Here is a 72,089-nt window from a genome sequence, read left to right as displayed (position 1 = left end):
AGGAGAGAAAACAGAAGAGGGAAAAGGGAAAAGAGTTGAAGGAAGTGAGCAACAGGAGATAAGGGAGCTGCAAGAGGTAAGTGTCACGTCTTGAAACTTGAATATTTGTGTGAGCATGAGCTTGATCTAATGTGTGTGAAACTTGTTGTATGTTGTTAAATGCAAATGAACATGATGTAACTGCGTGGGTTTGCTTCATTTTATCTGCTTATGTTAAAACATGTTGTTGTTCCAATGCTGCTATTGCTTGAACGTTGTTGTTTCTTGAATGAGTGCTAGGAAAAAGTTTAAACACATCTACCTCATTCTCAACCATTCATCTGCGTTTTTCCTCTCCTTTCCTCTGATCGCCATAACCATCATCTTCCTCCCTGGTATACTCAACGCAGACTTTATCCTCTCTTTCAGCCCCCACTCATTTTCTTTCCCTTTTCACTACACATGAGCCATACACTCTACATCCCGCCGCATAAAGAAAAAAACACACATGCTTAATCCACTTTTAACCCCACTCATCATCACCCATTCAGCTTCACCCTTTTTCATATTCAACCTTCATCTTCATCTTTCACCAACACAAAAATCAGAGAGAACAAAAACCCAAAACCAGAACCCACACACAGAGCACCAAACACAACGACTACATTTTTCAGAACCTATCTTGACCATTGTCTTTATCTTCTTTCCATCCTCGTAGGGTTCGTGTGTTGGAGGAACGAGGCGGAGGTTGGCGGAGGACTACGCGGCAACAGGTTCTAGTGTTAGCCATGGAAGGCTCGCGTTATGTTATTTAGCACCATGTTATATTATTGGAAAATGATATATTAACCACCGTTTCTTAACAGCTTCTCTCACCTGACGTGACAATGATTTTTTATTTTTTAATTTTTTTTCACAATTCCACGTTGGACGCTTGAGTACGAGAGAGAAAGGGAGGTTGATGGAGTGGCAGAAGTGAGAGAAGCAAGGAGAGAGGTTGAGAGCAAGAGAGAAAGGGAGGTTGATTTGGGAGAGGAGTGGATGAAGGGCAAGAAGAGAGAAAGGAGTGAAAGTTGTGAGAGAAGTGGAGAGCAGTTTGTTTTTTCTCCATCTCCAAGTTTGTTCTTCCTCCTTCCCCCAAGTTTTTTCTTCCTCCATCTCTGAAGTGTCTTCTTCGTCCATCCCCTAAGTTTCTTCTTCCTCCATTCCCTAAGTTTATTGTTCCTCCGTTTTCGAAGTTATATTCCGATGGGGTTCGTCATTTCCCCGTTGGTGGAGTATAAAAAGTATTGGGTTTACCCACTGCAACAAATTCGTGGTTTAGGGTTTAGGTTTATGGAAAGGAGGCATTTTTGTTTCCAGTTTTGGAGAATATTTGATAAAGTGTGATTTTTTTTTTTGTAATAGTGTTGTTCAAGAGCGGAAGCAGAATGTCAGTTGTAGAAAATAATCACTCTAAAGCGGAATCTACAGGATTGGTGTTTCCAATTTATGTGCAAAGTAGTGGGTTCAAAAATGCGAACCTACACTAAATCATTTGCACAAAAAATTTTCCCTGGTTGACTTTCTTTATAAATATCCTTTTAAACAGTCTCCTTGGTGGCATCAATAATTTATAAAGTTTGTTAATTAAGTGACGTTAGAGGAAGTTATAATGAGAAATTTTGCAGATTGTGCCATATGTCTTGCATAATAAAAACATCCAGTTTAAGTGCAAAGTCATGTTATCGTAAGTGCGAACCTGCACTTTTCTGCATTACATTGTTTTCCCTAACCCTCATGAAAGTAGTAGCCCTTAAGTTTTGCGAATTTAACATGTTTGCTTCGTGGATGAGGTGGGTTGGTATAAGGTGAACCCATTTCAATAGATGGTTGCGTCACTTCTCATCCTGGATTTAAGTGCAAACCAAGGTGTGCAGTTTTGCTAACCTGCGTTAAATGATTTGAACAAAATATTTCCCATTCTTCACTTGGCTTATAAGTATCCCGTTGGTGGCGTGAGTAATTTATACACTTCATTAATAAAGTTAACTCACACCAAGTACTAAGGAATTATATTTATTAATTTTGTAGATTGTGCCATACGTATTGTATAATAAAAACTTTCAGTTTAAGTGCAAAGTCGTGTTATCGCAAGTGCGAACTTGCACTTTTCTACATTACATTATTTTCTCTCACCCTTATGAAAGTAGTAGCCCTTAAGTTTTGAGAATTTAACATGTTTGCTTCGTGGATGAGGTAGGTTGGTATAAGGTGAACCCATTTCAATAGATGGTTGTGTCACTCCTCATCCTGGATTTAAGTGCAAACCAAGGTGTGTAATATCCCGACCGGATATTACTTAAAAAAATAAATAATAAAAATAACAATTTATATAAATAATACCTCATTTATTAATGAACCGTTTCCCTTAATGCGAGAAATTTAAACTTTAAACATCCATAATAAATTATTAATAGTCAAACTATTCCAAGGTTCACCTTTACAATTTAAATAACCAGAAAATAGTAAAATTCAATAATTTGAAATTACATGAAATTTAAATAACATGCTTTATAAAAATTCCCCATGTCACTGGCCCCACTCTCCGCAACTATGCAGCTCCTGCCTCACCTGAAACATCATCTGCTCCCGGATAAAAAGTTATCTAATCATCGCCACACACAAACAAATAGGGTGAGCTATGCACACAAATAATAATACATATGAAACTAAATCCCCAGCCCACTCATAAGTAATCATTTCTTTATTTTCAAAACACCCTCTTCCCCACACTCATAACCAATATGAGTTCATGCATGTACTCTAACTCTGGGATTTCATATGCTTCCAGACCCTCCACGCTCGTGGTCCAACCTACAAGCCTATATCGCTTGTAGTCCTTCTTCACGGACTCTTAAGCCCGTCCATCCGAACTCCTCGCTCGGACCCGGACACACATACCCGCCTTTCCTACTATGAACTCCCTCGCTCATAGCATTCCCAAGTTAAGCATTAAATGAACTCCCTCGCTCATTCATCCCAACAAGGGTACCTCTGGTGAACTGAACTGTTCACATTCCACATGCGGTCCACCCATCACGAACTCCTCGCTCGTGACTCCAACCAAGCACATCCCAAATCCTAAGGACTTAGTCCTTCAAGTCCAAACACCACCAACACATGCATAACTTCCTATATTTAGGAAAAAGTAAACAAACCAGCTCATAAAGCACGTACAAACATAGAAATTCGCAGCAACTCACTTAAGCCAGGGATCCTCGCCCAAGCTAATCCATCAGCCTCGCTTAGGCTAGTTGTAAGACTCGTAGAATTTAATTAATTAAATAATTAATTAATTAATAAATACGGGAGGGGTAATAATTATGACATTAAATTATGGTTGGTATGACATGGAAAAGTGCTAGCTCATGTGGTTGAGAGCACTTTGATTGTGCGAGAGGACTTGGGTTCGAGTCCTATGTATGCTAACTTTTGATGTTATGGTTTTGTTATTTAAATTTATGAAAACATGTTCTTGTATATTATGATAATTGAATTGTGATTCCTAGCATGAAATATGACTTGGTTACATGGTTGATAATGACTTGGCAATTGCTTAGGTTATGGGTTCAAGCCTTGGAGAACTTACATTAAACTTTATATTTTTGGCATTTTTGGTTTTGACGTGAATATGGAAAGGAGGGAAGGAAACCTAAGTGAGTGGGCAGCCATAGGGAAGGATTGAATGGCACATTATGTCTTATTCAATGCCATTTTCGTTTTGGTAATTAATCACTTAGTCTAGGCACACTTTAAAAAGGAAAATTAGGTTAAGGGCTAAGGTTTGACAAGCTGGGAAACTATACCTAAAGAGAGAGCGAAAATCTGAGAGAGTGTGAGAGGTTCTGGTGTGATTTTGAGTTGCTGAATAGTGAGGAAGCAAGGAAGGTGGGTGATCAAGGGGGAATCTTACAAATTGTCAAGCTTAAGCGAAGGAGAACCAGGTTAGGGGAGTTTACCGCAATTATACTATTGTTTGGTATGAATTCTGTGAAAATAATGTTTAAGATATGCATGCACTGTGTTTATTCTGAGTTTCTGTTGAATTCTGGAAATTTTCCAAAAACCGCCTGGCGGGCTATACATAGCCGTCAGGCGGCTCATCCATTTCTGTGCATTTCGCTGTGTTCTGGGTGCAGCGCCTGGCGGTGAATCCCTATACCGCCAGGCGACTCATAGTCTGGGCCATTCTGGGTGTTTTTGGATGAACCGCCTGGCAGGATTGGTTATGATCGCCAGGCGGCGCGGGTTGAATACTCGTTTTAAGTTTTTCTTGAGTGTTTGGCGTGAATTGTTCAGAGGGAAATCAAGGGGTAGGTCTTATGAGTGGATTTGGTGTAGAAGTGTTTTGATTTCGAGTGTAATTGACATGGAAATTCAATGGAACAGTGACCAAGCGTTTAGGGTTGAACAATTGGGGTTTGATGTCGTAAGAGTGGTCAGTGATTGGAATGCTTGAATAATTTTAATAGATGTGGGTGTAGGCTACGAGGAACACGATACATAAGGGAGATGACAGGAGAAATGATGGAGATTAATCTGGAATGAAAAGCAAAGGAGAGTGGGACTGCGAAGGTGTGGGAATTCTGGAAATCTTACCAGAAGTCTGATGCACCGCCTGGCGGCACGGGACTAGCCGCCAGGCGCTAGTACAGTGATGTGGATACTTGTGGTTATTCTGGTCTAGGAGGGTGTTTTAGGATAATTGGCGTTTGGTTCCTTGGTAAATCAATTTCTAGTGTATCTGTGAGGGAATAGAGTATAGAGATTTCACTACGGTAATGATATTTTCCCTCTTACTTTATAAGCGAACTTGGGGGGTGTATAAATTGGTCGAGATAATGGTAATAAGAAGCTTGGGAAGTATGTTAGGTCACGGGATATTCTAGTACTGTCACAGCCTTAATAACATACGTGTCAGTATGGAGTTGGGGAAAATAAGAATGACACCCAACCATTTGTGATTTTCTTGACTTGTAATTATTTTATGGAGAGTTGTAGTAAAGAGGGGGAGTGGTAAATTTTCATCTAAGTAAATAGTACCATGCACTGAGCTAGGAGTATAATGGATCGAGGATGGGTGCGAGGGCAAGATGCGAAGAGTAATTGACCAAAACCAGTACTGCATAAGTACTGATACGGCGCCTGGCGACAGAGTTAGGTCCACCAGGCGGTAGAGAGGCAACAGGGGGGTTCTGGTACAGGAGGCGCCTGGCGATAGGGGGATTCCGCCAGGCGATGGCGACGAAATTCGTGACTTCTGGGAAAGCATCCGCCTGGCGATGGAAACGGTCCCGCCAGGCGGTAGTTATAGACCTTGTGATTTATGGGGCACTTGGCGCCTGGCGGCACGTGTCCCCCGCCAGGCGGTCTGGAAGTTGTCAGCGCCTGGCGGCACGTGCCCCCCGCCAGGCGATTCGCACTGCTGCAGCTTTGAATTTGGATTGTGTATGTGTGATCTATGTGGCGTCTAATGGTGCTTTAAAGGTGGGATTGCTGGAGTTCCTTGAGTTGTGGCTCGGAACGTATCCCTTGAGTTGTGGCTCGGGATAGGGGTTAAGCACGTGTTATTCCTTGAGTTGTGGCTCGGAATAACATCTCTTGAGTTGTGGCTCGGGATGGTGGATGAACACGAGAAACCCTTGAGTTGTGGCTCGGGTTGGCGAGTGTTGCTGGTATGAGTGTGCTGGTTGTGGCCAGTACGGATGGGTCCAGATAGATTGCCCTCCTCAGTTGTTGGCGGACGAGTTTGGTAGTCTTGGGACGATACGGGCTTTGTTTGTATATGGGAACTCTACCTGGCGTTGCGGTGTATGATCTGTAGCATGTTTTCCCGCACGTGCTCTATCGGTTGTGGCCGATAGGTATGGCAGCAAGTCACCTTGAAGTAATCATCAGACGAAGTAGAACACGAATAAACGTATTGGGGATCAGATTGTGGGAATAAAAATATAGGGTAATATGGAAAGTTAAGTTAAGTGTTGTGATATGTATGCATGTTGATATATATATATATATATATGTTTATAGCTTTGTATATATGTGATTTTATCTACTAAGCTCACCCTATCTGCGTGTGTGTGGCGATGATCGTGTACGCGGTACACGGGAGCAGATGTTGGTGATGTAGGTGGCTCTGGTGCAGCTTAGTCACGGAGAGGGGATTGACTTGGGAAACTTTTATATGTATCTATTTGTTTTTGAAAATAATTGTAAACCCTGATGGGTGACTTGATGACATTGTGGTTTTAGTTTTGTAATGGACGCTCTAAAATTTATCCGCTCAATTAATAAAGCTTTAAATTTTCCCGCATTTTGGGAAAATGAGGTATTATTAAACGCGTTGTTGTATTTATTCCATTTATTTATTTATAAATTAGTAATATCCTGACGGGATGTTACATTTGGTATCAGAGCAATGGTTTTCAAAATGATTTTTTTGGGGTCTATGGGGAGTGAGCATACCGTGTTACATTTGCGTGACTAATTGTTTGTGTTGTTAGTTATTTTTGGATGAAATCCTAATATGAGCTGTATATGTGAACAGCTATAATATGTGGCGTGCACGAGCTATGGCTAACCGTAGGAGGAGGAACACAGCTGGAGCTGATGACATAGCTCAGGCGATCCATCGTATGGTAGACGCGATGCAGCCCATAGCGGCGCCACCCAGAGCTGTAGTGGCACCTACCCGACAAGTATCTATGGAGGATTTCATGAAACACCGGTCGGCCAAGTTCTATGGCAAGGCCACTCCTGATGAGGCAGATGCCTGGATGCGAGAATGCGAGAAGATCTGTAGAGTGCTGGGGTGCACGGATGAGCAGAGGCTGTTGTTTGTCACATTTCTCCTGGTGGTAGACGCAGAGTATTGGTGGCAGGGGATGCAGCAGTTGATGCAGACCCGTGAGGAGCAGGTGACATGGACTGCCTTCAGGACGAGGTTCCTGGAGAAGTACTTTCCCGACAGTGCGAGGCATGAGCGGGAGGCAGAGTTCCTTACTCTTCAGCAGGGGACCATGACTGTGGCGGCATACATTGAGAGGTTCGAGTATCTGGCGCGTTTCTACACTCCAGTAGTCACCGAGGAGTGGAGGTGTAGGAAGTTTGAGGGCGGACTAAAACATGAGATACGCCGCTTCATTGTGCCACTTCGGATTAGAGAGTTTCCAGTTTTGGTTGAGCAGGCCAAGACTGTGGAGCAGTTGGAGACCGAGTCGAGTAGTGGAGGAAAACAGCAGAGGACTACCCCAGATGTCATATCACAGAGGAAACCTTATAGCAGACCGCCGACTACCTGGGGGAGGCTGCATTGTTATAACTGTGGCGGGGAGCACTTGAGGAGGGATTGTACTAGACCTGCCAGTAGTACAGGTGGAGGTAGTGGCACTGGTAAGTGCTATATATGTCAGCAGGCAGGGCACTTTGCACGTCAGTGTCCTAACAGAAGACCAGCTAGTGGTGCACTAGCTAAGAGGCCAGTAGGAGATCGACCCAAAGCACCGGGGCGTGTGTTTGCTTTGACGACTACAGAAGCGAAACAGTCAGGTAACCTTTTACAGTTTCTGTGTTTGTTGTGTGACCACGAGGTGGTGGTGTTGTTCGACTCGGGAGCCACCCATTCGTTTGTGTCTAATGAATGTGTGAGGAGGCTCGGGCTTACGATGCGAGAGCTGGGGTGCGAGCTTTTAGTAGCGACGCCAGCGTCTGGAGAGGTATCCACCACTTCTATGTGCGTGGGGTGTCCTATGGAGGTGGCAGGCCGCAGGTTCAGGCTGAATCTCATTTGTTTGCCGATGGAAGGTTTAGATGTGATTCTGGGTATGGACTGGTTGTCAAGTAACCATGTTGTCATTGATTGCGGACAGCGCAAGATAGTGTTTCCTGATACGGTGGGGTTAGAACTTATCTCGTCTAATCAGGCGGTGAGGGAGATTGAGGCTGGAGCTACATGTTACATGATTGTGGCTCAGGCGGAGAAGATGAGCACAGCCGAGAAGATCAGCAGAATTCCGGTAGTGGATGAATACGCAGATGTATTTCCGGATGAGATTCCAGAACTACCACCTAGGAGGGATGTGGATTTCTCCATTGATCTCATCCCTGGCACTGGGCCAGTTTCTATGGCACCGTACAGAATGGCGCCTGTTGAGTTAGCCTAGTTAAAGAAACAGATTGAGGATCTGCTTGAGAAGAAGTTCATCCGACCAAGTGCATCACCGTGGGGAGCACCGGTTCTGTTAGTGAAGAAGAAAGATGGTAGCTTTCGGTTGTGTGTTGATTACCGGCAGCTGAATAAGCTAACGATAAAGAATAAGTACCCGTTGCCGAGGATTGACGATCTATTGGATCAGTTGAGGGGAGCTGCGGTGTTCTCAAAAATAGACCTGAGATCTGGATATCATCAAATCCTTGTCAGGCCGGAAGATGTCCAGAAGACTGCTTTTCGATCACGGTATGGTCACTACGAGTATGTAGTGATGCCATTTGGGGTGACCAATGCGCCGGCTATATTCATGGATTACATGAACAGGATTTTCAGGCCATACCTATATCAGTTTGTAGTAGTGTTTATCGATGACATTCTGATCTACTCGGAGAGCAGAGAAGAACACGCAGAGCATCTGAGAGTAGTGTTGGGGATTCTCAGAGAGCACCAGTTGTATGGGAAATTATCAAAATGTGAATTTTGGTTGGAAGAGGTACAATTCCTTGGGCATGTGATCTCATCCCAAGGAATAGCCGTTGATCCGACAAAGATAGAGACTGTGGTGAAGTGGGAGAGGCCCCAAACAGTTTCAGAGGTGCGGAGTTTTCTGGGTTTGGCAGGGTATTATCGACGATTTGTGGAGGGTTTCTCCAAGATGGTGAGTCCTCTTACACAGCTTACGAGAAAGGACCAGCCTTTCTCGTGGACAGACGAGTGTGAAGCTTGCTTCGAGGATATGAAGAGAAGACTGACCACCGCACCGATATTTGCAATCGCTGACACGACTAAAACATTTGAGGTGTACTATGATGCCTCGTATCAGGGGTTAGGCTGTGTGCTGATGCAGGATAAACGGCCTGTAGCTTATGCATCGAGACAGTTGAAGGTGCATGAGAAGAATTACCCGACACACGACTTAGAGTTAGTGGCAGTCGTGTTTGCCCTCAAGACATGGAGGCATTACCTGTATGGAGCGCAGTTCCAGGTATTCAGCGATCATAAAAGCTTGAAATACTTGTTTGATCAGAAAGAGCTGAATATGAGACAGAGGCGTTGGATGGAGTATTTAAAGGACTACGACTTTGAGCTATTGTACCACCCTAGTAAAGCTAATGTCGTAGCGGATGCCTTGAGTAGGAAGAGAATTCATGTATCAGTTATGATGATTAGAGAGTTGGAGCTGATAGAATAGTTGAGGGACATGAATCTGGGGTTGGATATGGGGCCTGGACAGATACGATGCAGCATGTTGAGGATCACGAATGAGTTCCTAGATGAGCTCTGGGTGGAACAGGGTAAGGATCAAGAACTGCAGCTGATAATTGGTGAGTTGGGCACTGAGAAGAGGAAGGATTTCTGAATGGGCAGAGATGAGATTCTACGGTTCAGGGAGAGAGTGTGTGTTCCAAACAGCAGGGTTCTGAGGAAGATGCTCCTAGATGAGGGGCATAAGAGTCGTCTTAGCATACATCCGGGTATGACTAAGATGTACAAGGATTTGAAAGCCTCTTTCTGGTGGACGGGTATGAAGACGGATGTGGCTGATTACGTCGCTTCTTGCTTGGTATGTCAGAAAGCGAAGATAGAACACCAGCGACCGGGTGGTATGTTAGAACCTCTGGACATTCCACAGTGGAAATGGGACAGCATTTCCATGGATTTCATCACTCACCTGCCGAGATTAGTGAGAGGGCACGACTCAATCTGGGTGATAGTAGACAGGTTGACGAAGTGTGATCATTTTCTGCCGATTAATCAAAAGATGAATATGGATAGGCTGGCGGATTTGTATGTGCGAGAGATTGTTAGATTACATGGAGTACCAGCGAGTATTGTGTCAGATAGAGACCCGAGGTTCACATCGAGGTTCTGGCAGTCGTTGCAAAACGTTTTGGGTACTCAGCTCAAGATGAGCTCCGCCTATCATCCTCAGACAGATGGACAGTCTGAGCGGACTATACAGTCGTTGGAGGACCTGTTGAGAACCTGTGTTTTAGACCATCTGGGTACATGGAGTGATGTGTTGCCGTTGGTAGAATTCACGTATAATAACAGTTATCATACCAGTATTGGAATGGCTCCCTACGAGGCCCTGTATGGTAGGAGATGTAGGACGCCATTGTGTTGGCAGCAGGATGGTGAGGCAGTGGTTCTTGGACCAGAGTTCTTACAGCAGACCACCGAGAAGGTGAGGGTGATTCAGTATCGGATGCGTGTGACTCAAAGCAGGCAGAAGTCGTACGCGGACAAGAGGAGGAGGCCGCTTGAGTTTGAGGCAGGGGATCACGTATTTCTCAAAGTTACCCCTACTGCAGGTATTGGCAGGGCACTTAAATCGAGGAAGCTGACACCTCGATTCATCGAACCGTATCAGATCATGAGGAGGATTGGTCCTGCAGCGTACGAGATGGCATTGCCACCACACTTGGGAAACTTGCATAATGTTTTCCATGTGTCACAGTTGAGAAAATACATAGCCGATCCTACACATATTCTGGAGGATGACGATGTGCAGATACGGGAGGACTTAACCATTGGAGCCGAACCAGTGAGAATCTTGGATTCTCAAACAAAACAGCTCAGAGGGAAGGAAATCAGAACCGTGAAAGTCCTATGGGATGAGGCAACTCAAGAAATGACATGGGAGATGGACGATGTCATGAGGCGGTCCTATCGTCATCTCTTCACTGGTAAGTTCTCTTTTTCGAAGACGAAAAATTTAAAAAGGGGGGAGTATTGTAAGACAGAATTTAATTAATTAAATAATTAATTAATTAATAAATACGGGAGGGGTAATAATTATGACATTAAATTATGGTTGGTATGACATAGAAAAGTGCTAGCTCATGTGGTTGAGAGCACTTTGATTGTGCGAGAGGACTTGGGTTCGAGTCCTATGTATGCTAACTTTTGATGTTATGGTTTTGTTATTTAAATTTATGAAAACATGTTCTTGTATATTATGATAATTGAATTGTGATTCCTAGCATGAAATATGACTTGGTTACATGGTTGATAATGACTTGGCAATTGCTTAGGTTATGGGTTCAAGCCTTGGAGAACTTACATTAAACTTTATATTTTTGGCATTTTTGGTTTTGACGTGAATATGGAAAGGTGGGAAGGAAACCTAAGTGAGTGGGCAGCCAAAGGAGGCTGGAAGGGCAGCCATAGGGAAGGATTGAATGGCACAATATGTCTTATTCAATGCCATTTTCGTTTTGGTAATTAATCACTTAGTCTAGGCACACTTTAAAAAGGAAAATTAGGTTAAGGGCTAAGGTTTGACAAGCTGGGAAACTATACCTAAAGAGAGAGCGAAAATCTGAGAGAGTGTGAGAGGTTCTGGTGTGATTTTGAGTTGCTGAATAGTGAGGAAGCAAGGAAGGTGGGTGATCAAGGGGAAATCTTACAAATTGTCAAGCTTAAGCGAAGGAGAACCAGGTTAGGGGAGTTTACCGCGATTATACTGTTGTTTGGTATAAATTCTGTGAAAATAATGTTTAAGATATGCATGCACTGTGTTTATTCTGAGTTTCTGTTGAATTCTAGAAATTTTCCAGAAACCGCCTGGCGGGCTATACATAGTCGCCAAGCGGCTCATCCATTTCTGTGCATTTCGCTGTGTTCTGGGTGCAGCGCCTGGCGGTGAATCCCTATACCGCCAGGCGACTCATAGTCTGGGCCATTCTGGGTGTTTTTGGATGAACCGCCTGGCAGGATTGGTTATGATCGCCAGGCGGCGCGGGTTGAATACTCGTTTTAAGTTTTTCTTGAGTGTTTGGCGTGAATTGTTCAGAGGGAAATCAAGGGGTGGGTCTTATGAGTGGATTTGGTGTAGAAGTGTTTTGATTTCGAGTGTAATTGACATGGAAATTCAATGGAACAGTGACCAAGTGTTTAGGGTTGAACAATTGGGGTTTGATGTCGTGAGAGTGGTTAGTGATTGGAATGCTTGAATAATTTTAATAGATGTGGGTGTAGGCTGCGAGGAACACGATACATAAGGGAGATGACGCGAGAAATGATGGAGATTAATCTGGAATGAAAAGCAAGGGAGAGTGGGACTGCGAAGGTGTGGGAATTCTGGAAATCTTACCAGAAGTCTAATACACCGCCTGGCGGCACAGGACTAGCCGCCAGGCGCCAGTACAGTGATGTGGATACTTGTGGTTATTTTGGTCTAGGAGGGTGTTTTAGGATAATTGGCGTTTGGTTCCTTGGTAAATCAATTTCTAGTGTATCTGTGAGGGAATAAAGTATAGAGATTTCACTACGGTAATGATATTTTCCCTCTTACTTTATAAGCGAACTTGGGGGGGTGTATAAATTGGTCGAGATAATGGTAATAAGAAGCTTGGGAAGTATGTTAGGTCACGGGATATTCTAGTACTGTCAGAGCCTTAATAACATGCGTGCCAGTATGGAGTTGGGGAAAATAAGAATGACACCCAACCATTTGTGATTTTCTTGACTTGTAATTATTTTATGGAGAGTTGTAGTAAAGAGGGGGAGTGGTAAATTTTCATCTAAGTAAACAGTACCATGCATTGAGCTAGGAGTATAATGGATCGAGGATGGGTGCGAGGGCAAGATGCGAATAGTAATTGACCAAAACCAGTACTGCATAAGTACTGATACGGCGCCTGGCGACAGAGTTAGGTCCGCCAGGCGGTAGAGAGGCAACAGGGGGGTTCTGGTACAGGAGGCGCCTGGCGACAAGGGGATTCTGCCAGGCGATGGCGACGAAATTCGTGACTTTTGGGAAAGTATCCGCCTGGCGATGGAAACGTTCCCGCCAGGCGGTAGTAACAGATCTTGTGATTTATGGGGCACTTGGCGCCTGGCGGCACGTGTCCCCCGCCAGGCGGTCTGGAAGTTGCCAGCGCCTGGCGGCACGTGTCCCCCGCCAGGCGATTCGCACTGCTGCAGCTTTGAATTTGGATTGTGTATGTGTGATCTATGTGGCGTCTAATGGTGCTTTAAAGGTGGGATTGATGGAGTTCCTTGAGTTGTGGCTCGGAACGTATCCCTTGAGTTGTGGCTCGGGATAGGGGTTAAGCACGTGTTATTCCTTGAGTTGTGGCTCGGAATAGCATCTCTTGAGTTGTGGCTCGGGATGGCGGATGAACACGAGAAACCCTTGAGTTGTGGCTCGGGTTGGCGAGTGCTGCCGGTATGAGTGTGCTGGTTGTGGCCAGTACGGATGGGTCCAGATAGATTGCCCTCCTCAGTTGTTGGCTGACGAGTTTGGTAGTCTTGGGACGATACGGGCTTTGTTCGTATATGGGAACTCTACCTGGCGTTGCGGTGTATGATCCGTAGCATGTTTTTCCGCACGTGCTCTATCGGTTGTGGCCGATAGGTATGGCAGCAAGTCACCTTGAAGTAATCATCAGACGAAGTAGAACACGAATAAACGTATTGGGGATCAGATTGTGGGAATAAAAATATAGGGCAATATGGAAAGTTAAGTTAAGTGTTGTGATATGTATGCATGTTGATATATATATATATATATATATATATATATATATATATATATATATATGTTTATAGCTTTGTATATATGTGATTTTATCTGCTAAGCTCACCCTATCTGCGTGTGTGTGGCGATGATCGTGTACGCGGTACACGGGAGCAGATGTTGGTGATGCAGGTGGCTCTGGTGCAGCTTAGTCACGGAGAGGGGATTGACTTGGGAAACTTTTATATGTATCTATTTGTTTTTGAAAATAATTGTAAACCTTGATGGGTGACTTGATGACATTGTGGTTTTAGTTTTGTAATGGACGCTCTAAAATTTATCCGCTCAATTAATAAAGCTTTAAATTTTCCCGCATTTGGGGAAAATGAGGTATTATTAAACGCGCTGTTGTATTTATTCCATTTATTTATTTATAAATTAGTAATATCCTGACGGGATGTTACATAGTCCACCTCGCCTGAGCGAGCATGAAACAGTGGTTGCACCACCTTGTCTCGCTTAGGCGAGCCCATCTCGCCTGAGCGAGACCCCATTCGCTTAAACACCCAAATCTCCTCGCCTGGACGAGGATTCGTGCTTAACCACACACAGAACTCTTCGCGTCCTCGCTTAGGCGAGCCACTCTTGCCTGAGCGAGACTTCGTTTCGCTCAACCCAAACCTTGGTCGCCTGAGCGAAATGCTCGAGCCTAAACCCTGAATGAACTCTTGCAACTCTCGCCTAGGCGAGAGGGAGTCGCTTGGGCGAAACTTGCAGAGTTTCGCCATTGTTCAAGCACGAAAACAACCAAAACCATACCCAAAAACCAAAACAATCACTACCAAGCACTCCATTTGATCAAGCAACCACAAGAACAGGTTTTAAACAGGTTTGAATCACCAAATCTAAAGGTTTGGCCATAATTAACCAATACAGTTCTAAAACCCTCATCTAATTCATATAAATCACCCCAAAACTTTATGCACAATATCAATTTCTCCAATTCTCAATCACAGTGCCTATAATATGAAATTAACATCATGCAGAATCAAATTGAGAATAACACAAACACATAATCACAACAAAATTCGTATGCATATAAGGACAACTCCCCTAACCTGGAGTTCTTGATTAAAATTGAGAAGAAAAGAATGTTTCTCCTCAAGCCTTCTCCCAATTCACCTCTTGTGCACCCAAGACTCACCACTCCCTCTCCAATTTTCGTTCTCCTCTCAAAGCAAAACAAAACAATTACAGAAACCCTTCCTTCCACCTAAAATTTGCCTTTTATAGGTGTCTAAATGTTGGGTAAAAAGTTGAAACGAAATTGGGCTTTATTATGGGTTTAATGCCTATTCAATGGTAATTACAAGGTGGTTTTTCAGACCCTCTTGGTTGCCTAGGGTTCCCTCTACCTTTTCACATTCATTCCAAGCTAAAATTGGCAAAAATAAAGGTTAATTCCTGTCTATCAAGGTTTGAACCTGTGACCTTCCACTAATAAGGCCAAAGCACAACCACTATGCCAATTCATATTTAATGATAACTATTATAATCCTATAATTATGGAGAATATTTGATAAAGTGTGAATTTTTTTTGTAATAGTGTTGTTCAAGAGCGGAAGCAGAATGTCAATTGTAAAACATAATCACTCTAAAGCGAAATCTACAGGATTGGTGTTTCCAATTTATGTGCAAAGCAGTGGGTTCAAAAATGCGAACCTACACTAAATCATTTGCACAAAAACTTTTCCCTGGTTCACTTTCTTTATAAGTATCCTTTTAAACAGTCCCCTTGGTGGCATCAATAATTTATAAAGTTTGTTAATTAAGTGACGTTAGAGGAAGTTATAACGAGAAATTTTGCAGATTGTGCCATATATCTTGCATAATAAAAACATCCAGTTTATGTGCAAAGCCATGTTATCGTAAGTGCGAACCTGCACTTTTCTGCATTACATTGTTTTCCCTAACCCTCATGAAAGTAGTAGCCCTTAAGTTTTGCGAATTTAACATGTTTGCTTCGTGGATGAGGTGGGTTGGTATAAGGTGAACCCATTTCAATAGATGATTGCGTCACTCCTCATCCTGGATTTAAGTGCAAACCAAGTTGTGCAGTTTTGCTAACCTATGTTAAATGATTTGAACAAAATCTTTCCCATTCTTCACTTGGCTTATAAGTATCTCGTTGGTGGCGTGAGTAATTTATACACCTCATTAATAAAGTTAACTCACACCAAGTACTAAGTAATTATATATATAAATTTTGTAGATTGTGCCATACGCATTGCATAATAAAAACTTTTAGTTTAAGTGCAAAGTCGAGTTATCGTAAGTGCAAACCTGCAATTTTCTACATTAGGTTGTTTTCCCTCACCCTCATGAAAGTAGTAGCCCTTAAGTTTTGAGAATTTAACATGTTTGCTTCATGGATTATGTGGGTTGGTATAAGGTGAACCCATTTCAATAGATGGTTGTGTCATTCCTCATCCTGGATTGAAGTTCAAACCAAGGTAATGCAGAAAAATGCAGATTCACATTTAAGAACCCACTGCTTTGCACATAAACTGGAAACACCAATCCTGCAGATTTCGCTTTAGAGTGATTATTTTCTATAACTGACCTTCCGCTTCCGCTCTTGAACAACATTGTTACAAAAAAAATCCACACTTTAACAAATATTCTCCAAAAAAGGGAAACAAAAATGCCTCATTTCCACAAACCTAAACCCTAAACCACGAATTTGTTGCAGTGGGTAAACCCAATACTTTTTCTGCTCCACCAACGGGGAAATGACGAACCCCATCGAAAAATAACTTCGAAAACGGAGGAACAACAAACTTAGGGAATGGAGGAAGAAGAAACTTAAGGGGATGGACGAAGAAGACACTTCGGAGATGGAGGAAGAAAAAACTTTGGGGAAGGAGGAAGAATAAACTTAGGGATGGAGAAAGAACAAACTACTCTCCATTTCTCTCGCGACTTCCACTCCTCTCTCTCTTGCCCATCACCCACTCCTCTCCCAAATCAACCTCCCTTTCTCTCTCGCTCTCAACCTCTCTCTCTCCTTGCTTCTCTCACTTCTGTCACTCCATCAACCTCCCTTTCTCTCTCGTACTCAAGCATCCAACGTCAAAGTGTGAAAAAAAAATTAAAAAATAAAAAATCACTGTCACGTCAGGTAGTGAGAGAAGTTGTTAAAGAACAATTGTTAATATATCATTTTCCTATATTAATTGTAGAATTGTTTGCATTTTTCTTGTCTGTGCCAATTTACTCATTACATCCTCATTGTTTACGTTTGTACCCTGCATGCCTTTGCTGATTGTACCCTATTTTTCATAGCTCACACCCTTCATTTATTTTCACTTCATTTTCAGCTTTTACTCATTGTACCCCACTGTGTTTTATGTTTGCACCCTCCATGCGTTTTTAATTTTCTTCTTTTCCTTTCCTTTTATTTTATTTTATTTTTCACCTTTAATTTATTTTATTTTATTTTGTCATATCTTTTATATACATGTTATTTTCTTTTTAAAAAACGAAAAAAATTTCAAAATCACAAAAAATTACCAAAATAGAAAAAATCTAAAAAATGAAAAATGTTTTCTTTTCTCTCTTTTTTAGTTTGTCTAGCCGCTCGCGTCGTATGACACTAATATTCAAGAAATTTGGAAAATGCTAAAAATATAAAATTTCAAAAGCTAAAAACATCAGCACTTTCCAATAAAAAGTTTTGTTTTTTACATAACTATGTAACACTGATTTCTCATTTTGAACGAGAATACGTAGGACCAAGGTCGATCCTTGTCTGGCCCAAAAGACGAAAAAATATTTTTGCTTCTTTTTAGTATTATTATCTCATCATTTTTTAGGAAAATTAATATTTTGAAAACCACATCAAGTTTGCATGTTTAATTAAGAGTACCACCCTCAGGCGGGTGTTATAGGGTGTTAACACCTTCCCTACACATAATCCGCTCTCGGGCCCAAACTCTAGTTTTTCATAGACTTGTCTTATCATTATGATTTTCCATAGTTTTCCAGAATAAATCATGGTGGCGACTCCAAATCTTTTTTTAAACTCGTTTTATTTTTTTGTTCATCATGCCATCGCGATTTCGGTTGCTACAATACCTATTTTACTCCAATGATGTCTTTTCCATCAGGACAATTTACGGGCTCCCAAGTGTTGTTCTTCTCAATCATTTTAATCTCTTCTTCCATAGCCTTGACCCATTCTTCTTCTTTCGCGGCCTCTTCAAAGCTTGCAGCCTCTAGTATGGCCAAGTTTCAAGATTCATATATGTTTGCTAGAGATTTGAATCGTCTTAAAGTAGATTTTTTTTATGATTCTTTTTTATCTTGAATTGATGTTGGATTTGTAGGAGATTCTAGAGCATGTATATTCTTATCTTCTTGGCTTGTAGTAGGTTGATTAATGGGCATGTATATTGTCTTCCTCTCAATTCGCTCTTCTTCCTAGTTTCAAGTAGCACTTTCATCTACTTCAATGTCTCTACTAATAGTTAGCTTATTTTTCTAAAGATTGTAGACTCTATAGCCTTTTGATTGTTTATTATATCCCAAGAAGATACCTCATACAATCTTATCTTCTAGTTTGTGTCTCTTTTGGTTTGGAATATGAATATAGCAAATAATTCAAAATACTCTTAGTTGTTTAGCTGATGATTTCTTCCCGCTCCAAGCTTCGATTAGAGTCTTGTCCTGAACTCCTTTACTAGGACATTTGTTGAGTAGGTTGAATTTAGTGTAGTCCTTTCTCCTTCAACACTGATCTCGCCATCTCCATGATTATGCGATTCTTTCTCTCTAACACACCATTTTGTTATGGGGTGAGCATATGTGATTATAAGTTATCTATCTATCCCTTCATCTTCAACAAAATTTGTCAACCTCGCGAGATGTGTATTCCTTGCCATGACTACTTCTAAGTACTTTTAATTGTTTTCCACTTTGCTTCTCAACAAGGACCTTGAATTTCTTGAATACTCCAAAGACTTTTGACTTTGCTTTTAAGAAATAGACTCATGTCATTCTAGAGAAGTCATCAATGAAGAGGATGAAATACATGTTGTTGTGATGTGAAGGCATCCTCATAAGTCCATGAACATCAATATGGATCATCTACAATAAGTCTTTTGTCTACATGTTTTTCCTGTTGAGAAGGGTAATCAGTGTTGTTTGTTAAGGAGACATCCTTTGCATGATTCATTATTCTCCTTCAAGCACAGAAGATCTGTCATCATATTTTTCTAATATAGAAGCTTTAAGGCATGTGTGTTGAAGTGGCCAAATATCCTATGCCAAATCCATGAGTCATCAACATCTGCCTTCATGGCAAAATTAATGGTTTGAAGCTTATAGGAAAGCTTCTATTTGTCTTCTCCATTTTTACTTGGCCAATTTCTAACCTTCTAATATCATAAATTTTGCATCTATCTTTCTCAGAGTGAAAAGAATATTCATTCTCCATCATTTGACCAATACTTAAAAGATTTTCTTTAAGATTGGAAACTAATAAAACGTCCTTGGTGAATTATGTACCTTTCTTTGTCTCCACCATGATAGTTCCTTTGCCTCAAGACTCCATAATGGCACCTGAGTTACGTTTGGTCATTTATGGGGCATAGATAACTTTTTCAACTACTTCAAAAAAAAAAACAACACCATTCTACATTACTTCCCAAATATTTTTTTCAACACATGGCCACTACTAATAAAACATCACTTATTACAACTCAAAAGAAGGAGTTGAAGGAAAACAAGTAGAATGATTCAAGGGTTTTATTTGTTCTTCTATAAGCAGTTGATGACACAATCTTTCCAAGAATAATAGGTGTCACAAATGCAAAGCAAGCTTGGAACACAATACAAGAAGAGTTTTAAGGAAGTGATGAAGTACACAATGTTAAACTTTAATCTCTAAGATGAGAGTTTGAATTAATAAGAATGAAAGAATTTGAGATCATTAAAGACTACTATTCTAAAATAAAAGAAATAGTTAGTCAGTGAGAGCCTATGGGGAAAATATACTTGACAAAAAATATCGTTAAGAAAAATTTAATTTTTGTTCCTAAAAAATATGATGCAAAGAACAAACAAAAAGATGAAGTAGAATTTCCATCATATAAAGTAAAATGGTCTACATTACTATAAATTGTAGGTGGGTATCTTAATAAATATGAGAAGGGGCTACCCAAAGGCCACTTTTTGTTGGCTTACCCCATTCTTCTATCAATTTATTTCAACATTTTCATGAGCTTATGCTTAGCAGAAGTTGTACTAACTTACGTCAGAATATTCAAAGAATCTTTATACAATTAAAAGATTATTTTTAACATATTTTTGTATCTTATGCTCCATAAGCCTAATTATAACAAATCTTAATGAAAATAATCTTTTAAGCAAAAAACGAATTAAGAAATTAAGATCAAAGTCTAAATAAGGGCATAAATTTGCACTCATCACACACCTTAGACTTATCATTTGACAAAACTTAATAACTTTAAAACTCAAATCTAAGTCAATTTCATATCAACAGTAAATAAAAGGAATATAACTTCACCTGAATAAATCAATTTTCGAAATAAATTTTTTTAATAAACTTTTCTGCTTTTTTCTATTCTAAAAAGTTTATAAATTTCAATTAAAAAATATATATATTTTGTTTTATTTTTAAATTTTTATTTTTCTATATTTTTTAAAAATATTCTATATTTTTAAAAAATATTCTATATTCTTATAGTTTTAAATATTTATTTTTATATTTTTTCTAAAGAAAAAATGTATTTTTTTAGAAAGAAGAAATAAACTGCATAAAATTCGATTTTTCGGGACTCGAATTCCAATCGCAAAATGTCCTTTCATAACAAGCCGATTCAACTTTTTGTCTTCTTGGAATTACAGTTTCTATCATCTAAAGTAAAATGGTCTATATTTGTAAATAAATTGCAGGTGGTTCTGGTAATAAATATGAGAAGAGTGGTAACTGCAGAAAAGATAAATCCTAAAGATATGCTTAAATATTATATGCAATAGATTCTTGGAGTGTTGATAGTGATGGAAGACTTGGTGTACTTTTTGCCATAATTTTGTGGTTTCCTTGTATGGTTTGGATGCCACAATTTGAATGCTGGTTTAGATGTTATCTTTAATATTTATTTCATTTTTTATTTCACTCCTACTCTTATCAAAATTGAAGTGAAAAACATTTTAATATAAAATTTCAAATTACTTTAACTTAATTTTATGTAAATAAATTTATTTATTAAAATAGTAAATTGTTGGAAAAATTATTCATGCTAAAATTTAGAAATTAAAATTAATGCTAGGAGTGTGAGATGAAAATTAAATTGAAGTTGAAATTATTTGAAGGAATGAATGTGACGAGACAAATTGACAAAGCAGGTTGTGAGTTATGTGGAATGGTTCATACCGATATGGGTCAATTCGGTTTTGAAATTATGATATGGATTTCTTTTTTTTTTTTTTTAATTATGGACAGAGGTAAGTCGTACAAGTAGGCACAATTTTATTGTGAAGAAATCATTATCATATACGACAATTTTTTACCTGTACAATTAAAATCATAAAGATCAACATCGATTTCAATTTTAATTATAGGTAATCAAAGTCGTGAAAGACTTAAACTACTTTAGTAGACATGTGCTTAACCTAAATTTGTAGATACATGAGACAAGTCCTTTGAAAATAGAGAAACATTGAAATCGTGCATTTTTTTGACGACTTCAGTGTATTTAATTTAACTAAAGTCATGTTTGTCTGTAACAACTTTGGCCTTTCTTAATTAAAATAATTGTAACATTTACACATTAAATCACTCAATTATAATTAATAATTGAAATTTAATTTTTAAATATTAATGATTTAAGTTATAATACTATTATATATTTATATTCATAAAATAATATAATATAGAAAAAATAATTTGTTATTTTAACTTTTAGTTTAAAACAATGATCAATAGGTCAGTCTACCAGTTTGGTAAACTATGTGCGGGATGGATCAAAGCATGTTGAAAACTTCGTCTTAGCCCATACAAATTTTAACAAGTTGACGAATCAACCCACATATCATAACTTATTTTGTCATCTTTAATACCTATAATTATTATATTATACTTGTTACATTATATATACTAATCAAAACACATGGACTATGTGCATGTGTGTTAACTTTTTTTAATTTTAAAAATAAATATAAATACTTTTTTAAATTTTATTATAAATATTTATTTATTTTGTATATATAGATTTTTTTATTAAATATACTTATTTTAGTTTAAAACTGATTAATTAAAAGAATGGTTAAATCTATTTAAATATTTACTTAAAAGGTAAAAATATAAAACAATTGTTTTGATTTAAAAAACCGGTTAAAATTATTAAGTTACTTACCTTAGCATTAATTAAGTTACTTACCTTAGTGTTTAACTCCTTTCTTTGATGAGGAGTGAACTATTAATTAAGGATGCATGGTGTTAATTTTCAACATGTATACGCCATCTAGATATCTTGAGGTGTCACCGTGGATATAGGAAATTGAGATTTCCAAAAGTTTTTTTTAGTTTAATTATATCTTTGATTCTCATTTTTTAATAAAATATCGATTTGGTCCTTCTATTTTTTTTATCTTAATTTGGTCCTTGTTTTGAGAAATTTGATGTAATCAAGTCATTTTCTTTAGTGGTACAATGACAACGTCAAAAGGGTGTCACGTGTCAGTTTTTGGATTTTTTAATTTTTTTTTTTGCATTTTTTAAAAAATAAATATTTGTCAAGTATCACGTTGATGTCGTGCCACGTGGTAGTAAAAGTGTGATGTGGCAGTGACAATGCCACGTGTCACTATTATGCTAGATGTCATTTCCTAATTTTCAATTTGTCCTTGTATTTTAATTTTTGTCTCAATTTAGTCCCAATTTTTTTAAAAATTGTGCAATTTCGTCTCTCTCCAAATTCAAACAAAAATTCATTTTTATATAAATGTTATACAAATATTTTTATTAAATTTGATATTTTTATTCAAATTGATATTTTTATTATATATTTTTAACATAACTAAGTTTATTTAAATTTGTATTTTCTATTCAACTTTACTTAAAATTATTTTCAAATTTTAAATTTATTTGTTTTCAATTGTTACATCAACTAGTTAAAATTATTTTTAAAATTTTCATAATTGTTATTTTTACACCAACTCAAATAATTGGATAGAAATTATTGAACTTTATACATTTTAAAAATATACAATTACTTAAAATGTAAATTCAAATAAAAAAATATTAAAGTATGATGTAATAAAATATCAATATAATTTATGATTTTTTTTCTATTAGCGTTATTTTCTATTAACAACTTTAAAACAATTTTAAATAAAGTTCAATGTAAAATATAAATTTAAATAAACTTAATTTTTTTAAAAATATTTATTTGAAATATCAATTTTGGATAGAAACATTTGTGTACATTTATATACAAATTAAATTTGGTTTCAATTTGAAGAGGGACAAAATTGCTTTATTTTTACAAAAATTGAAACTAAACTGAGACAAAAATTAAAATACATGGACCAAATTGAGTATGAGGAAATGACACATGGCACATGTCACTGCTACATCACACTGTCACGTGGCACGCGACAAATTTTAAAATTTTTAAAAAATTCAAGAAAAAATAACAAAAAAATAATTCAAACATTTCAAGAATTGACACGTGGTACCCCTTTAATGTTGCTACTGTACCACTAACGGAAAATACTTCATTGCATCGAATTTCTCAAAACAGGAAATAAATTGAGATAAGAAAGAATAGAGGAATCAAATTGAGATAAAAAAAAAATAGAATGACCAAATCGATATTTTGTTACAAAAATAGAGACCAAAGACATAATTAAACTTTTTTTTATTATCTTTATATTTAGCAAATATGTTAATTTGGTTCTCATATTTTTTATAGTATTCGTATATTAATATTTCATGGAATAATTAACATTATTAATTTAAAAACAAATTAAGAAAGTGTCTACTACACGAATGATTAAGGGAAAGAACCTCCAAATGAAAAAACTAGAAGGTAAAAATAAAAGAATCAAGTAATGAACTCTATGTCCACAATATAAACATGACAAAAATATTTACTATAATTTTAAAAAAAATATCAATTGATACTGATACTTGTATGAACTGCAAATTTTATGGATAAAATTTATTTATTTGTGAACTTTTTTAACTTTATTATATTTATTTTATTTTAATTAAATTTATTACTTTTTAATCTCTTTAACCTATAAAAATAATCTAATGTTAGAGAATAATTAATCAAATAATATTATTAATAGTAATAATATGAAATAATATAATAATAATTATTAGAGCAATAATAACACTGAGACATATATATATCAACAAATGTTAATCAAACCCAACAATTATAATAACAAAAAAAGATAAAAAATAAATGAGAGAATGAGTAGAAATAGTTTGGATTGAGGTACGCTTAGCGCTATCCTGAGAGAGAAAATGCCCTACTGCACAAGCAAAACAAAATCATATGCGTTTCTCTCCTAAGATACAACAACTCGTTAGATCGATCGAGTGCAGTGAAGGATCTCCGAACCTTATAAACACCATTTTTTTAAGAGACAATATAGAGAAGAAAATAAGAACAATTTTGAGAGTGTTTGTTTCTTTCCCTATGTCCCTAGGTACTATTTATAGGTAGAAAATGAAGACACAAGAGTAAATTGTAATAAAAAATATAGTCATTAACCATAAATAACTTTAACGAATAAAATTAAAAGTCCATGAAAACATGAGTAACAATAGGATGTTTATTTTAATTATTTATTTTTTAAATTATATTAAAATATTTCTAGCAATCCCGCACATAATTTAGAAAAATAAAATAAAATAAAATATATTATCTTTTAAAACAAAATATTGTAGTTCAACGTAAGGAACCTCTTGAGTTTTAGTCTTACACCTAGTCCTTATAAACTTCCACCCGATAAAATGCAGAGACTTAATTGTCCTTGCAACTAATTTATGGGCTTTAATCTCATTCCACTCAACGACTCAAATTTTTGTCGATGCATCAACCTTTTCATAAGCAGATCTGCAATATCTCTTTCTGACCTGACAAAGTCAAGAGAGATAATACCATGAGTAATTAAGTTTCTAATAAATTTGTCCCTCATTCCCATATGCCAATTTCATTGACATTTTTACTAGAAAATTTAAATATAACAATTTGATTGATTGTCAAAATGCATTGAAAAAAAAAAGAAATAATTTATGTTTGCATACTAGATCATGACAGAACAACAACTTTTTAACATATTTACATGATAGTGCACCTTCATCCAAGGTTAAAACATAATCATAACTAGTAGTTGATTTTGTCACCAAAATCAATATCCAATTTACATTAATATATCCTTCAATCATCTCAAGAAATTAGATATATTGTCATAACCGTAAGAAACACAAATAATATTACACTAAATGACAAAATAGTACTAGAGGTATATTTTCACTCACTTTAGAATATATAACCAAGAAATTTTATTTATTTTATTAAGAGGTATATTAACCATTGCAAGACACCCCCACACTAAAAGTGGTTCATTTTTCCCTCGTAACTCATAAGAAGTGTTATCACAACTTTTTCTAAGGAAATATATTTGAGGATATGACAAACAAAATATAAAGTTTCATCCTATATAATTTTAGGCAAGCTATAACTTGTAGGATAACATTTATCATATCAAAGCATTTTTTTTTCTTTCACTGCACTATTAGATCAACATTATATGAAGATCTTACTTAAGGAATAATACCATGAGTTTCACATAAAAACACTCATTTATATAGACATTTTATGAAGATGTATTCTCATTTCTAAGGACATATATTCGTCACTTCTCTTTTTAATTAATTTTGTACCTCAAAATTTTATAATTTTAAGGGTCTCTAACCAAACATCTCAACTTCTCAACAATTATAATAATAGAACATCATATATCACAATTTAAAATTTGTAATAATCAAAGAAAAACTACTAAATATTTTATTACAAGATAAATGTACTTAACTCAAACAAATCATCACAAATATATCATTTACCAACCAAATAATATGTCAAGAAATAATCATCATTTAACTTTTTAGTTCTAATTTTCGTCAACTTTTGTCAAATAGGTCCCAAATTTTATTTTTGTGCTCAAATAGATCCCATTTTTTGTGAATTTGATTCAATTAGGTCCTAATTGGGTAACACCATTTAAATTGGTAACATTGCATTGTACAATTGGCATTTTTGTGCTATTGGAGCATTAATAAACCTGTGTGGCCCTTTTTTAAGTTTAATTTGATTTTTTTTAAATAAATGAAAAGAAATTAATAAAAATAAAAACACAGCTTAAGGCATTTTAAAATAAAAACACAACTTTAGCTTTCAGTTCAATAAGAAAATTAGGGGTTTAGGTTTGTTGGACGAAATCGCGCTTGGGTATCAGAATTGGGGGTTTACCTTCTGATTTGTGATTGGGGGTTTGCGATTGCGATTGGGGTTTTGCTATTGCGATTAGGATCAACAGCAAGTCATCAAAGAGAGGTAAGGTTTACTTTCTGATTTGCAAATGCGTTTGTGTTATTTACGATTGCCTTTGTCTTATTTGCGATTGAGTTTGTGATTATGTGATTGTGCATTTTTGGTGTCATTTTTTGGTTATTGGTTGTGGTGCGATGATATTGTGTGATATTGTATGCCATTCTCCTTTGTTCTGGTATATCCCACTCTGTTTCCCTAATTTAGTGATAGTCATTGTTAGTGGATTGGGGTTATGTGCGTGCTTTTTCTGTTGTCGATTTTGTTTCTTTCAAAGTTGTGACCCCTGTGTGTTTTTTATGCTATATTGAATGTGTGAGTGGACCTTGGTTTAATTTAACTTTTTTTCATATCTGCCAGATAGTTGGGTCACGTTTTTAAATAGTTGTTTGAGATGTGTGATGAAAGTTTCAAAGTTGTAGTCTACCATGGTGGACATTTTCAACAGCATGGTGTAGTCAATTACATAGGTGGGGAAACCACTGTTTGGGCCTATGACCCAGATAGCTAGAGTTATTTTGAGGTCACAGGTGAAATAAGGGAAATGGGCTATGTCAATGTTAAGGAGTTATGGTATGCAATTGACAATGCCATGCATATGTTGGAGGATGACAAAGGTGCAATAAACATGATGCACATTGTCAAGCACTATGGTCAAGTTCACATGTTTGTTGTGCATGGTATCTCTGAAGCAGAAGTTGTGGAAAATGATTTGGAAGGTACACTGGGTTACAAGTGTGGGGATGACTTAGAGAGTAGAGAGAGCAATCATATCAATGATAAGGGCGAGAAGGTTCAGGATGAGGTGGATAAAGTTCATGAGGAGGTAGATGGTCATGTAGGTGAGGTGAATTGTGAAGTGAGGGATCATAGATGTCAATCTAAGGTTGAGGTTGTTATAGGTGATTGTGAGGGTGAAGTTGTGAGGTGCAATCTCACGTGAGGAATCCTTTGTCTAAAGTTAACCAATTTGATGTTAGGGGCGAGGAAGGGGTTCAAGGTGAAGTTCAACATAAGGTGGGGGATGAAGTACACCAATCTGATAATTTTCCTGATCTGAATACTGTTAGGGGATGTGACAGGTCAGCAACAGTTGATCTTGAGGGACTTGTTGATGTCCAAATTAGTTTTGACAATGGTGATGAGAATTTGTTTGAAGGGAGTGTTGAGGTCCAATGTAAAGTGCAAAATGAGGAAGATTTTAAGGAAGAGGAACAAAGTGGGGAAGAGGAAGAAAGCGAGGAAGAGGAAGTTCATAATTATGAAGGTACTGATAGGGAGACAATAGGAGAGGAATGGTAGTCAGATGAGCTGCTTAGCATTGAAGAACGTGGTAATGAGATATCAGGGGATGAAGGGGGCAGGCAATTGTGGTCCATTTGGGACATTTGTCATGCCAAATTCCATGGCTGATTACAAGTGGGATGTAGGCACAACTTTCATAGATAAGGAACACTTGCAACATGCTATAATTACTTATGCAGTTCATTCAAGAAGAAATATTAAATGGGTTAAAAATGATAAACAAAGGACAAGAGTAAGATATGTAGGGGCACAAGGAAAATGTGAATGGTCCGCATATGCTGCATATTTCCCTTTATGCAAGACATGGCAATTAAGGAAAGTGGTTGATAGGCATAGTCATTGTACGAAGTTCAAATTGAAGATTATGAACGCAAAATGGCTTAGTAAGAACGTAGAAAAATCCTTAAGGGAAAATCCTAAATTCAAGATTAAGGATGTGCAGGAGAAGGTTATGAGGAAGTGGAATACAAGTATCTCAGTCACTATGGCTCGTAGGGCAAATTCATTAGCTTCAGACCAAGTGGAAAGGCCATTTAAAGAACAGTTTAGAAGAATACATGACTATGCATACGAAATTCTGAGATGTGGTATTGGTAGCACAGTCAAAGTGAAAATGGATGACATGCAAGGGGAATCAGTATTTAATAGGTTTTACACATGTTCAAGGAATGCAAAGATGTTTTTGTGGTTTGTCACCTCTTTATTGGGTTAGATTGTTGCTTCCTAAAAGGGAAATATGGAGGAAAGTTGCTTACTACTATTGCTCGGGATTAGAGATGGCAAATAAACTCGTCCTTGTGGGTATTATTCGAGCCCGTCCCTATTTTGATGGGGAATCCCCACATTGACTGGGTATGGGTATGGGGAATCCTCAACTTTTTCAATTGGGTATAGGGATGGGTATGAGGATGTACATATCCCCTCCATAATACTCGTCCCTATTTAAATTATTAAAATATTCTCAATTAATTAAGTAATCCCATATATATATATATACTTTCTATTTCTTATTTCTTCTAATTATTTGGTTTTGTCATGAAACTCATTTGCATCTCCACTATATTTTTCATCTTATCATAACCTTTATGTAATTATGTTAAAATGATGTATGTCAATTAAAAAACATTTATGTCTCAATTTGAATATTTCTATTATTTTTTAATATTTTTATTTATTGTATATTTTCATTTTCACACGAGAATGTTTAATACTTTCAATTTAACCATTTAATAGCACAAACCTTTCATTTACTAGGTAATATAAAAAAATTCTTTACTTATTATTATTAATTTTTGTTTCATTTGAATAACTCTTTTGTTTCGCTAAAATAATTTTTGTTATTTCTCAACCATTGAGTATATATGTTGATATTTGAAAAATTTTCTTAGATCTCTAAAGTATTTTAATCTTATCATACCCTTAATTATACATTCACTTTTCTTTGTGTGATTTCTTTCATTAGTCAATCAAATTGTTTCTAAACATTTGTTAATTTTTTAATATTTTTATTTGTTGTTTATTTTCATCATGCAAAATACTATTTCGATATATTTTATCTAATTATTTTTTATTTTCTAACTCATTATCAATCATACTGTAATTTTTTCACTATAATTGTATAAATAACTTTTATTTACTACAATAATTTAATGTAATTGTCATGAATATTTTTTTATCACCATCCAACATATATTGGAGTTCAAAAGATACAAAATCTATGTTAAAATGTAATTATTATGTTTATTATTTGTTCTTTGCGTCATTTTGATCGAGTGATGTATTATAACTTTTATTACTAAAAAGAGATTCATTAGAATTTAAAAAATTGAAGTAAACAAACATTTAAAATATATTTTAATTTGAATATTTATTTTCCTTTTATATTTTTAAATTTTATCAACTAAGTTTCATTAATGTTTGCAAATTTAATAAATGTTTTGGTTCTCATGAAATTTTATTTGGTATTCTAATCTAAAATGTAAACAATTATAATTTATTTCAAAGTATTTGGTATTGAAGAAATAACCATCCTCCTAATATTGAATATTTGATAATATTATGTTTTCTTTACCGTAATTTTTTATTATTTTATAAAAATCAATTAAAATTAATATTGAAGTAGTAAGAAAATAGGTACGGGTATGGGTACGAGATTATACTTGTTACCCAGTGGGGGTGGAGATGGGACAAAAGTTTGATACCCGTTGGATTTGGGTATGGGGATGAGGATGAATTTTTTCTACGGGGATGGATAGGGGATAGCGAAATCCGTTCCCGCCTCGCCCCATTGCCATCCCTACTCAGGATGCTAACGACCAAATGCTCCCTCTAGCATATGCCATTGTGGAAGTAGAGAACAAAGAGACTTAGAAGTGGATTTTGGAAATCCTAGTGGATGATCTTCGTGGACCTAAAGTTTATGGGGCATGTACATTTATGTTCGATCAACAAAAGGTATTAATTAATATTTTTCTTAGTATTCAGTGTTTATCAATTTATAATAGTGGTTGACATTGATTTGGCATTCATTTTCCCTTATAAACAAGGTTTGTTGCCTGCGATCCAGGAATTATTACCTAGGGTAGAGCAACGATTTTGTATGAGGCATCTATACTCCAATTTTAGAAAAATGTTTCCCAGTCAAAAGTTGAAGAACTTAATGCGAAAGGCTGCCACTGTGACACACCTTATGGCATGGGAAAGTTTAATGGCATGGGATGCTTTCAAGTACCTAATTGTTATTCCATAAGGTTTGTATTAATGTCACATTTATTCTTGACTAATATGTATGTGCGATTTTGACATTTATCTCTCTTATTACACAGATTTTGGTCAAGATCAAGATTGACCAGGAATGTGGTGTTTGACACAATTGTAAACAACATGACCGAGGCATTTAATAGTGTCCTTGTTAATGCTAGGAGCAAGCCTGATCTATCAATGTTAGAGGATATAAGAATATACATGATAAATTCGTGGCAATCCAAAAGAGAGAAGGTCAAAACTCAAGAGGGTTTGATCTGCTCTAAAATAAAAAGCAAGCTTCAAGAAGAATCCAAAAAACTAGATACTAGATCCTAAGGTATGAGTTATTTATGATGCCTTTTTTTAAGTTATTATTCATTTAAATAGATAATGTGCTTATGTATGTATATGAATGATTATATAGTTGTGCAGGGGAAAAAATATTTGAAGTAGCACTCCTTTCAGTCATGGGCGGATCATTGATAGGGCAGGGAGGGGCCATGGCCCCCCCAATATTTTTGAATTTTTTTAAAATTATATGTATGTTTTTTAATTTTTTAAAAATTATATTTATATTTTTGAAATTATTTTAAATTCTATATATCTTTTAAATTTTTAAATTTTTAAAAAATTATAAGTAGTATATTTTAGAAATTAATGGAAATTAAATTGTGTGACTTTTTATTTTTGTTATAAAACACAACATTTAATCTTAAAAGTTGGTCATCTAGCTTTTTTTAATCTCAATTTGGTTCTGATTTTTGAAAAAATTGATGCAATTTGGTTATTTTCATTAAATTTGTTGAAGCGAATCAAAAGATTTTTCATACACTTGGATTATGTTAATTGCACCAACAAAATAAAACATTCTTATTAACCATTCCAATTTTCAACAAATTGAGACTAAAAAAATATTAGGCAACCAACTAGACATTTCTGGACAAATAAAGAAAAAAAATCATTAAACCAAATATTTATTAAGATATTTTTTATTTTTTTCTCATTGTCTTTTTAATTTTTCACAAATTGTATTCATCTCTCATTCTCACATGTTTTCTTTTTTGTTTTTGAAGAAAAAATAATTAGACACAAACTCTTTTTTTTTCTGATTTCTCATTTGTTTTCTTTCTTTCTTGAAAAAAAGGTAACTCTCTATCGTCTTACCTGATAATAAAATATTAGTTTAAGAGTTATTAACATGATTTTTTTTATCTTACAAGCCTTTTGCAAATTCATTTTTTATGAATATATAAGATAAAATTTGTATTCTAATATTATTTTGAAAAAAATATTTATATAGATGGAAAATAAAATAATAGATTTATTTATTTTTAAATGATTAAAGGGAAGCTATTTGTGAAGATAAAAACAGATACATTCCACTTCTTCCTATATTTTAAAACATTATACTAATAATCTAATCTAATGAGAATTATTTTTTGAAACACTATACTAATAATCTAATTTAATGATAAAAATATTATATTATTTTGGCCCCTCCAAAATTTTTAGTTAAGATCCGCCACTGCTTTCAGTGATAGGAGAGAAGTATGTTGTCAACCTGGGCACCCAAAATTGCAGCTGCAGAAAGTGGTTGATAATTGGCATCCATTACTGCCATGCATTGCTGCCATGAGGTTCTTGAACCTGAATGCAAAAGATTATATCCCTCTTTGCTTCAGAAAATCAAGTTATGAAGAGATATACAACTCCATTATCTTTTCTGTGAATGGACAACACTTATGGCCCATGATTGCTTTCCCAGATGTGATACCTCCACGTAAAAGGATTATGCCTGGTAAACCAAAGAAAAAAAGAAGGTTGGAACAATGGGAGTTGAGGAAAGATGACAGTCAATTAAGAAAAGGTGGGCATAGAAAAAGATTCAGAGTGTGCTGTCAACTAGGCCACAATAGAAAACATTGGCCACAAGTTCCTGCACAAGTGCAGTCCTCACAACCAACTAATGCTCCTCCACAACCAACTCAGCCATCTCAAGAACCACCCACTCAACAGTTTCAACAACCAATTTGAGATAGCTTTTAATGTAGATGTATCTCATAGTCTTTAATTTTGTAATGTCGTGGTTGTTATTATGTAATGTGGATCAATTAGGATTATCCATTTTGGATCATTTGGATCACAAACTGTTTCATTTTCTAAGTTAGATCAATCAGGATTATGGTGAACTCGATTGCAATGTTAACTAAGTTACTTTTCAATTACAATTTTATTATTCACAACATGTGGTTTTAATTAATCTGATGTGCTGGTTATTATTCACACCCTTTTAGCTGTTCTGGGAACCTTATCAAAAAGAACACATTTATCCAAAATACGACCATTGGATTCAACATAAATTCAAAATTTTGGGACCTAATTGAACATAAATGATCAAAGTAAGGACCTAATTGAACATAAATAACTGAATTCATTCATTAACTAAGTTAAGGTTCGTACACCAATAGATTCATAGTTACAACCTTTTTTTGTCAATTTTCCAACATCATGGAAAACATCACTACGTTTATGAACACAACAACATAAACCACTCCTGCTAATACAATGAACCATTTTTTAAGAACCCTGACTACATTCTCCACATGTAGTATCTTCATGTTTTGACTGAGGATAATAACATCTTTTTCTTAATCAACGTCTTCATACCACCATTTGAAAAAATTACACCACACAAAAACTTCCTCTCACATTGTTATTCAATAGAAAAACATCAAAACGAACAACAATTACAAGATTCATTAAATCACATATATCCACAAAAATAGGAATTAAATCAATCTTACCTTGTAGTTAGCACAACCCCAAAACTTTCTACCCACAATTTTCAGAGTTCTTATTGTCCTGAGAACTGCAACTTCTCCACAATCACAAATGGGTCTTGACCCCAAAACCCTGCACGACCCACCTTCAAATGAGGTAGCACTACGCTGCACACAACTATTACAGTATGAAGAAGAAGATTGGGTCTAAGACATAGTTACTACATTCAAGCTTAACATTCCAAACACGAAAAAAAAAGATGACTTGTTCGATTTTTATAAAGAACAAACCCTAAGACTTTTTATTTTGATTTTCTGTTCATTTAATTTAAAAATAAAATCCTAATTAAACATGTGATTAAACTTAAAAAAGGGCCACATAGGTCTACTAATGCTCCACGTAGCACATAAATGCAAATTGTACAGTGCAGTGTTACCAATTTAAACAGTATTACCCAATTAGGACCTAATTGAATCAAATTGACAAAAATTGGGACCTATTTGACACAAAAACAAAATTGGGACCTATTTGACAAAACTTGACGAAAATTGGGACCAAAAAGGTATTTTAACCTTAATTTTATGTCATAAACTATTTTTAAAATCATAAATCTGATAAAAAAATATTTATTATTAATCAAAATTTTTTGTTCATATAAATATCAACATAAACTTGTTTTCCTTACAAATGCATAGTTTCATAACTCAATAATAGTTTTAGCATGACAAATTATTTTATAATATTTTTTCATACAAAACACTTAAAATATATTCATGATCTAGAACATATTATCAGCTGTAAGAGAAAAAACATATTAAAGCATAAATTTATATAGTAGGAAAAAATAGCTTTAGACATCACAAAAAAATTATTCGATGAGCAAGAATTAATAACAACTTTTCTCGATAAGAATGTTAGAAAATAATTAATCAAATAGTATTATTAATAATAAAAATATGAAATAATATAATAATAATTATTAGAACAATAATAACACTGAGACATATATATAAATCAGCGAATATTAATCAGACCCAACAATTATAATAACAAAAAAAGATAAAAAATAAATAAGGGAAGGAGTATAAATAGTCTAGGTTGAGGCATTCATAGTGCTATCCTTAAAGAGAACACGTCCCTACTGCACATGGCAAAACAACTGTCAGATCGATCGAGTGTATTGAAAGATCTCTAAACACCATTGTTTTAGGAGATAATATAAAGAAGTAAAGAAGAAAACTTTTGAGAGAACTCTAATGTTTATTGTTTCTCTCTCCCCATGCATCTAGGTAGTATTTATAGGTAGAAAAACGATACAAAAGAGTAAATTGTAATAAAAAGTATAGTCATTAATCATAAATAACATTAATACATAAAATTAAAAGTCCATTAAAACATGAGTAACAGTAGGATGTTTATTTTAATTATTTATTTTTTAAATTATATTAAAATATTTCCAACACTATCACATGAGAAAATCACACAACAAATACAACATCTTATACAAAAGTATTTTAAAATTCATATTATCTTTTAAAACAATGATATTCATACATTTAAAATATTCTTCCTACACTCAATTAATATGATGAGTTGTGGTATCTTAGAAGTGGAATCCATATTGTTCTATTTGCCTCTACAATGTAGACATTTTCCCTCAAAGAACAATTTTTCATACCTCAATCGAGACTCTTTATTTACAATTTTTTCATCCTATATTATCGTCATTTATTATAAGAATTGTTTATGTTTCTAACAAAACAAATATTAAGTTTATCTCTTTGTGAACTCTTCCTTGTCTATCACAATTTGTATATTATTGTAGTTGAACAACAAATATTCGTTAATAACAATTAGTAACAGATACCTCTTTACACAATATAACTATAATTAATTTTTGTAAAAAAATAAGAGAAGACACACATATAAAACTTCTCAATAATAAGTTGAGACGCCACTTAAACCATATTAGAATCTCTAAAAGTTAAGAGACTAGACGTTATATTGAGACTATCTACATTGATAGAAAAAAAAATACAATTTTTTCACTAGATAGTCAAAATAATTAGATAGTTTAAGAACCTTAGAATACTACTAAAAACTCATATTTCCTACCAATTTTATTTTAAAAAAATTTTCGTAAAAAATACTTACAAATTTTGTTGTGAAAAGAAATTTGCAAGAAATTACTACCAATTTTTTTACAAAATATTTTGTATAAAACATTTTTCGCAGAAAACTTTATAAGAAATATTTGCAAATTTTATAAAGTAGAAAATGATTATCCACGAAGGAATTACCTGCCAATTAAAATTTTTAAAAAAATAGCAGAAAAAAATATTTTCTTTTAAACTTTTTAACAAATTTACAAGAAAAATCTCATATAATAATATGAGAATTTTTAAATTTGAAAGATTATTGAATTAGTTTTCACAATTAAGATAAAATTAACAAATTTATTAACTGATAGAAACAAAAAGCATTTAATTTGTTAAAAATATCAGTTTAATTGTATTAAATTTCAGAGCTACCAAAAATTTGTCTTACACTAATTCTGCACATGTAGTTTGAGAGAAATATTTTGATACGGATTAGTTCTTGTAAGCACAAGTTGGGGAACCATCAATGTCAGAAGTGAGTGAGCTAGACTCTACAATTTAATTAAAAATATTTAGTAACAATGATGTACACTTAATGAAAGCTATGCAAACCCATTTCATCAACAATTGTCCTATCCAGAACACCAGGCACATCCTTAATGACGTGTTTCTTTGTCCATCATTTCCAACGAAACATGATCGACGTGGTATAATTTCAGGAACAGAGTTTTCTCCCAGAGTATCAGATTTGCGGAAGTGGTTTTGGTTGAAAACGTTTGACTAAAAATATTTATTTTTACTTTAATTTTATTGAAAATAATGTAAGTATAAGTAAAAAATTTATATTGAACAGGAAAATAATTTGTCGGTAATATTAGAATTGATGATTTGGGTGACAGACTTAGATTGTTATAACAATAGGATAACCACCACAATAAGGGTATAAATATAACCACTTAGACCATTATAATAATAACAATATCATATAATCATAAAGGTATAAGCAAATCACCAACATACACATGGAATATACCATATAAAAAAGGATCTCACTCTCGAGAGAAAATTGTTAAAAATAATTTATGAGTCATATCGGATAGAAAAATAATCCATCATTTTTTTCTTATTTTTCACCTGAGAAACTCGTATAAATAAGTTATTAGTACAATGAACGTATATGGTTGACGAATTAAAAATAAAGTAAGTTAAGTGTTACTATTAACCTTAATAAAAAAAAAAGGTACAGCATAGAAATAACGAAAATGTTTTTTAGTTTCTAAGAGAGTAAATGAAAGTGTTACACATATTTTTGGTAAGAATGAAGTCGTATAAAAACCAATGTCCAATTGAGTCCTAAGAGAATACAAAAAAAAAAACTACAACACTTCCAGTGTATATAAAACTTTTCATTCACTTGAATGCGTGTTGATTTGATTAGCAACTTTGTCCACAAGATTGCATTGATGGTGAGTGTGTGGATTTAGTGCAGTTGGACATGCGTGAGAGTTAAGTGTGCTGTTAAGGGAGTAGATTAAGTAGTGGATGTAGAGTAGGTGTACTCTTTTGGTACAATAGGTTTCGTAATTATTGGTCCAGCACTTGATATGACCGGGGTTGGGATTTCATAATTAATTGGGGTTCCGGTGGGTTTAGTGTGTTGACACATTAACGGAGATAGGTGAGGTGAATTTATTTATACTGAAAAGGCAAATTCTCTAGTGATTGTAAAGACTCTTTTAACTCGGATAGCTTCGTCTTCTATGTCTAATGAGTATATATACCTAGAAATGCATTAAATGTTCATAATTTTTTCAAGTTATACTATTATAGTTTAGCATAGGTTAAATTATTTCATATTGATATTTATTTTTATAGAGAAATCTCAAATAATTTTCTTCCATTTAATTTATCTCAATTTTGTCTCTGAAAATTTGTTGTAATTAGGTCATTTATGTCAATAATATACTAACAACTTTAATTATGTATCATGTGTCAATTTGTAATTTTCTATTTTCTATTTTTTAATTTTTTTTAATTTAAAAAAATTGCCACGTATAGAGGTAGTGGGACATGACAATGACAGTGTCACATGTTACGGTTAATGTGAAAAATCTCAATTTAGTTAATTGTATTTGTTATTTTGTCTCAATTTCTTTTTAAATTAGAGTCATTTAATACCTTCCAAATTATGACAAAATTTAATCTTTATATAGGTGTTGTATTATAATATTATTTTTATAATTGATATTTTTAACAAAATAAAGTTTATTTAAATTTATATTTTGAATTGAACTTTATTTAAATTTTGTTTTAAATATTTATATATCTATAATTCCTAGACAAATGTTAGAGTAGGTTTAAAAATAACAAATTTATAAGTTCAAATGTAAAATTTAAAACAGTTTGATAAAAATTTTAAGTAAATATATTTAGTAAAAAATTATTTAACAACTTATAGCATTTTAAATTGTTAAAATTGTTATAAAACTGTTTTAAAATAAATTTATTTAACAATTTATAAAATTTTAAATTATTATAAATCTGTTTTAAAATTTTATATTTCAATTTATAAAATTGTTATTTTTAAACCAACTTTAATATTTATCTAAAAATTATTGATATATAAATATTTGAAACAAAATTTAAATAAATTTCAATGTAAAATATAAATTTAAATAAACTTTAATCATGTTAAAAATATTAGTATAACATTTATATAAAAGTTAAATTTTGTTTTAATTTGGACATGGATGAAATGTTCCATTTTAAAAAAAAAACTAAATTGATATTTTCACATTCAACGGTATGATCACTGCCATGTGACACAGTGTCAACTTAATACGTGAAATTTTTTTTATTTTAAAAAAAGTTATAAAAGAAATTAAAAATTAAAAAAATTAAAAACACAAGCTGACATGTGACATTGAAGTTAACTGCTGTTAGTGCATTACTAATGGAAAGAACCTGATTGCAATAAATCTCCAAAAATAAAACCAAATGAAGAAAAAAAAAAAGAAACTGATTTGAGATTTCTTTAAAAAATAAAAATATTAAATGATTTAACCCTAACAATACCTTTTAGTCTTATATTAGGAATTTTTTTTCTAAAAACAAAGAAAAGGCAAAGATTGTAGGGATAAATAACTAGACCAAATTTGGCACAAGTTTCCAACAAAATAGTTGTTAAAACAAAATAGTTTTAGTTCGTATTGCAAGTGATCTTAATGTAGACTCGTACGTTACGAATCATTATGACCTATAAAAGTCAAAGATATTCCCCGTAACATAGTAATAAGAGTCAAAAATAGTTTTGTTAGATGCACGTAAGCTTGAAGATTGTTTGCGTTTATCATCATCTATCCCAGGAAGCACTTGTGTGGTTCTTTGTATTGTGTTAGAAAATTGTAGCTACATTTTTCTCATAAATGCATATCGATGAGTTTTTTTTTTTTCTTTTTCTGTTTATGCCTAGTGTACGGATCTATTACCAAATTTTTCTTGAGATAGTTTGATTAATTTTCACTCTGTGCCTAATGAAATGTATATAACTAATTTTAAAATAATGTAAGCCTTTGGTTTGTTAATTTACAAATTAAGAGAGTTTTGATAGAGGTCAAGGTACAACTCAATCATGGACAAAATATTGGATTTCACAAAGTTACTGGAGTCAGAAAAGAACCCTTCATAGGCTTAATGTAAGGAAGTTTTGCTTTGGTTTCCATTTTAATTATTGTTTCTCATTCACATTTAGATTATTGTTATGACTTAAGGTGATTTATAGCTCTAATGAGCTCCCGAAGCTATGACTTAAGGTGGTTTATAGCTTAACAAAAGTCTCTACTTCCTTTTCATTTTAAAATCATCCCCTGTAGTTCAAACTAGGCTGTTGAAGTTCTCATTGACCATGAAAGGTGGAGATACTTATACCGTCACAAATCCTATAGTAACTATCACATGAAACCCAACTTTTGGTTTCATTTGAATTTATATTTTTTGTTGAGTTTTTTTGTATTCTTACTCAATCGTACTTTCAAATCAATTTGATGACCATTAATTTTGAAATTTAAAAATATATTAAAAAAATATTTAAAGTACTAACGTAGTATATTTTCGTGTAGTATATTTTCGTGTTCAGTGGAGGACCGTACTAAAAAAACTCATTAAAAAATCTGGACTCGTTTTATTCATATTAATAGCCAACTATGTCAATATCATCAGTGAAAAGCAACAATACAATATCATTGGACCTGAGTATTTTAGTTGAAGAAACTAAAATATATATGACTATATGTTCTAAAAGCTTTCAATTATTTTGGACAATTCATGCTTCTTATAAAAGCACCACAATTGCTACATTCTTTTCTTTTAAATTCACCAATGCCTTTCTTGATTGTCTGTTTTTGTTTGATAAATCTTAAATCAATACTATGACAAAGACATCTATAAATTCTTCTATTGTTATTGCTGTTGAATTAACACATGCCTAGAATTTGCATAGTATTTATCTTGATACAGAGAACTTCATGACAGTTACCATACATTGCTTGACCTTGGCAACATGATTATAGGTTGGAAAGAATCTAATTCATTGTCTTTCTACTGCTTCAAGTGTACTGCATCTATCATTGTCAAGGATAATAATATTTTGATTCACTTTTAACCCACTACTTCAATCACTTTTAGATTATCACATCACATCACTAAAAAAAATCAAAATAGATAATTAAAAGATATGATTAGTAATAGGTTAAAAATGGATAAAAAAGTTGATCAAAATATCATTATCCATCAATTAATTAGACATGTTATTCATTGGATGAGCTCTCTACTTTACCTGTTAACCAATCACACTCCTCTACTCTTCCTCCTACCATAACTTTGAATCCAGAAGAAATATTAAATTAGCCTAATAAGTTGTCCTAATCTCTCATTTAAGATAAACTTACTTCTGCCTTAATGATGGCCCTTTTCTTTACTTTCGGCCATATTTTGATCATACCTTAGGCTATTTAGTGTTATACTACCAATATTAGTAATTTTTTAGCGATGCTAGAGAAACATTATTTCAATGCATTTTTTGGATCTTTAGTAGCATTAATTCGATAATGGGTGTGTAAATAATGTAAAAACATGTCAGTATAATTATGAAAAAAAATTGCATGGTTTGTCTGACTACACCTTTTTCTGTCTCAAACCATTTGTACAATGCTTCTGTAAATGCTGGTTTGATATATGTCTACGTTAATGATGTATAATGTACTTAAGAAAATGATGTCAAAATAAGAGATATAAATTTTAATTTGTCTGTTAATTTTCACTTAATCACAAAATTAATCAATTAACTTATCATTTTAACATATTAAAATAGAAGAGTTCAGAGCCTTGACATAACTTAAGTAATTTTAATTTATTTAAAACTTGTTTTAACATTGAAAGAGAATCTTATACTATATTTTGATGACAACCTCATTGATGACGCAACCCATGCACATAACATCTCGAAGTTCTTATATAAGGTCTCGAAGTTCTTATAAGCTTCCACCCTACTATAAACACCACCGGAACACACTTTCGGTTCTCAATACTACCATATCAATGGCAATGCTTGGTTATGGAGAACTCCTCGTGGCATTTCTTCTTTTCGTCTTAATCCACTACTGGAGGCTCAACAGACACGCTCCCACGAACTGGCCCGTGCTTGGCATGCTACCTGGACTCTTGCTGAATGTGTCCACCGTCTTTGATTATATAACTACGATTTTGAAACACAATGGAGGCAATTTCATGTTTCAAGGCCCTTGGCTATCAAACATGAACATGTTCCTCACCAGCGACCCTATGAATGTGCAACACGTTACAAGCACAAAGTTCGGAAACTACAGCAAGGGAGATGAGTTTAGAGAGATTTTTGAAGCTCTGGGAGATGGGATTTTCAGGTCTGAATTCCAAATGTGGAAGTATAATAGAAGTATTACCCACTCAATTTTTAAAAAGGTTGGTTTTCAATCGTTTATTCACAAAACAATTAAGAACAAGACTGAGAGTTGTTTGCTTCCCTTTCTTGATCATGCATGGATACAAGGAACGGAAGTGGACCTACAAGAAGCCTTTCAAAGGTTAAGCTTTGACGTCATCTGTTCCACCGTTTTAGGATTTGATCCTACTAGCCTATCCATTGATCTCCCAGAAGTTGCATGTGAGAAAGCCTTCACTGAACTATTGGAGGGCTTTTTCTACAGGCATGTCGTGCCAAAATGCTTATGGAAGCTGCAAAAATGGCTTCAACTTGGAAAAGAAAAGAAGATGAAAGAAAGCCAGGAAATTCTTGATCAAATGTTGTATACAGAAGGCATATCTAGGTGCAAAATGCAAGGCCAAAGCAGCGGCAATAGCACACCAGAAGAGGAGCCACCATTTAGCTTGCTAGATATTCTTATAAGTGAAGAAGGAAAGGAAAAAATCGACGACAAGTTTCTGAGAGACACAGCACTAAATCTGCTTGCAGCTGGGAGAGATACCATTAGTGCAGGTCTGACTTGGTTTTTCTGGTTGGTGGCAACACACCCATCTGTGGAATCTAATATTCTGGAAGAGATCCGAGAAAAATTACCAGCAAGAGAAGGTAATGGGAAGGATTTTGGTGTGGAATGGCTTAGCAAGTTAACTTACCTCCATGCCGCAATAAGTGAGTCATTAAGGCTCTATCCTCCAGTACCATTAGAGCACACGTGTGCCTTAAAATCTGATATGCTTCCTACTGGTCACTGGATTAATGCAAATACCATCGTCATGTATTCTTTATACAGCATGGGAAGGAGAGAGGAAATATGGGGTGAAGATTGCTTGAAATTTAGACCTGAGAGGTGGATCTCCAAGAGTGGAGGGATTATTCACATGCCCTCTCACAAGTTCATTGCATTCAATGCAGGACCAAGAAGTTGTTTGGGTAAAGAAATCAGCTTCATCGAGATGAAGATGATAGCTGCCAATATACTGTGGAATTATCGCATTCATTTGGTGGAAGGCCAAGCCATATCCCCAAGAGTCTCAGTTGTCCTTCACATGAAACATGGCTTGAAGGTGACAGTGACAAAAAGAAGCATCTGAGATCAAGCAATCTCAGTTTATAATAAGTGATTGTGTTCACATGTAAGGTTTGTAGCAATGTTGAATTTTAATAATTTGGATTGTATTCACACCACAACAGCCCACTGCCATTCGCTTCATAATGTTGACTCATGCTCTCCTGTCCAAACAAAAACACTCCACCTTATTCCTTCCCTACTGTTATTTGTATTGTTCTAAATAGCCAACTTAGAGATTCACTTCCCTAACAGACTAACCGTTCTTATCATCGTTTATACATGTATAATCTAACAGACCCTTTCAATGCCTTAAATAAATTACATAAATCAACAACATAGACACACTTAGATCTGATCCATTCAGAGGCAATAAAGTCAAGAAAAAAAAAAGAAGCAAACCATCATAACAGCAAGCTACTGATAAATTGCATTCCAAACTATATAAAGGTCAAAGGATTAAAGCCAACAACAATTAACGCCCTCCATGCTAACCACTAGTTACTCAATTGTTTATATGAAATGGCATACGCAGATGACTCAACCAAATGCCCATATGATGATAAGCAATACAATATGCAGAGTCCCTCCCCTTCCCCAATTCAACAATCTTGCCTTATTTTTGCCTCTGCACCACCTGCATTATTCCCTCAGGCAGCTTTCCTCGCCGCTTTCTCCTGCAATGCTTTCGCATCCCTGCACACGAAGTAAACACAATGTCGGATCAAGGCTTCAAATTGCATCCTCCCACAATATTACAGTAATTTTTTTTGTCTACAACCACATTGCAGCCACCATTGATCGCAGCATTTAGACATAATTTTACCAACTTCGGTAAATTATTGTGGCTGCATGGATATTTGTAAATATGTTTATTGGGGACATTCAAAACAGTGCTGACAACACACTATTTATCACATTCTTCATACGACACACTTAACTGTTAGTTTAAATTCATTAAAAAATAAACAAGATTTGGAGCCTGTGACGTCAAATATGCTTAAATATTTTCTAATCCTTCAAGAACAACTAAATTTCTCTAACTGATAGACTTGAATTTCATCGTAAAAATTTAAATCTAACTCAATCGAAGTATATAATATTTTATATGATTGTGAAAAAAATTAAAATCATGTAAATTTTAATATGCAACTGCCAATAGAACAGAGAGCGAAGAAAAAACCTTTCCATGCGCTGTTCAGGAGTCAAAGTCATCATTTTAGGCGGCTTAGTTTTTCCATCGGCGCTTGCCTGAGCCCTTTCACGATCTCGGTCCCTTTGGTTACCGCGTTCGCTTCAGTTAAGTCAAAACAACGCTTTTCATTGAACAAAAAACTACTACAACTTCCATCACAATCCACTAAAAAGACACGAAAACACACAAAAGAAAAAATATACGACTCACCATATAAAAGGATATGAGACATTCTTTCACACAGATTGTTGAAAAACCAACATTGAAGGTAGAAACAAGGAGAAGACGAAACGCCCTGAACAACGACAAAAGAAAAAAATTAGAGAATTGTGAGGAAAGAAAGCGATGAATGAAATGAGACTGAAAAACGTCGAAAACTGAATATGAAGATGAAAATAAAGGAGAATAAGGAGTAAAATAAAAATAACGTGTGAGAATATGGAACTGTGGCAATGAAGAAAAAGAAAATCAAGAATAAGAACTTGTGTTCTGTTATAATCATAAATACTCCTAAACAAAGTTTAAATTTAATTTAAAAATTAAAAGAAAATTAATTGAGAGAGGTAAGTAGTTGGAAAGTAACTATTTTGTGTAAATTTGATTTTTGAAATTTTGTAGGGGTGACAATGCGGGGCTGGGCCAGGCCGGCCCGCACAACGTAGGCCGGCCCGCCCCGTTCCGCATACTTTATGCGGGCTGAAAACATTGGTTTGTCCCGCATACATTTGGTCCGCGGGTCCGCGGGCCGACCCGCTTTTTTTTTTATAACTTTTTATTTTATTTTTTTTTTTTATGATAAAACTTTCAATGTTTAAAAATTGAGAAACTTTAAGAAGTTCACAAAATTAAGTAAAGACTTTGGAGAATTAGATGATAAATTGATAATTCAACATTTTCATCATATTCATACTAGGGATGTCAAAAAAATCCGTACCCGCGGATAAAACCCGCAACGGGTAGGAAATAGATATTAAAAATGGATACCCGCTATGCGTGGGTATGTGTATTTTTGATACCCGCATGTTAACGGGGCGGGTACGGGTATCATAGTATCCGTACCTGTGGATACCCGTACCCGCTAAACTTTAATTCAGAAAAATACCCACATATATATATATATATATATATATATATATATATATATATATATATATATATATATATATATATATATATATTAGTAAAAAACATTATGAGTCTTCATTCAATAATGGTGGTCAGATTCTTAATGGTGGTCAGATTCTTACCCCACAAATGAGTAAATTACTTCCATATACTGTGAAGACATTGATGTGTCTATAAGACGGGTTATGGACAACATGAAACTTTATACAATGTTGCAAGAGGTGGACATTGACGAAGTTAGTAATTTCTTTAATATTTTATTCAAAAATAAACTATAATATAAATTGGTAGTGATTTTTTATTTGTTTGTTTTGCAATAATCAATCGGAGAAAGGGGACTTGTTGATCCAAACACTAATTGTGGTTAAATATTTATTTTTTAAAATATTTTTGTAAATACCCGCGGGTACCCGTGGATACCTGCGGATATGAAAAAAATAGACGGGTACCCGCATAACGGGTACCCGACGGATATGGGTACGGGTACGGGGCGAATATTTATCCAGCAGGTAGGGTACGTGGGAGCTACTACTCGTACCCTACCCGCCCCGTTGACATCCCTAATTCATACTATGACATACACAATGTATTTTTTAAATTTTAGCACATTACAAATTACATAATACTTGTCTTTTCCAGTTATACAAGAATTTAAAATGTTAATGCAAGATTCCATAAAAGAAGTAATTAATATACACAAGTATAAGTTTTTTTTTTTAATGTTATGCGGGCTTGGGGCCCGTGTGAGCCTGCGGGCTCACTACCTTGGCCCGCCCTGCGTTTTTTCTGCGGGTCTGCGGGCCGGACCAAGCCCTAATTGCCATCCCTAATATTGTGAAACCGAAATCAACTCTTATTATTGTATGTACTAAATAAATTCAACATTGAACCTTACTATTTTTCTTTGTTACAAGTTTTTTCTTTCACGCAATCAAAGATCAAGTAAACTAATTTCCTTATAATATTTCATGAATATTAATTTAATTAGTTTTTTAATATAAACTTTTTTCAATATATATCTAATTTAAAAGATATGATATGAAATATGCATTTTAAAAAAGTAAAATATTAAAGATATCTAATGTAAAAATATAAATAATTAAATTTTATTTTCAGAATTGTGTATATTGTGTATTTTAACTATTGTTATTGATGGTAGGTAAATCAAGAGTTTATACCTATAACTATTAATTCTCTTTATATTAATATATTAATATAATATATATATATATATATTAATTAATGTTAGTGGAAATACAGGCTACATATTTGTTTTCACTCTTTTTATTCATTTTATTGTCATGCATTTACAAACATCTTAATTTCAATTTCATGTTCTAGGTTTAATAGATATTTTCCAACATCTCAAGAACCACAATCAAGTTATGGGTGTTCAAGTTAGAAGAAACATTAAGCATAGAAATCAAATATTAACATTGAATAGGAAAAGTATATGTATTTGTAGAAAGCAAAGAAACATAGGAAGAAGGAGATTGTATATTATTAAGTGTGTATAAAATGTTACAAGAGGTGTGTTATATATACGCACAAAGCTAACCCTAAGAGTCAAAAGTAAATGAGCCTAAAACATGGGTCTATGCTAACATCCCATCAAACTCACAATGTTACGACTAAATGCATTGAAAGTTTGTCAAATAAAAAATGAAAGCATAAAACGGAGTAAGGCGTAGTAAATATATCTGCAATATGTAGAGTTGAAGGAACAAATGGAAAAGATATAGTGCCGAGTTGAACATGATGATGAGTAAAATGACAATATGTTTCAATATGTTTGGTTCGCTCATGAAAAATAGAGTTGCGAACAATATGAATAACACTTTTATTGTCACAATGTAGAGGCGTAGGATCTTTCAAATACACTCACATTTGCAAGTAACCAATGCAACTAAATAACCTCACAGGTAGTCAAAGCCATGGCGCAATACTCAACTTCTGTGGATAATCAAGATGTAACATCTTGTTTCTTACTCTTCCATGATATAAGTGAATCATTAAGAAGAATACACCACCCAATAGTCGATTTCCGATCATTAGGATCACCATTTTAATCTGCATCACAATAGGCACACAAGTATAAAGACGACAAAGAAGAAAGCAAAAGAGATTGAAACTGAGTGCCCCAAAGATACATGTGAATACGAAGAACAACACACCAATGAACTATTGTGGGAGCTAAAACAAACTAACTAACAACATGAACAGCATGTGCAATGTCTGAACGAGTCACAATATGATAAACCAGACTCCTAACAATAGTTTGATATAAAGTAGAACCAGTCAAAGGAACACCATCAAATGGTGAATATCATACATTTTTCTCAAGAGGAGTATCAATAATCTTGTTGTCAATAAGCCGAGTAGGCTCAAATAGGTTAACAATATACTTGGACTGAGATAGAAGATAACCTTTGGGAGAACAATCAACCTCAATACCCAAAAAATAACGCAACACACCCAAATCTTTCATAGTAAAACGATGAGATAATGTAGTTTTTAAAGATGCAATTCCATCAAAATCATCACCAATAATAATCATATCATCAACATAAGGATAAAAAATGCATCTGCATCAGTTTTCTTGACAAATAATGCAAAATCATGATTACTAGTAACAAAACTAAGAGAGACAATTACTATAGAAAACTTTTGAAACCAAGCACGAGGTGCTTGTTTAAAACCATAGAGGGCTTTTTGATGTTTGCAAACTTCACCAGATTTGTGAGAGACATTTCGTGGTGGAATCATGTAGACTTCCTCATGTAGATCCCCATTCAAAAAAGAATTCTTCATATCCATTTGAAAAATCTTCCACTGAAAAATAGAAGTGACAACAATCAAGGTATGAATAGTAGACATCTTTGCCACAAGAGCAAATGTAGCAACTAGTCTAGCTTTATACCTTTCAACTGAACAATCTCATTTTGTCTTTATTTTGTATACCCCACGAGATCCAATAGGAAGTTTTCTTGGTGGTAATGGAACTAGGTCCCATGTATGAGTCTGATGTAGAGCAGTAAGTTCCTCAGCCATAACATTCTATCAAAGTGGATCACAAACAACCTCTCTATAAGATGAAGACCCATGAAGACGGTGAATAGAGGCAATAAAAGCAGCAAATGAACCAGAATAAGAGGAATACAAAATTTGGTAGTTGAGTAAACTTATGATTATGACTTGGTCGAAAAGGTGGCAGAGGAACCACAACCTCAAGAGATGATTGAGCAAATGTAATAAGGGAATCAACAGATACAACCTCAGGTACAGTGTCTATAATTGGTGCTAAGACAGGTTTTGGAATTGGTATGGGAGTAGGTGTAGTGTCATCAATATTAAAAGGATCAATTTTAATGACATCAGATGTAGTCAAATCATGTAAGCTAGCTGGAATAGGAAATAATGGAATATGTTTTAGAAACACAACATGACGTCAAAGCAACGATATCCCTTTTGACCAATACCATATCCCAAAAAGACACACAAAGTACACTTAGTTGATAATTTAATACGCTAAACATGTAGTTCTAAAACAAAACAAGTACATCCAAAAACACGCAAAGCAGAGTAATCAGGTGCATGACCATACAATTTTTCAAAAGGAGACAAACCAAAATTATGTGAAGTTGGAATCTAATTCATAACATGAGGTTTTGTAAGAATAACTTCCCCCAAGAAGACACTTGGAACATTAGCAGATAACAAGAATGATCTTGCAATCTCAACAAGATGACGATGTTTTCTTTCAGCAACATCATTTTGTTGAAGAATGTCAACGCAAGAGGTTTGATGTATAGTTCCATTAGAGGCAAGTAAAATGTTAAACTCATTAGAAGTGTATTCACCCCCCCCCCCTTAGTCACAACGAAAGGTTTTTATGATAATAGAGTGTTGGGTCTTTACTAGAGCATCAAAATTTTTGAAAATTGTGAGAATATCAAACTGACGTTTCATAAGATAAATCCAAGTGAAACAAGTAAATCATCACTGAAAGAGACATAATATCTAAAACCTCCTTTGGTAGATACAGGAGAAGGTCCTCACACATTAGAATACACAAGTTCAAAAGAAACAAGAGAATAAGAAATACTTTTGTTAAAAGGTAAAGCAGAAAATTTTGCCAGTTTACAACCACTACAATTAGAAATATCATGACTTTCAAAAGTACCCAAGACTCATGTATATGATAAAAACTTTAAACGAGATGTTGAAACTTGACCCAAATGATAATGCCACAAATAAAAAGGTGAGGAAGAAGAAGACAAACGAAACAAAGATAAATCCACACAAGAGGCTGCAACTATTGATTCCTTGAATTAATTCAAGACATAGAGTCCACCTTCCGTACAACCTATCTCAATCACCTTCTGAGAGGTGTTGTCCTATACAAAACATTCAGATGGAGAGAAACACACATTATATCCAGAATCACAAATTTTTCCAATAGAAGCAAGATTCAAAGTAAGACCAGGTATGTAGTAAATATCAGATAAAGACAAAGATGGTATGGTAATGGTACCAATACCATATAATGGAACTGAATCACCGTTAGCAATTGCAATTGACATGGATGAGTTAGGTGATAATGAAACAAAATAAGGTAAATGATGTGACATATGATTAGTAACACCTGAGTTAATGATTCATTTATTAGAGGATATATTTGGTGATTGTGTACCTTGAGATTGCAAGGCTATGTTGGCCTGTGGTTGGGAAGCAAGTCTAATTTCCTCTACCAATAATAAGTGATCTCATACCTTCTTTGTATTATTGTATTTTATCAATTGAGCATCAATCGAGTGTTTGACAAAATTATTGACCCAAGTGATAATTTTAGAGTGTTCATTTTCCTATACCTCTAAAACAGTAGCATAATCATCGACTTTGGTGTCAATCGGTTTTGCCTTAGTACTTGAAATATAACCTCACAAGGACTTTCTCCAAAGAAAGTTTTTCATAACATAACTTCAGTGGGAATGATTTTTACCATCCAATTGTACACTAATAGACTAAAGAGAATCATCTTTATAATTTACCATAGCAAATTGAATACAAAACATAAATGTGAACCACATAGCGAAAGCAACGAACAAAACAAAATACAAACCCAATATTAGAGGATTGCAAATACCTTAAAATGGCATAAAGAACATGGTGCAGAACCTCAAAAAACGTTTCAAAGCAGAAAACAAAGCAATCAAGTGAAACCTGAAAAATTACAAAAGAGACTTAGGACTTAGGGCTTAGGGCTTAGGAAATGGGAACTACTGCAATAATCCCTTCTCAATCATAAAATTTACAAAAGAGGCTTAGGACTTATGACTTAGGAAACAGGAACTATTGCAAGAATCCCTTCTCAATCATAGATCGTTTAAGGCTCTTGATACCATGTAGAAAACAAAGAAACATAGGAAAAAGGAGATTGTATTTGAGTGTGTATAAAATGTTACTAGAGGTGTATTATATATATACACAAAGCTAACCCTAACAGCCAAAAGTAAATGGGCCTAAAACGCGGATATTTGCTATCATTATTAACCTTGCAAAATACACAAGAAATTAGTTTATTACATCTAATCTCAATAAAAATTTTAGCTCTTCATGGTGGAGAACATATGATTTACGAAATTGAAGAATAGGGAAGAAATTAAAACCATAAATCAGAATCAAGGAATCTCCTAAGGTTCTTAGTATTTGCTTCATGCTCCAATGATGCCTCCTATTCATATCTCCACTGTAAGACCCGAGAAATTTAAATAATTAAATTAATAATTATTTAATAAATGCGGGTAGTAGAATCCTTTATGACATTTAATGTTAATTGTTGTGATGTAGAAAAGTGCTAGCTCAAGTGGTTGAGAGTACTTTGATTGTGTGAAAGGACTTGGGTTCGAGTCCTATGTTTGCCATATGTATGTTATTTGATTGATTATTAATTTTAATAAATTGCATGGTTATGTTGGGTGCTAACATAATTATATAATTAGAGGATTTAACACAAACATGATTTGGTTGAATTGGTTGTGTCTTAACTTTGGAATTTCAAGGGTGTGTGTTCAAATCCCGTTCATAACAAAATTGCTCTCTTTATTTTTGCTAATAAAATAGTGGTCTGAATGTGAAAGAGTGGGAAAATCCTAGAGGTAATGGGCAGTCAAGGGAGTTGGAAAAACAACCCATAATGGTCTTTAGAGACACATAAAAATCAGAATTTCATTTTTAAGAACCATCATCCTTTCTTGTTTTAAGCATAGGAAACTAGGTAAGGGGAGCTATTTTCGTGTTTTAGGTTATGTGTATGAGTAAGAGTTATATGCCCATGATTGTATGTTGGTTTGCTCTGAATTCTCATGCCTATGTGCTGTGATTTGGTATGTTGGTTATTTGGATGTTTGTTGGACAATGCCTTATACCCTGTTATGAATATGATGGAGGTATTATCTGTGTTGTATGATGTGTTATGGGCAATATCAAAAATTGGTGTCAAAATATGTCTAAATAATGTCCATATAACTCTAGAAGTGTTTTGGATTGCTTGGTAAATGTGGAGGGAAGGAAATTGGGTTGGAATTGGTATCGGGGTGTGTGATCAGAGCAGAATGTCTGTTAATTTCGCTCAGGCGAGCCAGTCTCGCCCAAGCGAAAATAGCAGAAACTCAAACCCTAGTGTTGCTTGAGCATCTCGCTCAAGCGAGGGTATCTCGCCTAGGCGAGAGATCGTGAAGTGTGGAGGTTGTACTCGAGGGGCTCGCTCAGGCGAGTAGCCCATGAATTGGGCGACAAAGCACCTCACTCAGGTGAGAGGTACTCGCTTAAGCGAGAAATCGTGATGGATTGCTTGTGGTTGCAGGACTCGCCGCCTAGGCGAGAGAATTTTGGGGTTCAGGCGAAGGGAGTTCTCGCCTGAGCGAGTAAGGTCTCGCCTAAGCGAGTTCTCGTATCTTGTTACTGTCATAGGCTCGCCCAGGCGAGAGAGCCTAGCTTAAGCGAGTCAGGCCTGATCGCTTGAGCTAAATCTTCTAGCCTAAGCGAGAATTGTGGTTTGTGTGTGTTGTTTGGATGCATTTGAGGCGAAACTTGGATCAGGGGATGCTGTGCCATGAGCGGGTAGGTTCATGGATGGAGATAACACGTGATGATATGAGCGGGGAGGTTCATATCCAGTTACTCTCGTGTAAGGATACGGGCGAGGTAGGTTCATATGGTTCGGCTCACACTTGAGAGATGCTGCGTGCGGGGAGGTACGTAGCTGGTGGATCACATGTGTTGGACTACGGGCGGGCAGGTCCGTAGAGTAGGACTATGAGCGGGGAGGTTCGTAGAAGCAGGATCACGAGCGGGCAGGTTTGTGCGAGCATCATAAACCCTGAGTCCAAGGCTAACAATGTTAAGTGAATTGAAGGTTGTAAAACCTTGAGAAATTAGGAACTTGGCCAAGAACTAAGGGGAATAGAATAAATGGTTGTGTTGTTGTTATTTCTGATTTATTATATGTTATTTTATCTTTTATAAGCTTATCCTTTCTGTTTGTGTATGGTGATGATCGTGTAATTCGTTACACGGGATGAGCAGATGGTGATACAGGTGATGCTGAGAACGCTCAGACGACGGAGTGAGGGCTAGCTGAGATTAAGCTAGGATTATATTTATGTTATCACTTATGTTTTAATTTGTTTTGGAAATTGTAAAGTTTTAAATGCTACGATTTTAATAAATGTGGCGCGATGTTTAAATAATTTCATTTTCCCGCGTTTTGGGAATAATAATACTGTGACGTTTATTTTCTTTTCTTTATGTATTTATTTAAATTAGTAATATTCCTTAGGGATGTTACATCCACCTCCAATTTCATGACCCATTATCCTCTTCAACCCAAAATGGACAAAACCCCTATGGATGAAGATGAAAATCCAAAGAGGAGAAGGGAGAGCTTCCTAGCAACCCCAATAATCTCAAAAAGCCTTTCTCTTCAGCACTCTAGGCGATTTCTAGTCACAAAAACATGGAAAATGATGAAACCCTTATGAAAACATGTTTAAATACCCACTCACTGTGCGAAATGGGCCAAACTGATTGGGCTTCGAACATGTAATTGAATGAATTGTAACCAAATGATAATCGTTGATATATTATTCAATTTTCTAGGAATTCACTTATCTACAAAATAATCCACAAATAAAATATAGATACTTATCTTTTTCATAATTATCTAATAAAAACTTAATTATCTAAAAAGATAATAATAAAAATACCAATAAAAGATAAAATACTTATCTTACCCAAAATTATTTAATAAACCCTTAATTATTTAAAAGGATAATAATAAAAATAAAAATAAGGGATAAAAATAAAATAATAAAAACATGATAATTCCAATTATTAGTAGGCAAGTGAACCAGTTCAAAGTTGGTACTTTTAGAGTTGTGAAGAAGATTATGCACATGACTAAGTCCTGGTTCGTATACAGGTAAGTGACATAAACATCAATGTGCTCGTCGAGGTTTGTACTCCCTTCGTATCGATCCAGGGTGAGAGATTTTCAGTTGGCAAGGAAAGTAACTTCCATGATGTCGTCTATGAAAGGATGTCATCGACTACCTCCCACCATGAATGAGGTATTTGTCCTACCGCCATTCTTAGTGTTGTTGTTACCACTCCCTTATTCGATTTCTGATACAGTTCGAGGATGAGATGCTATATTCTACATAGAAGTAGTGTTTTCTTGGTTCTCCTTCTCTTTCCCCTTCCCACCTCCTTCTGCTTCCTTTTCAGTTTGGCATTCTTTTGCCTCAAAACACTCATCTCTTTGGTTGTTCTCTTCTTATATTTCAGTGAACTCTCGTTGTTTCTCCATCATCATGATGATTTCTTGCAAAGGCTGGTCAATCTCCTTAGCTTCAATCATCTTGATCCTTGTAGACACCATACAGTTTTTTCTTCACAAAATATACATTGATCATATGGTGGGTGCCAAAATGTTATTGTAACACCGAATATATCATGTAAAATCCTTCAAAACTATCTCTTCCTACGTTTTCCAACCTTCAATTCAAGATGTACTAGGTCTTCGTCTCTTCAAAACTAGAAAGGGTGTGCATAAAGAAGACACTCTAATACTCAAGTCAATCAAGTGCGTTAGATGATAACAAATGTAATGATAAAACATAATTAATTTACCTCGTGTATTGTAGTATTTATATTCTATTTATGGGCTTTTTACCTTAATGGATCTGATCCACGTAAATATTATCTTGACTAACTTTGCCTAATAGTTTGTTAATATATTTTAGTGATTACCTTAACTTGGTCACACATTACCATTATTATTAAATCTTGAGCGGCGTGATTTTGTCTAACGAAATATATATAGGTTGAGAGTACTTCAGACTTAATTGGTCAAGATATTCTCAACTACATATTTGATATTTGATTCTAATGCATTGGTAAAACTCATCATATTAACTACAATATCTGTTAGGAATTCAAGTTTGAGTCTAAGTTTCACATTGGCTAGAAATGAGAAAGTAGAGCACTATATAAGAATAAAAACTCATAAACTCATTGTCTTAAGATTTTTTGTTGAGAGTGGTGTCAATTTCTTATGTGATTGAGCTTAGGTCTCATTGGTTTGTTCTTCCTAATGATACCCCTTTGTATATAAGAATCAATTTCGACATGCTCAAAAATTTAAAAATCAAATCTATCCGCTTAAATAAATCTATAATAAAAAAAACTATTATCTAATAATTTTATATTTTATCATATAAATATTCTCTATATCACGACCTTATAACTATAAAAAAATGTCTATCTTAAAGATATTTATTTTAATAAATAACGTTTTTGAATGGCCGAACCTAATTAATTAAATTAAATAAAAATAAATTAAACTCTATCCAATACTAACAAATCAGAAATCTTCTTAAAAAAAATTACATGAACATCATACGGTTTTTTAGATATTTAATAAAATGTAATATTTTTAATTTTAAAATTATTTTTTCTCAAATAATTTTATATTTTAAATGACCACCTGAAAAAGATACAATATCTTACAACTAGACAAAACGCTTACTTCAACTGCTTACCGGTTTTCATATTATATTTGGATAGCTTCCATCTAGAGTCTTCCATTCCATATTCCAGAACCACTTTCACGTTATTTTACTCCTTCCGCAACCTCTATTCTCCTCATCCTCTATTCTCCTCATCTTCGGTTTCTAGGTTTTTCCTTTGCATTTCATTCGTAGCTTTCTTCTCTCGCAATTCACCAAGTTTTTGCTTTTCTCGTTGTTCAGGGCTTTTCGTATTCTCCTCATTTCCCCCTTCACCTTCGGTTTTTCAGGATTCCGTAAAACAATGTCTCATATCCTTTGATATGCAGCATCGTTTTGTTTTTCTTCTGTGTTTCCTTGTAGTGGATTGTGATGGAAGTTTGTAGTTTTTTTTTTTTTCACTGAATAGCGTTGTTTGTACTTAACTGAAGCGAACGCGGTAACCAGAGGGACCGAGATCGTGAAAGGGCTCAGGCAAGAGCTGGTGGAAAGACTAAGCAGCCTAGGAATGATGGCTTGACTCCTGAACAGCGCAGGGAAAGGTTCGTTTTCTCTGTTTGAGCTATTGGCAGTTGCATATGAAAAACAATTTTTATTTTTTGTGGGAATCATGTTCGAGAAAATGACCAAATTAGATAAGGGAGAGAAAACTTACATTGTATTAGCTTATATGTCTAAGCTTGTACTTGTGGTATATTATATCTGTGAGCTTGAGTTAAAATCCAATTCTGAAATGGTATAAAGTATATTGAATTATCATGTTGATTATGTTGATTTTGTGAGGTGAGGGGTAGACTTAAACTCATGTTTAGTTCATTTTTGAAGGACTGGAGAAAATATTTAAGCTTATTTGACTTGACAGAGGCTCCAAATCTTATTTATTGTCTTTCAATGAATTTAAATGTTGTGTATGTGATAAATAGTGTGTTGTGAGTACTCCTCGTGTTCTACATTTATAATTGCCAACCAAATTCAATAACATATGTGCAAATGTTCTTGCATCTACAATAATTACCAAAGTTGGTAAAATTATCACCAAATGCTGCGACCAATTGTGGTTGTAGAATCACTGTAATACTGTGGGATGGTGCAGATTAAGCCTTGATCTGACACTGTGTTTTACTTTGTTTGCAGGGATGCGAAAGCATTGCAGGAGAAAGCGGCTAAGAAAGCTGCTCAGGCTGCAGGAGGGAATAATGCAGGTGGTGGCAGAGTCAAAAAATAGGGAAGATTGTTAAGTTGGGGAAGGGGAGGGATTGTATACATGTGAGAATTTGTATTGCTTGTTATATATAGTATGGGCGTTTGGTTGAGTCATCTGCGTATGCCATTTCAGATAAACAATTGAATATCTGGTGTTTAGCATGGAGGGCATTGTTGTTGGCTTTTAATCTTTGACTTCTATATGATTTTGAATGCAATTTGTGTGTAGTTTGTTATGATGTTTTTGCTTTCTTTCTGGTTTATGAATGCATCATATCTAATTTGTGTTTTAAGGTAAAATTAGGTTTAAATGTAATTCATTTAGAATTATCTTAATAATATTTGTTATTTTGTTTGACTTATGTGTTATATGATATTGAATTGTTATAAGATCACCTATAAATATGTAATTTTACCGTATAAATGTATATGGTAGGATGTGAAGAGAGTATTAAAGATTTCATATAAAATTACAATTTCTCTACCGTATGTTATCGAGTTGTTATAAATTTCTCTATCATATGTCATCGAGTTGTTATAAGATTACTTATAAATATAGTTTCACAATAGAAATATAAATGGTAGGATGTGAAGTGAGTATTAAAGATTTCATATAAAATTACAAATTTCTCTAACATTGAGTTAGACTAAAGTTTACTTTTAGAAAAGATAAATAATAAATAAAATATTATATTTTTAAGGAAGAACAAATGACATAAAAAAACATTAAAAATATGACATGTAAAAGTGAAATAAAATTTTTGATATATAAAATAAAAATATAATAATAAAACACAAAATACTATTTCCTATACTTAAATCCTACATTCTAATATGTTTTGATTCATATTTTTGAAATCAATTACAAATAGATCATCTTATATAATATTGTAGTTCATTCTCGTTCTTCATCTCTTCAACCTTCACTTTAATTTCATATTATTTGAATTTATGGTAGATCTTTTCTTTTTCTTTTTTATTAACCTTAGTAAATTTTTTTGGATATATTAAAAAAATATTATAACATTTATGAGTAATTTAATTACACAAGTTTATTAATTTGAACAAATATGCATTTCTTTTTTCCTTTTTCCTGCTTTAAAGGCTTTGAGTTCTCTTTTTAATAGTTGATATCTATTTATAAAATATTGTTTTAAACTTCTTTTTAGTATCATCTAATTCAATATCATAAAAACATATAAGATCATAAGTGCCTTCCTTCTTCTTTTTAAATTTTTTGCCTTAGCCTACAGTACTCTAAAAAATATACCTATGCAAATATTTTAAATATGTTATACGTTATTGTAGAATTATGAGTTAAAATTTTATAAGTGTAATATAGAAAATAATAGTAAAAAAAAATGGCTATCACATATAAGATTTGGAAAAGCAAGTTAAGTTCATAATTTCGCTTAGTTCGTAATTCTTCATAATTGTAAAAAGCAAGCAAAGTTCAAGAATGAAAATATTTATAAAAATTTACAAAGTTCGGCAGAATGTTCCATTATCATCAATCCCACCTTAAAAGCAAAAAAATGTACAAACCAAATTTCTATCGAAACATAATCTCCATCAGCCAAATCTTTATAAACCAAAGGAAATCATGTTTAAACCAATTACATACATAAAAGAATAAAAAACACCAACGCCAAAACAAACTAACTCTGCCAACAACTCATAAATCATCATAATCTCAAATTCAAGTTCAAAATTCAAGAATAGGTGAAAACACAACAAAAAAATAGACCGAAAACATGCAAAAAGTGGACCAAAAACACAAAACAATAAGGAATAAAAATGCAAAAAAATACCATACAATGTGTGGACGGACAACATGGAGGGTGGAGCAATGGCAGTCGGTGGCGCAATGGTGACGGGCGCGGTGGTGGAACAAGACAACGCCAAGCGGTTGTGGAGCATTGTTCCTTCGTCGTCGTAAATAAATAAGGGAAGGAAGATGAAGAAGAGAAAACACATAATGAACACTGGCAATCTGCATTTGATTTGGAAATTTTTAACCTAGAAAGACCATTAGGCCTCAGTTATTCCGAAAATCAAGGCTGAAATAACAATTTGCTTCGGTTAAAGGGAAAATCGAAGTATAACTCATATTCTGCCTTTGTTCAAAGAGAACCGGAGCCATTTAGCACCCCATTCTACCTCAACCTAGAGAGAATGGAGGCCATTTAGCATAGAAAATAATTAAAAAAGTTTCATTTTTTTGAATTAAACCAACATATCTACCTTAGGTACAAATAAATCGAAGTAGAAATTCTTGTCTGCTATTGCTTCAGTTGCTAGAGAACCAAAGCCTAAATCCTTCGTTCAAATTGAAAAATTCAAAATAACGGAAATTTTGAAAAATTGACAACCATTAGACTTCGATTTCTCTAGAATCGGGGCAAAAAGTCCTTTCTACCTCAATTATTAGGATAACCAATTGCTTAAATAATAAAATTGCCACCACATTTTGACATTCTTCGATTTTGCAAAAATCGAGGTATATTAACCGATTTAATAAGTCAAAAATGTATGTTAATTTCATCAACATAAAAATATTTTGTAAGTATTTCGAAATAATTTAATTTAGAAATAATTTATAAATTATAAGTTACTTCAACTAGTTTCTAAATTACAATATTTTAATTTTTTTATTATCACTTTTTTATATTTTAATTAATTAATTTATTGTTTTTTATTTATTTTTGTGTATTAGTTTTCATTTTAATTTTATAAAATTAATTTTTTTAAGTATATATCGAATTACTTCTTAATAAAAAAAGTTAAGTACCGAGAATGTAAAACATATCGGTATTTGTAAAGCCCATTTATTTTTCTGTCCTAATAGCTAAGGGACTGCCCCAATCTGTTGGGCCTAAGGCAGCCCAGGAAGTGTCCAAAACCACCTAAACCAACCTTAACACCTCATTCTGCTAATTTTCAGAGAAGACTGTTCCCCTACCCCTTGCAGCTGAACGTAGAGCTCTGCTAGGGCATCCTCTGAGCAACCACCGTTTCACTCTAAGGTCTCATTCGGGTAAGTTGAACTTAAACTTTACCCTTCCCTTTCCATTCCTGTGCCTTAATCTCTATTTGAGTCGAATCTAAAACAGTATGCTTAGTAATACATCTGTTTTCCAGTTTTACTGCACTAGTTTGAGTTGTCGTATTTCCCCTCTTCTCAGTGAACTTCAGTGCTCCCACTCAAGGTAAGGGAAGCTAGGGTCCATTTGTCTAGTTCGTTTATCTGCTTGTTTTATTGCTATTGCATGATTTTGTGGTCTGGATGCTACTGTGAGTTGATGAGAATGTCGTTTTAGCTTTTGGGATTGTGGTTGTGTGACTACTGTATGGAGGAACAGTGGCGGGCACTAGTTTTCTCGCCCAAGCGAGCATGCCTCGCCTAGGCGAGACTAACAGATACTCGCCCAAGCTTTTCTGTGCGAACTGTCGCTCAGGCGACTCGTCATCTTTTTTAGCGAGGGGTGATCTCGCTTAGGCGAGAATGAGCTCGCCTGAGCGAGAATCCGCAGGAACCACTGTTCCACTACTCGCGCTCTCGCCTAGGCGAGAAGGGACTCGCCTGAGCGAGAGGATATCTCGCTTGAGCGAGGTCTTCTAGCCTGAGCGAGGCTGGGGCAGGTTTTGTGCTATAACGTGAATGGCCAATGATGTGATTGTTTGTTTGATTGACTTGAATGCTTTCCTAGAAAAGTTTGAGGGATAATGCCTTTATTATATATGAGGGTGAGATGTAAATGATATGTTGTTTCATTGTGTTTGAATTGGAAAGCATGAGTTGTATGATGGGTTGTCATGCATGATATTAGTATTATGGGAACTTTCTGATTGGTTGGTGAATCATGTACAAAGTGTGAGTAGGGCGTAATTCCATGACTCTTGTAGCGAGAGCTCATGGTGGCGCCTCATCCATCAGACGTAATCCCATGGACCCTCCCAATGGGAGTCCTTGGTGGTGCCTCACCTATTAGACTTAATTCCATGGACCTCGTGGTGGGAGTTCATGGTGGTGCCTTAACATAAGGACGTAATTCCATATGAGTATTGTGGTGGTGCCTCAAGGCCAGGACGTAATTCCACGAAGGCCACGTGGTGGTGCCTCTTGTAAGGGTGTAATTTCGCGAAGGCTAGGTGGTGACGCCTCACTGCTAGGACGTAATTCCACTGCTTGATGGTGGTGCCTCAGCTACGTATCCGGATAAGTCAAGTCTTGGAGTCTTAATTGATTTGGTAGCCTATGGGTGAATGTCTGCTATTTGTGTCTGACTTTGCAAACTGCATGTTGACTGTTATAATATGAAATTCCTTTACACTAGCTTACCATTTTGCTTGCTTGTATGTTGTGTGTGGTCTTCTCTATTGCAATGATCATCAATTTCATTGATGTGAGCAGATGTGAGAACCCCTGACAGTGGTAATGATAATATGGATGTTGCAGCGTGATGGATTGGACGAGTATTGGGCCCACTGTGGGGTCCATCACTAAAGGATTTTATTAGTCATGATTCTATTGTCCGCACAAGACCTAGTATAGTTATTTGCTTTTCCAGTGCACTTTGTTTAGGCCGTGTAGAGCTTCTTTTGCGTAATCTGGGTAATGTTTGGCGTACTGTATACCTGCATACTCCATATTTCGTACTCTCTGAATATTCATGTATGTGACGTTTTATTAATTTGAGGTTATCCAGTTTTTGGGATGTTATAGTATTTAATTACTATTAATTAGTTTATCACCTACTTTTGTTAAACAAACCTTTATAAAAATGGCATTGAAAAAAATTAAGAAATGTAATTTAAATATATATATATATATATATATATATATATATATATATATATATATAATTCTACAAAATAATATTAAAATGCATGTTACAAAATTAGAACAATTAAAAAATATATATCCAAAGTAGTTTATGAATTATTTTATTTAAAAAATTATTTAAAAAGTTAATGTAAGAGAAAAAATAATTTATTAATTATTTTAAAAGATTTATTTTATTTAAAAGATTACCACGAGAGATATAATGATTTATTTAATTATTAAAAATAATATTTTATCTAAAAGATTATCATAAGAGATATAAGAATTTATTAATTATTTAATATAAAAGATTTTTTGAAAAATTAAGATGTGATGAATATTATTTAATTATAAAAGGAATACAAATTAAATTAATCTCAAGAAAATATCTTTAAGAAGGTTTTTCTAATCTTTTTACCAATATTCATATATGGACTCCTAGATTCAAGGGTAAAGGAGGTATGTAAAAGGGATTGATGGTTTTGAGGAACACTCCTTAAGAAAAAGTATTGGAAAAGCAAGAAAATGAATGAGAACCAAAAATAAGGAAAGGAGGGAGAAGAAAGCCACATGAAATCTCGAGTAGATATTAGATGCCGGATACCAATTTAATGACTTTTTTCATGAAAAAAATCGTATAATTTTACTCAATTTTTAACTATTATTTATATAGAAAATTAAAGTTGATAATTTAATATATACAACTAAAAAAATTACGTGATTTTTGTGGAGTAAAATCCACTCAATCCATAACCATATAAACCGGTATAGTTCACTTTAATATGGACTTACTTAGCATTCTAGATCCTAATTAAATAAAAAATTGTTCTTTTAAATGTTTAAGTGGCACTACTCAAGTTAATTAATAGCTATCGGACAAATAAGAGAAACTAATCTATATCTCATTAATATACTTCACCATGAATTAATTATATAAAAACTTTATTTACATTTTATAATTATATATATAAATTTAAATATATTTTCAGCTCCTATCAATTAAGAGCTTATTATTTTGGTTCCATACACTTTTATTTTGGTTCCATACCTTTTTACTTGTCTATCTAAAATAGATAAATATTTAAACATTAACTTATTTATATCGAAATAAATATGTAAATATCTATCTATTATATATATATATATATATATATATATATATATATATTTTTTTTTATCTATGTATCTAAATATTTATATATATATATATATATATATATATATATATATATATATATATATATATATATATAAATAAAAATCTTTCCAAACAAATATTTGTTTATCTATTTACATCAAATAACTGATAAATAAATAAATATACAATAGACAGATAATAGATAAATAATAAAGTTTAAAGATAATAAAAACTTAAAATTTAGTTACAAAAAAACAAAATTAGTTAAAATATTTATGGAAAAATTATATATATATATATATATATATATATTAAATTAGAGAAATATTTATATTATTAAGTTAAATTTAATTAAAATTAAAATTTAATTTATACTTAATTTATATTTTTATTTATATTTTACTTTAAAATTTATAATTGTTTTTAAATATTTATGAATATTTACATATATTTGAAAGATTTTGAAAATTCACGACTATTATACTATATTTATATATATATATATATATATATATAAATATCTATATATATATATAAATATCTATATATATATATATATATAAATATATATATATATATATATATATATATAATTACATAAATAAATAAATAGCATATATAAATATACGATATATAAATATACGATAGATGGATATGTAAATTAATATTTGTTTATTTAGATATATAAATAAATAACTATATAAATATTTATCTATTTCAGATAGAAAAATAAAAAACACAAATATTTAAATACATAGATATTATATATATATATATATATATATATATATATATATATATATATATATATATTTATCTTTTTACCTGAGTATTTATATTTTTATCTATCTATTAAAATATATAAATGTTAATATATTTATATAAATAAATAAAAATTTATTTAAACATATATTATTTTATCTATTTACATTATCAAATAAATAGATAAATAAAATTTACAGTACAAAGATAGATAATAATGTTAAAAGATAACAAAGATTTAAGATTTAGTTAAAAGATAATAACGTTAAAAGATTGTTTTTTGTCTTCTCCCTTCTAGTATAAAAGTAGTACATTTTACATTATCTAATCAATTTCTTCCTTTCTTATTAGAGTTTGATATTACAACACCAAATATAGTGAGTTGCGTATTTGATCGTGTAACTAGTGTATTCCTGTTTTGTCAAACGCGTGCAAAGGTGTGATTTTTAATGACTTCTGCAATGGATAACGTTTCTCAGCCTCTAATTGCCTTCATTGTGGATCAATATTTGTGTCGCAACCAATTCTACCAAACGAGGGCCACCTTTCGGAACGAAGCTTTGCCACTCTTTGCTGCTCGACCATCAAACACGGTTATTCATCGTATTTTTTCTATATTTTTTTATTTTTTACTTTTTGGTCATTTTAGTAAAGATAATGATATTTTGACCGACTTTTAACTCACCAATCTAATCCCTTTTAGAGCATCACATCACACCATTAACAAAAATAAAAATAGATAATTGAAGGGTGATTGGAGTGATGAGTTAAAAGTAAGTTAAAAAAGTGAGTCAAAATATCATTATCCTTTCTTAATTTTTTTTTTCATAATTTATCACACTCTTCTCATTAATTTTGTTTTGTTGGCGTTCCAGAATGTGTTGAGTTTGGAGGAAATACTAAATCAATATATATTATTGAAGAAACAACATACACGGTTGGAGGAAGAAAAGGTCATGGTGATGCAAGAGAAAAATAGAATCCAAAAGTTGTTGCAAGACATTCAGAATGGTATGGTTAGTTTCAATGCAAGATCACCCATGTCTAATGTCACAACCATCATCACAAATTCTGCAATTGCTCGTCCAGTGGAAAAATCTATTAGAACTACTCCAGGTAGGTGCATAGATTTTATGGTTATTAATGAATTAAATTGTGATTATTGTTATTTGTTTTTAAAATTTTTGAGTTCTTTTCCTCTTTTAACCTATTGTTTTTTTCTCCTTTTGTTAGTTGCTTCTAGTACTATCATTTTTCCTATGCAAAATACAATGTCCTTGCCAATTAAACCCACGGACAATAAAAACTTGTCATCACCTATGATTGGAGTGTTTGACAAGAAGAGAAAAGAAATTTCGACCGCAAATGGGTCTGTAGTTGCTAAGAAACCTCGTGGTAGAAAACCTGGGAAGAAGATGCAACTCCAATGTATGATTACTTTATGTTTGTATAATGTATACCATTAAGTTTTCATATATTAGCAACTAGAATTTTACTTTCTCCTTATTTCTAGGTACAAATATGTCGCTATCGTCTCCTAATAACAAAGTAGATTTTGGATCCTTTGATGCATCAACTCAATCGTTGGTCATAAACCCTACACTCAAGGAATCACAAATTTCAACTAATTATGTTTCAACAACACATCCCATAATTCATTCATTTCCCAGTGATACAGATGTTACTCTTGTTGCAAAATGTAATGGGGAAGTTATTGCCCCTTCTTATAATGTGATTACGACCAAGAGAGATATGGTTGACCATGTAAAACAAATGGCTTGTAATGAAGGCAATATCGACTTTTCTTCTATTGTGGCAAATAATGATGAAACACAAAAGAGGGATACAAACAAGGAAAGTAACATGGATACAAATATAACAAGTACGATAGCATTGGATGTTAATTCTTTTGATATACCTAAAAACTTGGACACGTCATTTTCAAACGATATTGCTGCTTCTGAATTTGACAACAAAAGAGACGATTGTATATACCTAGATTTTTCGGAGGACATGTTAGATTTTATAAACTTTGAAGAATAATCATTCACCAATATGTAAGAGATACAACAATGTAGAATGATGAATTTGTTGGTCCTCCAGCTTAGAATTAGTATTTAGAGGCACTAACGGACGTATATGTAGTTGTGCATGGGCAAGCGCTCCCCTGGTTTTGTTAAAATTATTATCAAATATATGAAAAAAATTATTTTTTTTCTCTTTAATCTTATATATTTTCCACCTAATTTTGCTCCCCTTCATTTCTTACTTTTACTTTTAAGTGTTGATTGATTAAGACCTAAATATTTTTTAATTGTCCCCACTAACATAGGATGTGTTCACGTGTGGCGATTGATTTGAGGGAGAGTGAAATAATGGATTTTAGTGAATCAAAGGATGATTTGTGTTCTTCTTTTTATAGGATTTGTGGATGAAAGTAAATGGACAATCAGAGAGAACCATTCAATCTTTGGAAGATTTGCTAAGAGCTTGTGTGTTAGAAGATTCTTATGGGTGGGATCGATGCTTGCCTTTGATTGAGTTCACCTATAACAATAGTTTACCCCTTTCCGTTCTAATCTTCATAATGTCTTTCATGCGTCTCAATTAATAAAATATATTTATGATCCATCTCATGTGATAATACCAGATACAGTACAATTAAAGAATAACCTTACATTTAACGCAATGCATGTACAAATTTTGGACAAGAAGGTCATGAAACTGAGAGGTAGACAAATCCCTTTAGTAAAAGTCATTTGGAATGAAGCTAATGAAGATATTACATAGGAATTAGAAAAGAAAATAAGAGACATTTACCCTCATTTATTTTAGTCAATAAAAAATAAAATATCAAGGACAAAATTTCTATTAGTAGGAGAGAATTGTAACATCCATAAATTATACTATCAATAAACCTATGCAAAATATACCTATGCAAATATTTTATTTATACTATAATATACCTATGGAACTGAGAGGCAAATATATCATAAATTATACTATCAATAAACCTAGCGTTCAAACATGTGGAGAAAAAAGGTTATGGATAAGATTCATTTAGACTATTGAGGGTAAATAAAAAGTGACTTCAATCTATCCTTCAAGGATAACTAGTGCATTTGGAGCATTTAGGAATGTAATGCTAGAATTTCATGTTCCTTAAATGTTACCAAATTATTTACCGCATTTGCCTACCATGCATTTCTTGGAAAGACTGCTACGATATTGGCAAAGAATGAGTCAGACATGTTAGGGGCAACCATCTACAATGAGATTATAAGATTTTTTTATACACAATCATAAAATAAGTGAGACAAATATCACATAAAAATCTTTCAAGTTCATGAACTGTGTTTTTTATCATATTTTATAAAAATTTTGATTAATTTTGTACTGACTAGTAAAGATAAATGAGCCTCATCATGGTCAACAAAGTAACCCAAGAACATCTCATCTTGAGTAATATCCACTCATTTAAATCCCCAACGTCATACCTCCAACTACAATAATCAAATCTTTATTTATCATAATTTTTATTTTGATATTAAATCATATAATTGTATAAGTAAATAAATAGGATTAGTGCATAAATAAAAATAAATATAATAAATAAAGAGGACCAATACGTGTCTGGTGATAAATATAAATAAATAAATTAGAGTAAATATAAATTAAATAAATAGGACTAGTGCATAACTTGAAATGAATATAAATAAATAAATAACAATGTGAACTAAAATATAAATTAAAATGAGGTTGTGGACACCTCACTTAAGGTAAATATAGAAATAAAAATAATTATGAATAGATGAAAAGATAATAAAAGTAACAGAATAAGGTGATAAATGTCTCCTTCTCTTACCTTAGTTATTGTGGAAGATATATCCCAAAAATTTGTAGCTACTCTGTGAGTAACTTCTTGAACATTTTTTCCTTCTTCTTTTTTTCTTCATTGTCAATCCCCTTTTTCCTTTCCCATTCATTCTACCCCTATTTATAACCCTTCTTGCAATCATTACTTATGATTCAATTTGAACCTAAATTCCTTTAGTTTGGCATTCTGGTTTGATTGAAATTTCTCGTTAGAAGAATTTTATTTTTCTTTTTTTGCATCCACAGTAAAAATGCACATGCTTTATACTTGAGTTAACAAATGTTGTATTATCCTATAATTTCAACCCCCCTCATTTTTTATAATGGATTAACTTCTCACCACGTATTCATTATTATCCTTTCTTATATTTATTCAACGAAACTCATTCTTATCCATTTGTTTCAGAGATTTATTTATATAACTAAAAGTTTGTCTAATCATATCAGAAAGTTTACCATTCTTCTTTTCTTTATTATTCATATATATATATATATATATATATATATATATATTATAGATAATATTAAAATGTTTATAAATAAAGTAAAACATTGTTTATTGATAGTATAATTTATGGATGTTACAATTCTCTCCTACTAATAGAAATTTTGTCCTTGATATTTTATTTTTTATTGACTAAAATAAATGAGGGTAAATGTCTCTTATTTTCTTTTCTAATTCCTATGTAATATCTCCATTAGCTTCATTCCAAATGAATTTTACTAAAGGGTTTTGCCTGCCTCTCAGTTCCATGACCTTCTTGTCCAAAATCTGTACAGGCATTTCATTAAATATAAGGTTATTAAATGTAAGGTTATTCTTTAATTGTACTATATCTGGTATTATCACATGAGATGGATCACAAATATATTTTATTAATTGAGACGCATGAAAGACGTTATGAAGATTAGAAAGGAAAGGGGTAAACTATTGTTATAGGTGAACTCAATCAAAGGCAAGCATCGATCCCACCCATGAGAATCTTCTAACACACAAGCTCTTAGCAAATCTTCCAAAGATTGGATGGTTCTCTCTGATTGGCCATTTACTTTCATCCACAAATCCCATAAAAAGAAGAACACAAATCATCCTTTGATTCACTAAAATCCATTATTCCACTCTCCCTCAAATCAATCGCCACACGTGAACACATCCTATGTTAGTGGGGACAATTAAAAAATATTTAGGTCTTAATCAATCAACACTTAAAAGTAAAAGTAAAAAATGAAGGGGAGCAAAATTAGGGGGAAAATATATAAGATTAAAGAGAAAAAAAATAATTTTTTTCATATATTTAAAAATTATATGAAAAAACAACTAGGTTAAAAGAGGAAAAGAACTCAAAAATTTAAAAAACAAATAACAATAATCACAATTTAATTCATTAATAACCATAAAATTTATGCACCTACCTGGAGTAGTTCTAATAGATTTTTCCACTGGACGAGCAATTGCAGAATTTGTGATGATGGTTGTGACATTGGACATGGGTGATCTTGCATTGAAACTAACCATACCATTCTGAATGTCTTGCAACAACTTTTGGATTCTATTTTTCTCTTGCATCACCATGACCTTTTCTTCCTCCAACCGTGTATGTTGTTTGGGTAACTAAATAGATGCAAAGTTAAAAGCGGGTACCATTTAGACACATTGGGACGAAACTGGGTACGTTGCGACTAATTATACCTTTTTTTGCGCAAAAATCCATAAGTGCCAAATAGGTTTCACACCCTTAGGTGTGCGAACTATAGGTCCAAAAGCCTTTTGTTTATCAAGAAAATCTAATTATGCTTCTTTGCATATTTTAATTTTGACCAATCATTTGTTTATCGACAATCTTCAATGATCATTGGTTATTGATCCTCATTGTCATTCATGGCATTCATCGCTATATTATATGTAAAGGTTTTGTCAATGTTGACTTCATTTTGGTTCCATATTATATGATTCATGAAATAATTTATTAAGATCTCATCATTTTCAACAATTTCAGGTACCTAAGGTTCTTTTGGAACTGAATAATGAATTATGTCAAATGAATCTTTTGGGATTTCCACCTTTTCGATTAGGTCATCTTGTATTTTAGCTCCCTTTCTCATTCAAGAGTTTTTCTCTCTGGAACAGTAGGCCTACCACGCTTCAAGCGTATCTTTGGAACTAACAAGCCTACCACCCTTCAGGCGTGTTATGAATTAATATCAATTATCTTTTAAGCATTAGCAACTGATATTAGTTACCCCTTTTCTGTCAGTAAAACATAAGGTAATTGATTAATTTTTTAAATGAATTATCCTTTGAACTTCTAGTTCACATTCTTTTGTACGAGGATCAAGACGAAATAATGATAATTCATTCCAACCAATATCTTTTTCCAATTGTTTTCTTTCTCCCCCTAATGTTGGAAAAAATTATTCATCAAAGCGGTAGTCAAAAAGTTGAACTATAAATAAGTCTCCTGTTGGTAGTTCAATGTATTTTATTATTGAGGGAGAATCATATCCAACATATATTCTCAAATGTCTTTGAGGACCAATCATAGTCCCTTTTGGTGGGGAAATTAGAATATATACACCACACCTAAAAATTCTTACATGAGAATATTAGGTCACTGATCAAAAACCAACTGCATAATGAAGTATTTATGATAACTTGTTCGCTTGATGTAAATCAATAATGCACCATGTAAAATTGCATATCCCCAAATAGCCATTAAAAGATTAGCTCTTATAAGTAATGGTCTTGCAACCAATTTTAGACGTTTTAGCAATGATTTCATAAGTCTATTTTGATTGTGAACATGTGTTACTGATGCTCAACTTCAATTCCAATTGATATACAATACTTATGAAAAACATGAGATGTAATTTAACTAGTATTATCAAAAAAGATTTTCTTAATCAAATAATTTGGGAAGTGAGCTCTTATATGTGACCATCTAGTTGATGCATCAATTAAAACCATGGAATATCTAAATGATCAACATGGTGGTTATATTGGACCACCACTACAAAAAAAATTGAAATTACCGACGAAATTTTACCAATGGATATGTTTCAGTCGGTAAATTTGAATTACCAACGGATTTTCAAATTTTAATTACCGATGAAAAAATCCGTCTGTAACAAATATTTCATTTATCGACAGAAAAATTCGTCAATAAAATCTGTCTGTAATTCAAATTTTTTTAACTGACAAATTTAGCGACGAATTTATCCGTCGGTAAAAGGAGTGGGAAATTTCCCACTCAAATTTGTATTATCGACGGATTATTCCGTCGATAAAATTCGTTGCTAATTTAAAAAAAAATTATTGAAAAATTTACCGATAGATAAATACGTTGATAAAAGAAGCGGGAAATTTCCCACCCAAATTTGTATTGTCGATGAATTTTTCCATTAGTAAAATTTTTGATACTTACATAACTTAAAATCTATCAAGAAAATTCGTTGATAATTTAAATTTTTTTTATCGACGAATTTACCGACGGATTTATCCATTGGTAAAAGGAACGAAAATTTTCCCGCCCAAGTTCTCCTTATAAGATAACGAGAACAAGAAGAAAAGAAGAAGAAAAGATGAAGAAGGAGAAGGAGAAGGAGAAGGAGAAGAGGAAGAAGGAGAAGATCAAGGAGAAGAAGGAAAAGAAAGAGAAGGAGGAAGAGATGAAGAAGAAGAAAGAGGAAGAAGAAGAAAACGATGGCGGCGATGGCGGCGGTGGTGGCATCGACGACAACGAAGAAGAAAACGAAAAGAAAAATGAAAGAGGGAGGAGAAAGAAGATGAACAATGCATGTTACTTACCGACGGATTTTTTGGTAATTACCGACGGATTTTTCGGTTGATAATTACCGACGAATTTTTCCGTCGATAATTATCAATAGATTTACCGACGAATTTTCTCGTCGGTAATTATCGACAGATTTAACAACAGATTTTTCTGTCGGTAATTACTGACGGGACATGATTTTTGTCGGTAAAATTTTACTGACAAGAGTTTTACTGACAGATTTTTGACTTTCGATAATCCGTCGGTAATGTTGATTTAGCGACGGATTTTCAACTCAATTCAAGTGATATAAAGATATTCAATATCTCTTTCATTGTTTGTCTCAATATGATATCCATTTAGACGAATATCCTTGAAAATTAATAAGATTCTATTAGACTTAGGAGAATAAAATGCATTTTTAATATGCGATCTTGTACCTCTTGGTATAAGTATAGTAGATCTTCCAAAGCTTTTAATTATATTTATAGTACTAAAAATAGTACTAACATTTACTTCTCGCATTACCAAACAAGAAAAAAATTTGTTACTCTTAAGAATTGTATGAGTTGTTGCATTATCAGCAAGACACATATCTTCATCATTGGTGCTAGTGCCAACAATCATTCTTTATATAAACATAAATATAATAATGACTTTTGGTATCACATCAAACGAGGAATGAGAGAAAGAGTAAAAGGATATTTCAATAAAGAGAAAAAAAGCTGAAAGTTTCACTTGTTATTCAAAAACATAAACATATGGGTTTATATGTACAAAGAGAAAGGTAACAAAAAGATAATAGAAAATAATCTGACTAACTAAAGAAAAACTATATAGCGTAAAATCCCCCCTCAAGCTGGAGTGTGTATGCAAATCACTCCAAGCTTGGACACAAGCTTACAAAACAAATCATGGTTGAGCGCTTTAGTAAGCACATTCGCGGGCTATTCAGAAGACCGAATAGGAAGCAAATTGAAGAGACGTTGTTGAAACTTTTCTTTGACCACATGACAATCTATGTCTACATGCTTAGTTTATTCATGAAAACTACTGTTGTGAGCTATATGTCTGGCAGATTCAATATCACAATATAAGTTGGCCATGCTGCAAGTAATCACACGTAAATCTTCAAGGAGAAAAACTAACCATTGTAATTCATAACAAGTTGACATCAAGGCATGGTATTCGGCTACAAATGAGGATCTGGAAATTGTACTATGGTTTTTAGTTCTCCAAGATATTAACAAATCTCCAAGGAAGAAGCAATATTTGGTTGTTGATCGTCGAGTGATAGAACATGATGCCCACTTAGAGTCACTAAAAGCTTTTAATTGTAAAACAAAATTTTGGGATAAAAATGCCTTGTGCGGGTGAAGCCTTGATATATCTAAGGATTCGTTGAATGGCTTGATGATGATGCTTTGATTGTGTTTGAACGAATTGGCTGAGGAACTACACAACGAAGCTTATGTTTGGTCTTGTGTTGACAAGGTATTATAATCTTCCTATAATTCTTCCATATGCAGAGGCATTGTGAACAGTGAAATTTTGGTCAAACAAAACTTCATTCTTCTTTACCATAGAACTGCAAATAGGCTTGGCATTGAGCATTCTAGCGTTAACTAAGATGTCACGAGTGTATTTTCTTTAACATATATGTATGCCTTCATAAGGTCTCACTATCTCTAATCCAAGGAAGTATCGTAGTTGACCAAGATCTTTAATTTTAAAAGCTGCATTTAAAGCTGCTTTAACATTTG

At 33.6% G+C, this 72,089-nt stretch overlaps 3 protein-coding genes and 1 long non-coding RNA gene across 5 annotated transcripts; 3 read left to right on the top strand and 1 right to left on the bottom strand.

Moving 5' to 3' along the window:
* Positions 1-40,797: 40,797 nt before the first annotated feature.
* Positions 40,798-42,588, top strand: LOC114167507 (alkane hydroxylase MAH1-like). Its single transcript, XM_028052605.1, has one exon. It carries the CDS (start codon positions 40,876-40,878, stop codon positions 42,385-42,387), a length of 1,512 nt encoding a protein of 503 aa, XP_027908406.1. The 5' UTR covers positions 40,798-40,875; the 3' UTR covers positions 42,388-42,588.
* A 178-nt stretch (positions 42,589-42,766) lies between these two features.
* LOC114167566 lies at positions 42,767-44,006 on the bottom strand. Its single transcript, XR_003600264.1, has 3 exons — positions 43,768-44,006; positions 43,546-43,656; positions 42,767-43,058 (listed from the first exon to the last, which is right to left on the bottom strand). It is a non-coding gene; the product is annotated as an uncharacterized LOC114167566 (long non-coding RNA).
* Positions 44,007-54,792: 10,786 nt separating this feature from the next.
* LOC114167339 (putative SERF-like protein) lies at positions 54,793-56,194 on the top strand. 2 transcript variants are annotated; one of them, XM_028052401.1, is made up of 4 exons: positions 54,793-54,921; positions 54,996-55,063; positions 55,189-55,294; positions 55,887-56,194. In XM_028052401.1, exons 2-4 carry the CDS (start codon positions 55,057-55,059, stop codon positions 55,975-55,977), a joined length of 204 nt encoding a protein of 67 aa, XP_027908202.1. In that variant the 5' UTR covers positions 54,793-54,921; positions 54,996-55,056; the 3' UTR covers positions 55,978-56,194. The 2 variants fall into 2 exon arrangements, with proteins under 2 accessions (XP_027908202.1, XP_027908201.1); XM_028052400.1 differs by having other exon boundaries at positions 54,837-54,921; positions 55,043-55,063.
* A 6,947-nt stretch (positions 56,195-63,141) lies between these two features.
* Positions 63,142-64,723, top strand: LOC114165164. Its single transcript, XM_028049825.1, has 4 exons — positions 63,142-63,273; positions 63,556-63,796; positions 63,914-64,108; positions 64,194-64,723. The coding sequence occupies exons 1-4, from the start codon at positions 63,142-63,144 to the stop codon at positions 64,721-64,723; spliced, it is 1,098 nt and encodes a 365-aa protein (XP_027905626.1).
* Positions 64,724-72,089: the final 7,366 nt, after the last annotated feature.

Source organism: Vigna unguiculata, chromosome 10 (assembly GCF_004118075.2).
Source record: "Vigna unguiculata cultivar IT97K-499-35 chromosome 10, ASM411807v1, whole genome shotgun sequence".
Classification (NCBI taxonomy): Eukaryota; Viridiplantae; Streptophyta; class Magnoliopsida; order Fabales; family Fabaceae; genus Vigna; species Vigna unguiculata.
The sequence above is the reverse complement of the archived record's forward strand: the minus strand, read 5'-3'. Positions and strand labels throughout refer to the sequence as shown.

Bases quoted from the DNA above. Each gene is read 5' to 3' on its own strand.
- LOC114167507 (XM_028052605.1), top strand. From the start codon at position 40,876: ATGGCAATGCTTGGTTATGGAGAACTCCTCGTGGCATTTCTTCTTTTC.
- LOC114165164 (XM_028049825.1), top strand. From the start codon at position 63,142: ATGGATAACGTTTCTCAGCCTCTAATTGCCTTCATTGTGGATCAATAT. The intron at 63,274-63,555 runs GTTATTCATCGT...TTGGCGTTCCAG, and splicing joins CTGCTCGACCATCAAACACG to AATGTGTTGAGTTTGGAGGA. The intron at 63,797-63,913 runs GTAGGTGCATAG...TCCTTTTGTTAG, and splicing joins ATCTATTAGAACTACTCCAG to TTGCTTCTAGTACTATCATT.
- LOC114167339 (XM_028052401.1), top strand. The intron at 55,295-55,886 runs GTTCGTTTTCTC...CTTTGTTTGCAG, and splicing joins CCTGAACAGCGCAGGGAAAG to GGATGCGAAAGCATTGCAGG.